Source organism: Suncus etruscus, chromosome 14, assembly GCF_024139225.1.
Source record: "Suncus etruscus isolate mSunEtr1 chromosome 14, mSunEtr1.pri.cur, whole genome shotgun sequence".
In the NCBI taxonomy this organism is placed as follows: domain Eukaryota; kingdom Metazoa; phylum Chordata; class Mammalia; order Eulipotyphla; family Soricidae; genus Suncus; species Suncus etruscus.
In genome coordinates this window covers 93,473,302-93,543,161 of record NC_064861.1, presented here as the reverse complement: position 1 = coordinate 93,543,161, position 69,860 = coordinate 93,473,302, and the positions used below count along the sequence as shown (strand labels likewise).

Below are 69,860 nucleotides of genomic sequence, written 5' to 3'. Positions count from 1 at the left end.
GAAAATCAAAGAGCTATAATCAGTCCTCACGTGGGTTCATTTCATCATCCTTGTGGGGTCGTGACCTACACAAACAGTGGAAGGCAGAATTCTACATCCCACTAGCTCCAGAAGCACCCGAACCTTCCCTTGATTTAAAAACCCAAAATTTTTCATAGGGTCCACTGCATTAAAACCCCACCACCAATAAAAATAAAATGGAAATCTGATGAACCAATTTGGACAAGTCAATGGCCTCTTAAAACTGATAAATTAAAGGTGCTGACAGAATTAGTGGATGAACAGCTAAGTTTAGGACATATTGAACCATCTTTTTCTCAATGGAATTTGCCTATATTCACTATAAAAAAGAAATCCGGTAAATGGAGACTTTTGATGGATCTTAGAGCTATAAATTTATCCATGATACCAATGGGCAAACTGCAGACTGGATTACCATCACCTGTAGTTATTCCAAAGGAATGGCCACTAATTATAATTGATCTGAAAGACTGCTTCTACCATGTTCCTATTCACCTATATGATAAAAAAAAAAAAACGTGTTTTCAGTTCCTTCTCTCAATAATACTCATTTCCTGCAGACGTTCTCCCCCAGGGCATGCTAAATTCCCCAACAATGTGCCAGTTTTTTTGTAGATAAGGTTTTGAGCCCTGTTCCTGAAAAATTTCCTCAAGCCATGATATCTCATTATAAATGCAGGTGCCTGAAGCCCCCCCCAAAGGGGCCCGGCCAGCAGGATTCAGCTGGGGAGACTTCTGGACAACTGCACTCCTATTTTGCTGAGTAGAATCACAACCACACCTATAAAAAATCTGAGAGAGGTTAATAATAAATGGCCTAAGACAATATCTCACTGTTCAAAGGCAAGTTTATTGGGCTACAGTTTCTTTTTATATAGTGAAGGAGAAAAGGGGCAGTACAAGGTGATGTCAATTATACTTCTGGCGCGAAAGCCAATACATTGCTCCATATAAGGCAAGAATATATTTCCGGGTACAAGAAACAAAGAAATTAAATCATTCTCTAAAATAAGGAAGTGGACAGTGGGCTAGGTGGCAGGAGGGCTTACAAGTCGTGTTGGACGTGTCGTTTCTATGGGAACGTCTTATGACCTTCTAGCTGCATTCCTAACTGCCTAATTAACAGGAGATGGGCAAAGATGTGCTAGCCTCAGTGTTTTTTGAACAGACAAGGTAACATATACTTATTAATAACAGCCTTGTTAGCTTGGGAAGATTTTAAGAAGTGAGGCCTAGTTTCTGATAAGGTACCAGGCAGCTTTTGCTCTTCTCAGGCTGGAACTAAATTTTTATCTTGCAGCTGCATTCATATCTTTTCTCTTTAGTTCAAGGACTTAACAGCAAAAACTACTTGCAGCCTTTTAAGTAAAAGACTGGGTTAATGGCAGAGAAAACAGCAAAGATGGCCTCAAACTGGTCACAGTCCCCAACAATACAGATGATATCTTGCTCACAATGAACGATGAAACAGATTTACAGAATTTATATTCTTATGTTATCAACTGTTTAAAATATCAGTATTAGGGGCCGGAGAGGTGGCGCTAGAGGTAAGATGTGTCTGCCTTGCAAGCGCTAGCGTAGGATGGACCACAGTTTGATTCCCTGGTATCCCATATGGTCCCCCCAAGCCAGGAGCAATTTCTGAGCACATAGCCAGGAGTACCCCTGATCATCAAACAGGTGTGGCCCAAAAATCCAAAAATCAAAAAAAAAAAAAAAAAAAAAAATATATATATATATATATATATATATATATATCAGGACCAAAAATAGCTTTAGAAAAATACAGACAATGCCACCATATTAATATTTGGGTTTTATTTTGGACCGGACGTCAATACATCCACAAAAAAATTCTATCAAAAAAGAAAACCTCGGAGCCAAAGAGGTAGCATGAAGGTAAGGCATTTGCTTTTCATGCAGAAGGACGGTAGTTCAAATCCCAGAATCCCATATGGTCCCCTGTGCCTGCCTAGGGCGATTTCTGAGCCTAGAGCCAGAAGTAACCTCTGAGTGCTGCTGGGTGTGACCAGAAAGAAAGAAAGAAAGAAAGAAAGAAAGAAAGAAAGAAAGAAAGAAAGAAAGAAAGAAAGAAAGAAAGAAAGAAAGAAAGAAAGAAAGAAAGAAAGAAAGAAAGAAAGAAAGAAAGAAAGAAAGAAAGAAAGAAAGAAAGAAAGAAAGAAAGAAAGAAAGAAAGAAAGAAAGAAAGAAAGAAAGAAAGAAAGAAAGAAAGAAAGAAAGAAAGAAAGAAAGAAAGAAAGAAAGAAAGAAAGAAAGAAAGAAAGAAAGAAAGAAAGAAAGAAAGAAAGAAAGAAAGAAAGAAAGAAAGAAAGAAAGAAAGAAAGAAAGAAAGAAAGAAAGAAAGAAAGAAAGAAAGAAAGAAAGAAAGAAAGAAAGAAAGAAAATCTCAGAACGCTTAATGATTTTCAGAGACTTTTAGGTGATGTAAATTGGTTTCACCCTGCTCTAGAAATCCCGAATGCAGAGTTGTCTAATCTGTTTAAAACTTTGCAGGGTGATCCTGCTTTAAATAGTCCGAGAAATTTAATAACAGCTGCCAAAAATGAATTGGACATCTTCTTAAACAGATTACAAAAATCATTTCTCTTAAGATTCATCCCTGGAGAAAAGGTATTTCTGTTAATCTTCCCTGCAATAGAAACCCCCACGGTGGCATTGATGCAGCAGGCAGGACTTTTGGAATGGGTGTATTTACAAAACAAACAGCCTCGCTCTGTAGCCTCGCTCTTACTTGCAACTGATTTCAGAAATGATTATCAAAGCGAGACTCAGATCTATATCATTACTAGGTTTCTACCCAGATATAATAGTTTTGCCTATACCAAAAAAGAAAATTGAGTAAATATTGCCTCTTAATGAATCTCTACAAAGGGCCTTCTCAGATTTCACAGGAGAAATGTCCTCCCATTATCCAGCAGAAAAAACTTGGGACTTTTTAAAGAAAACTCAGTTTGTTATTTCTTCAATTGTTTAGGATTCCCCTATTCCCAATGCCAAGGTTTTTGACATCGATGGATCCCAAAATGGAAAAGGAGAAATAACCGGGGACAACATTAGTATGACCATAGATACCAAATATAAATCTGCACAGAAAGTTGAATTAGCAACATTAATTTAGCTATTAGAAAATGTATCTAAAGTCATGAATATCATTCCTAATTCTCTGTATTTGGTAAATTTATGCCCTGTAATAGCCACTTAAAATTTATGTCCTGTAATAGCCTCCCTTAATGCTAATAACCCGATCATACAGAATTTACTTAAACAATTACAACAGCTTCTTCAAAAACAAACTGAATCCATCTTCATCACACATATTAGAGGCCACTCAGGTCTTCCAGGACCGATGGCTCAAGGAAATAAAACTGCTGACTTGTTAGCAATGCCTATATTTAAATCACCTGTAGAGGAACATTCAGCCCTACACACAAATGCTCACCGTTTACATGTGAATTACCAAATTCCATGGAGGCAAGCTAGAGAAATTATAAAAAAAAAAAACTGCAACATTTCTGCACCATTAACAAAAAAGACTCACATAGCAGGAGCAAACCCAAGAGGCTTACAGTCTAACAAACTTTGGCAAATGGATATAACTCAAACAGACTTATTTCCAAGAAAACCTTATCTTCATGTTGTGGTGGACACATATTCTCGGTTTATGTGGGAAATCCCTGTCTTCTCAAAAGTCTAAGGCTGCTTGTAGCTTTCTTTTACAATGTTTTTCTGTGATGGGTATTCCATATTCTATAAAAACTGATAATGGGCCAGCCTATGTTAGCAAAACTTTTGAATTTTTTTTGTAAAGAATGGCAGATAAGACATCTGAAGGGGATTCCTTACAATTGTAGGGGACAGGCCATTGTAGAAAGGACTCACAAAACCTTAAAAACTCAATTACAAAAAAAAAAAATAGAAAAAGAGGTTTACCACCAATGGATTTGCTATCTTTGACTCTTTTTTTGGGGGGGGGGGGGTTGGGCCACACCCGGTAACACTCAGGGGTTACTTCTGGCTATGAGCTCAGAAGTCGCTCCTGGCTTGGGGGACCATATGGGATGCCGCAGTTCTTCCTAGGCTAGCGCTGGCAAGGCAGACACCTTACCTCTAGCCCCACCATGCTGGCCCCTATCTTTGACTCTTATCACGCTAAATTACTTAAACTTACCCCAAGGGGAAAGTTACACTGCAGCGGAAAGACATTTTAAAGAAGATATTTAGAGACTAGAAACAACCCATACACCTATTTGGATCAAGGAGGATGAAAAATCAATAGCTGGATATCTTCTCCTAAGAGGAAGGGGTTATGCCTATGTTTCTACAAATGAAAACCCTCCCAAGAAATGTTGGGTCCCATTATGCCTTGTTAGAAATCGGGCTAGCACAAATGATCAGGTTCAGACTATAAACTCCCCTTCAGATCAAATACAGAATACTCAAGACACTAACAACAGTAACATTGCTAAGGTCTCCGGGGCAGGGAACAAGGATTTAGCTGTCACACACCATATATTGAGTGAGACTGATGGTAGTGATAAATCCTTACATTCCGGGATGCAAAAGGAAAGACAGGAACCTGTCTTAACTGGGCTCCAAAATATAAGAAACTCTTGCTACATTAACTCAATATTGCAATGCCTGCATAATATTTCAGACTAGACTCAGTATTTTCATCAAAATCATTATAAAGATCCAAATGGAGCATGAAGGTAAATTAGCCGAAGAATTTGGTGGGCTCATCAAAACCATGGGAAATGGATATCATAGATGTATTAACCCTGAAAGCTTCAAAGTAACAATTGGCTTACTTAATGACCAGTTTGCTGGACACAATCAGCAGGATCCACATGAACTACTGATGTTTCTAATAGAGGGACTACATCAGGATTTGCTTACTGTAAATCTAATGACAGATAAAACTATCTTATGGATATTTTTCCATCTTATGGAAAATGAAAATTATGAACAATCTAGTCCAGAACACCAAAAGGCTCACAAATCTATTATTTCAAATTCAAATCTATACTACAGTGTCTCACATGCCACCAAAAGTCTGAGGTTTATGAGACATTTGTTCATTTGTCTTGGCTGTCACGTCTACAGATAAATGTACATTACAGAAATGCCTCTTTGAATTTTTAAAGAAGAATTAGGAGATGACAACAAAGTTCAGTGCAACAGCTGCAACACTAGAAGGGATTTTTCAAAGAAAACATATTTATGGAAACTGCCACCAGTACTAATAATACACTGAAATGTTTTGCTTTGGATGGCAAACAAATAAAAAAAATTTCACACTTATGTGGATTTTCCTTTAGAAGACCTCAATTTAGTGGAATTCACTTCAGATAATAAAAGCAAGATTAAGAAATACAACTTATCAGGGCAGGTGAGGTGGCGCTAGAGGTAAGGTGTCTGCCTTGCAAGCGCTAGCCAAGGAATGGACCTCGGTTCAATCCCCCAGCGTCCATATGGTCCCCCTCAAGCCAGGGGTGATTTCTGAGTGCGTAGCCAGGAGTAACCCTTGAGCATCAAATGGGTGTGGCAAAAAAAATACAACTTATCATCAGTGTCAAACCATTATGGTAAAGTTCACTATGGACACTATACTTCATACTGTAAAATTGCTGCAAGACAACACTGGATCAATTTCAATGACAAGAAGATCCAAAAAGTCCCTAATACATTGGTGAAATCCACAACAGCATTCATCCTGTTTTATACTTCTTAGAATTCTACAATGAACACCAGATAATCATTTCACTTTCTTATCAGTTGCTATTAATGCTCTATGATTCTTTCCACAGGCATGATCAATGAATAGGATTGAAAATGATGGACCCTCAATGCGTTTCCTTGTATGGTGGATTTTTGTTTGTTTGTTTGTTTTTGGTTTTTGGGCCACACACAGCTGTGCTCAGGGGTTACTCCTGGCTGTCTGCTCAGAAACAGCTCCTGGTAGGCACGGGGGACCATATGGGACACCAGGATTCAAACCAACCACCTTTGGTCCTGGATCAACTGCTTGCAAGGCAAACGCCGCTGTGCTATCTCTCCGGGCCCATTGTATGGTGGATTTATGTCTTAATTTCATTATTGCTTTAGGTCACAGTTAATCATGAAATCTTACTATTTAATTTACTCAGTGTTTACCTGAAAGAAAAATTTCTCATCATATTAATGTTGTTTTTCTTTTTTAAGTATACTCATTTAACAACTTTCACTCTTTTTATTCTATCTTTTTTTTTTTTTTTTTGATTTTTGGGCCACACCTGGTGATGCTCAGGGGTTACTCCTGGTTATGCGCTTAGAAGTCGCTCCTGGCTTGGGGGACCATATGGGACACCAGGGGATCAAATCGCGGTCCAGCCAAGGCTAGCGCAGGCAAGGCAGGCACCTTACCTCTAGCGCCACCACCCGGCATTGCTTTATTTCAGTCAATTTAGGTTTTAAGACGAAAATGAATGCATAATGCTGACATAAAGATATTTTAGATGGACTCTCTTCACAATGCTCCTCAGCTGTGATTGGCTATCATAGAGTTACTTTTCTACAGTAACTCTGTATATATACTGTTATATACTTACAGTAGAGTTTTCCATATTTGCATTGTGCATGAAGTTCACTTTTAGATCTGCTCTGCCATAAATAAAATTTTTTGAATTTAAAATTATTCATCTAAACAGTTTGCCAGCTATTACATTTTAAAGTGCTTTTTGTCAATTCAGCTGAACTTTTTTCTTTTGCTCTATTTTGGATCCTTTCCAACAAATATTTTTGGTATGAGTGAGTGCTTATGGCCATATTTTTTTGTGAAGTCTGTATGTGTATGTCTTGTTCTGTGTCTGTTTTGCATATTTTGTTTATAGTTCCCTTTTTCCTAACTTTATCTTCCCCAATTTAGTCTTCCTTATTCTTCCTTCTCTCTTCCTAGCCCTCAACATTTAATTTTCAGGAATCCCTTCACATGTGAAAATCATCTCCTTCACCTACAACTACAAGCCTCCTGATCTCGACCTGAGGAAGAAATTCTTGACTGTTAGAGTTTTGTACCCTGTACCAGAATGCAACCCGTTTTTCCAGACTCATCAAGTGTCTTTGGCTGGTCTTTTCAGGGTTCCAGCCCCCTCATCTTTACAGATTGGTGTTGGATTCTGTAGAAATTTCACCTTTTGGCGCTGGAGAGATAGCACAACGGTGTTTGCCTTGCAAGCAGCTGACCCAGGACCTAAGGTGATTGGTTCGAATCCCAGCATCCTATATGGTCCCCCGTGTCTGCCAGGAGCTATTTCTGAGCAGATAGCCAGGAGTAACCCCTGAGCACTGCCGGATGTGGCCCAAAAAAAAAAGAAAGAAAGAAAGAAAATTCACCTTTTATATTTTTCTTATAATTGTAATCCTTTGAATTTATACTTGATACTACACTTCTTTTGACTATTGTAATTAATGTTTTACCATTATAGTTTTTAATCTTAGGAATTGATGTTGTATTACATTAGGATTTTGCTTTCTTGACTTTAGGTTAGTGGGTTAGATATTGTTGTCTATAATTTCCTAAATGATATTTTTGTCTGTTCTCAGGGTTATTTGTGTGGGCGCATCATAGGGAAAAATACTAGGTTTAAAAGTAGGTTCTATCCATTTTGGATGGACCCTCAAGTTGTTTATTTACAAGGGAGGTTATCTGCCTTAAACATTTTGTTTTGGTTTGTGACTAAAATAAATATAAATAATTGGCCGTACTTGGTACATGTCCCGTCCTGCAGGACTCCGTTACTCGTGGGTATAGAGGGGTTCCAGCCTGAAAATAGAATGGGGAGAAAGAAGGGGGCCAAGCAACCCGAGGCTTGTCAAGGCTTCATTTATTGATCGGTGCAGGTTTCTTTTAAGGACAATTTTTACAGGGGGTAGAGAGAAGGCAGGATAAGCAGCCCGAATTACAAAGGTCACCTTACAGCTAATCTTTACATACCATCTTTACATAAGGGGCACATAAGGTAACATCTCAAGGTTAGTGAGATTTCGAGGATGTCACAAGCTTCCTGATAGGAAACTGTAATATTTCTTAGCGCTCTGGGGCTAGCCAATGCCTTAGGTTATGTACTCTTGCGACATAAGACTGGTATGTCCTGCTGAATTCCATATTGGTCTCTGACAGGTACATCAATTTTGGACTTCATATGGACTTCTGCCTGGACTAGGAACTTGGATTAAGTTCAGATACCTATTGATCATCATTGCAGTGGCCCCCCACTGTGCAGAAGGGGTGTGCCTTTTCCTCCAAAATAAGGGCCTAATTCATTGTCCTCAAAGATGGGCTTTCTGGTCTACCTGTACTTAAGTGGAAAATGTGCTTCATCTCGCCTGCTACACAGTCTTTCTAGCATCTCTTCAAAGGATCTCTGTCTATGGATTACAATTGAGCTTTCTGATTGCCCCGGGAGCTCCCCATCGCCTACTAGATCCTTGATCATTGAATTTCAGATTCTCCATCTGCTTTTCCAAGGAAGATATTACTTGGAATTCTTCATCTTGTATGTCATAGCTCTATCATCTCTGGAGCTTGTAGTTGATTCCTTGATACATGGTTCTGGTTTTAGACACCCTGTGTTAGGGTTAGAAGTTTTTCTTTACATTTTCCTGTGATGCACTTATGCAAACAGCTGCTCTTTTATTATTGCTTAGATTTTCCTTTAATAATTATAGACAATATTACTTACTTTTGTATATTACTAATGTTTGTTTACTAAAATGGGGGAATTGTTATGTATGTAAACATTTCCATAAGATTATTATGTTACTGATCCTACCCTAATCAATAATTGTGCCCTACCCTAGGGTGTGACCTGGCATTCTAGGGTGGTAACTGATTCTGGGGTATAAAAGCAAGGGTCTGTGGAAGGCAGGGGCTTTTTTCTGGGGCTAATTCTGGGGCTTTTGGCTTCAGCCATATCCATTAAATAAAGCTGATATCTTCTGAAGCCTGACTACCTGTTAGCTTTCTACCCACCGCATTCACCTCAGAACTGCTGGCTGAACAGGGTGGCAGATGCGTGGTCCAAGCAGGAGGAGAAAAACTTCATTCTCCATCCCTTCTTCAGCCAGCCCCATCAAGGGCTGTTATGCAACAGACGAAGTCATAGGGCTCAGACAGATGAAGACTGGTTTGGGAGTCCTGGTCTTCATGTTCTCCTCTACCCACCACCCCTTACCTTCCTGTGCCCAAAAGTTTAGACCTGGGGAGCTACAGTAATGCCCACTTGGCAACAGCCCCAGGAAAGCATCTCGTGATCAAGAGGTGCTGCCCTGGACCAGCCAGGTCACAGGTGCACTTTTCCGTCTTTCAGGATGCTGGAGGGGCATGGGCTAGGTTTCTAAAATCAAGTAAAGATTAACCATATTAACCAGTAACATGGGCACAAGGTGACATCTGGGTGCCAGCAGACAGGGACCAGCCCTGTTGTGGGTGGAGTTCGGGTTCTGAAAGCCTCGAGAAAGGCCCCCTCCCAGCTCAGAGTCTGCCTCCTGCTGGACTTCGAACAGACGCAGATTCTACCGCCATGTGGCTCCTGACCCTGGGCCTGGCCCTGACCCTGGCGATGATTGGTGAGCAGGATGGGGTTTCTGCCCATCTCCAGAGGTCTCCAGCCTTCGTCTCAGGTCACTCCCTGTACCCCACAGCCCAGCCACATTTCCCTTTCCTGCATCCCTGATCCAGTGTTCTCCCCCACATAGATGCTGCACCCTATCATCTAGGTATCCAGATAGATGCCCAGATCATCGGAGATTGGGAATGTGAGGAAAATTCACATCCCTGGCAGGTAGCTTTGCACTACCATGGCAGTCATATGTGTGGGGGTGTCCTTGTTCACCCCCAGTGGGTGCTCACAGCTGCCCACTGCACTAGCAGGTAAGTGCATCAGGGACCTGTGCAGAGAGGGAATGATGGTGATCTTTAGGTATCTGGATCTAGTGGTCCCCTTTCTCTCTGTCTCTCCTGCTCCCTTATTTCCATACAAGCTCTCTTCCTCAGAACTCAGCAACTTGTATCTTCTAGCCTCTTCCCTATTTATTTGCCTTCACATTGGGGGTGGGGGTTAGGTAATACATGGCTGTGCTCAGAAATTACTCCTGGCTCTGAGTTCAGAAATCCATCCTGCTGGGTGCAAGAGACCATCTAGGATGCCAGCAATCCAAGCCTGGGTGATCTTGTGCAAGACAAGTGCCCTACGCGCTATATATCCAGTCCCTCTCTTTCTCATTAGGATCTTTCATCTTCTTTCATGCTCCCCCACGTCTCCTCTCCCCTCTCACCTCTAATCTCTCTCCCCAGTGAATATGAGGTCTGGTTGGGGCTCCACAACCGTTTCTTGGACAAACACAGAGCCCAACGCGCTGAGGTCAGTGCCAGCTTCCCACACCCACTCTACAACATGACTCTCCAGAACCTAATAGCAAATAGCGACTTGAACTGGACTGAGTTTGTCAACACCTTCCGGGGCTCAGATTTCAGCCATGACCTCATGCTGCTGCGCCTGAAGAAGCCTGTCCAGCTAACACAGTCAGTGCAAGTCCTGCACCTGCCCACCAGGGAGCCTCAAGTGGGGAGCAGTTGCTCTGTCTCTGGCTGGGGCAGCATCATTCCAGGTATGAGACTGCCCTGTGTCCACACCAGACATGGGGAAATGCAGGACCAGTGTTCCAACAGGCACAGCAAGAGAGGAGGTTAGGAAGAGGGTCTGGACATGAGGGATTCTGTAGCTGTGGGGTGACATGAAGGGATCTGAGGTAGGCTGATGAGAAAGTTGAGGTCCTCTGGAAGGAGGCAAGACAAGGGGACTGTTGGGGAGGGCAGGGGTGAGGGTCCCAATCTGTAAAGGAATGTGGGAGGAAGCAAGACATACAGTGTCTCTCTGGTTTATAGACAGCATTACCATCCCTGAGGCACTCCAGTGTCTGAATGTCACACTTCTGCCCGAAGACATATGTTCTCAAGATCACATATATAAAGTCACTGAGTTCATGCTGTGTGCTGGACACTTGAACGGCGGCCACAATTCCTGCATGGTGAGACTGCCCCCTCTCCCAGACATCCCAGTGGCGATCTGGTCATTCCACAGATCCCTCGTCCACTCTCACCCTAAAATGTCTGTTTTTCATAAGTCCAAGAAAGCTGCAAGTAGGAACTGACATCTGAGTAGTGCTTGGGGGAGGTGGAGTTTGGAGCTCCCTCCATGGATGCTGCTCCTCTTCCTATCACCTGTTTGACCCCACTTTCAGGAGCTTCCCCCACTTGGACCAGAACTTGTTCACTGTCTGCTCTTGAAATCTCATACTCAGAGACAATGTCCATTTCCCCATTGTGGGCAATAACTTCTGGGAGTCCTCATCTAAGAGCTTCTGGACTCTGCATAATACAGACCCCCATTTTCTAACCTCTCTCTCCCCCCCCCCCCCGACTACCCTCTACACTGTAGGGTGATTCAGGGGGCCCACTCATCTGTGACAGAATGTTTCAAGGAACTACATCCTGGGCTCGAATGCCATATGCAGAACCTGGAAAACCTGGCATCTTCGTCAAAGTATCCACATATGTCAAATGGATCCTCGAGACCATTGAGGCCAACAGTTGAATGTTCGCCCTACCCCTCACTCCCTTATACACAATAAAATCAAATTTGCATCAATGCAGTGTTATTTTCTGGAGTTATCTCAACTTGGTCCAGAGCCACATACTGACCAGAGAGATAATCCCATTGGGAAGGTGCCTGCCTTAACACACACAGCCTCCTGGGTTAAATTCCTGATACCATAGAGCGTTCCCTGGTCCTGCCAGGAGCGAAGCCTGAGCATGAATGAGACTCCTTGTTTGTCAACAGTCCTGGGATGATATGGAGGTGAGTCCTGGGAGGTGTGGACCACTGTGAAGAATCTCCTCTTGAGTCCATTGTCAGGACTTGGGTCAATCCTGGGCCCAGGACACTGGGGCCTTCCAGTGTTCAGTGAAGCTGGGGGGTGTAGCCTAGAGGAGCCTACAGAGGAGGCCTAGAGAGTGAGTAAACTGATCGGGGTCGGTTGTGACTCAAGGGTTGGCATCTGCGTGCACTGTGGATTTGTGCTTAAAGTTCTGCATCCTGAGCAGCAGTTCCATGGACAGTCTTTGTCTTTGCTGCACTTGCCCAAGTGATTTAATTAATTGAGAGATCCTGGAAGGTGGGGCACACTGTTTGGACAGTGCCCCTCAGCTGGCCCATTCCTCTGGTCCAATGCACTGAGCTCGAGGCTCTACCCCTTCCGCCCTTCTTCCAGAGAGCCCATATTTTCCTGTTGAGACCATGCCTCTTCCTGGCAAGATCATGCCCCTTCCCGTCAATATTATGCTTCTTCCTGCCAAGTCCCTGCCCCTCCTTGCCAAGTCTCCATCCTGTGCACCATGGAAGCTCCACCTAGCATTTGAGCATCACCAGGTAGACTATCTTTGGCTTTCAACTCAACATATCACAGCCAATCACAAAGAGCACCTGACTGAAGATAATCAGGAAGCCATAACTAGAAAGGAGCCCTACGTGGACACAAGTCCGAAAAGATAGTTGGGTGCTTGACTTGCACGCAAGTGACCCAGGTTTGATCCCTAGTACTGCATCTGCCCACCACCACCAAATCCCGACCCTTCTCCCTCACCCTATCTCTGAGCTCAGAGCCAGGAGTAAGCCCTGAGCACCATCAGGTGGCTCAAGAACAAATAAAATTAAAATATGCAGGGCCTGGAGAGATAGCACAGCGGTGTTTGCCTTGCAAGCAGCCGATCCTGGACCAAAGGTGGTTGGTTCGAATCCCGGTGTCCCATATGGTCCCCTGTGCCTGCCAGGAGCTATTTCTGAGCAGAGAGCCAGGAGTAACCCCTGAGCACCGCCAGGTGTGGCCCAAAAACCAAAAAAAAAAAAAATGCAGAGAGGGGCTGGAGCTGTAGGGCAGGCAGTAGGGCATTTGCCTGGCACATGCTAACCTAGGATGGACTGCGGTTCGATCCTCAGTGTCCCATATCGTCCCCCATGCCAGGGGCAATTTCTGAGCGTATAGCCAGTAGTAAGCCCTGAGTGCCACTGGGTGTGTCCCCAAAACAAAACAAAACAAAAAATAAAACCACTGAGTTAAGGTCAAAAGTCATATGAAATATATGCATTGGAATAGTGGGATACATAACTAAGAAGTAGAGAAAAGGGCTGAAGAAATCCAGGAGCCCCTGTTAAATCTTCAGCACTTTATGGTTTCCTAAGCATCTCCAGGAGTGATTCCCAAGCCCCAAACAGGAATAGTACCTGTGCTAGTCAGGGTCTGCCACCAACCCCAAATGAAAAACTGAAAGGGAGGTACCACAAGGCCAGAGAGATAGAATAGTGCATTGGCCTCTAGCCCTGCATGTAGTTGGCCTTGATGCATTCCCTGTTCTACATATACTCACCGAGCACAACAAAGTCTGACTCTTGAGCACAGACCCTGTGACTAGCCTGAACACAGTCACGAAATAACCACAGGTGAACAAAAAGAGAACCAAAACCACACCCCATAGCCACCTCCATGTATGCTGACCAGCTTCACAGCTTCACAAATAATCTCCAAAGATAAGCCAGACTGATGAAGGTCACAGATATGCAGAACTTTGTGATGAAAACACTGGGGCCTCCTTGGATTGGGACAGGCCAAGAACCATCCCAGTTCTACAAATCCTGGAACTCCTAGAACATGTGGCCACATATGTGACCGTATGACACCTCCAAATTTCACAATCACATGAACCACGTTGGAGTTGTATGTTTAAGGAAATGTATCTGGAGACCCCTGAACTCACTTTCATCGACTCGTGCTAAAATGATACTGACAGGAGCCCCAAGATTATATTATGAATGGAGTCATAATATATTTTGGAGGACTAAGGTCCTGTGATCAATTTGGAAATGGTGCTCCTAAGTCAAGGGATGGGCCTCTAAGAATTGGGATATTCTGAAAGCTCAGGGCTTTACTTTCAAAGGGGTACTAGAAATTTAGATCCCGGAGTGCCAGGAAAATGTTATGAGTGTATTTCAAGATATTGAGTACTTGAGCCTGGTATTCCAATGTATCTGAAGTCATGGGGCTCAAGCTTAGGAGGCTTTGTTTGGGATATCCTGATCTCTATGTTCTTCTCCTCTTTTTATTGTCTTTTTTTTTTTCAGGCGGATCACACCAAGAAGTGCTCAGATATCATTTCTGGCAGGCTTGGGGTACTGTATGGAATGCCAGGAATCAAACCACCATCAGTCCTGGGTTGTCTATGTGCAAGGCAAATGCCCTACCACTGTGTTATCTCTCTGGCCCCCATGTTTTCCTTTTACTCGAACTACCAGCCATCATCCCTCACCTTCGTGGCTGCCTCTGTCCCCAAGTGTTCAATCCTGCCCACTTGGCCTGAAGCTCCAGTAAAGCATGTTGTGATCCAGGGTTGCCGCCTTGGACCAGCCAAGCCACAGGTGCAGACTCTTCCACCTCTTAGGTCATTGGGGGGCATGGGGGAAGGATGCTTCTGGGTGCCAACAGACAAGGGCGGGCTCTTTGTGGGGGGAAGTGAGAGTTCTTAAAGCCTCAGGAAGGCTCTGCTCCCAGCTCCCAGCCTGCCACCTTCTTCACCAGATAGACGCCTCTACCACTATGTGGCTTCTGATTCTGTACCTGAGCCTGCCCCTGACCCTGGCAGAGATTGGTAAGTATGACCTGGATGGGGGAAAGGACCCTGATCCTGAGCCCCTGCCCTTCCTGACCTTTCCAAAAATAGCCAGAATGTTCTCTGTCCCACTCATACCCACTAGAGGAAAACCCCATCATCAGTGGTTCCTTGGGGTAACACTTCTCCAAAAAGATCCTTACAATGTCACTGGGTCTTGGAACTCTGTCTCTCTTCTTCTTAGCCCTTTGATATCTGGGTCTCCAAGTCACAAACCCAGGGACTCCTCACATACAGTTGACAGCTTTCAGCTGGACCCTCCCTTTTTGATCTCTGGGTCCCCTCCATCACACCCCGCCAGCAGTGCAGGAAATCATTCTATATGTGACACAAGGCAACAGCCTTGGAATTCTCCAACCAGCACCTTTCCGTTCTGCAAAAGCATCAGAACTTCAAATAACATTCTCCTTCCCTCAGAGAAAGGAGCACTGCCTTGGGGATCACCAAGAATTTCAAGTTCCTTCCCTGGCCTGTGGTCCTACCCCACCTCCTCCAGGAGTGCCAACTTGTGAATCAATCCAGTAGCCCACACCACAGAATGTGTACCGTGTGAGGCTAGACAGATTCCTGAGTCTAGTAGGACATACAGAGTCTCCTCCTCTGATCCCCATGGGTGTACCCCTTAGCCCAGACCTGGTCCCCACTGAGAACCTCCTTCCAGCTCATAGGACTCCTCCCTTCCTCTAGCTTCAACCCTTTCTTTTTAAACATCGACTGAGAAGCCCAGTTTCCCCAAAACTGACACCTTTGGGCCTCAGTAGGGACCCCAAATTCCATTTTTTTTGTTTTTGTTTTTGGGCCACACCCGGTGATGCTCAGGGTTTACTCCTGGCTATGCGCTCAGAAGTCGATCCTAGCTTGGGGGACCATATGGGACGCTGGGGGGTCGAACCTCAGTCCATCCTAGGCTAGTGCAGGCAAAGCAGACACCTTACCTCTAGCGCCACCCCCTGACCCCCCAAATTCCACTTTTATATGCTCCTTCCTGACTGTCCAAATCTTTTGGGGCATCCTTTTCAGAACCCCACGGCCTGATCATTTGCCCAACTCAGTCCCTGTAACCCCCAAGTACTCCCCGAATTTCACTGAGACTTGGCAGGGTTCTGTCCCACCTCTTTTCCAGGAGGACCCCCATGATCTGTTTCCTCTCCCTCAAAGCCCAGAGCCCCAGGACTGCTCCTCTAGATCCTCTCTGCATGCTCATAACTGCCCAGACAAATGGAGTTGGCACTAAGCTCTACTGAACCCCTGGGAATTTTGTTTTGTTTTGTTTTTGGGCCACACCCAGCGATGCTCAGGGGTTACTCCTGGCTCTCTGCTCAGAAATAGCTCCTGGCAGGCACGGGGGACCATATGGGACACCGGGATTCGAACCAACCACCTTTGGTCCTGGATTGGCTGCTTGCAAGGCAAACGCCGCTGTGCTATCTCTCCGGGCCCCCCCCCCCTGGGAATTTCTAATCTGCTTTCTGGCTCCTGAACTTCCTCAGAATCTCTCTGTCACCAGAGAGAAATAGAATTCCCTCGTCCTGGAAAATCCCTTTTTGTGTTGTCTGTCAAGACATAGTCTTAGGTCGGGTTCAAATTTGGGCTTCCGTGAAGGACACATAGACCCATCTTTGACACTCAGTGCTTTTGACACTCCGCTCCCTAGGGTGGGTTCCAGACTGCATGTATCCCATTGTCTAGGTTAACTCTAGATCTGCAGGTTTGTCTTCCCGACCACACTCCACATTGCTCCTGGCTAAAATATATCACCTCTTCCAGATTATCCAAAAGCATCTAAGTACCTTGGATGACCAAAGAAGTGAGAAAACACAAGAGTGCCTGAACATAGAAGCTCCCAGGGAGGGTGGCATGTGGGTATGCAGGGTGGGATATGACTAGGAGTTGGGTACACAGCCTGGATGCAGAGATGGGTCAGGAGACAGCTGAAAAAAAGCATTTTTGCATTTATTAGGTTGAAGCTTTTGGGGGCCACATCTTCACATGCTCAGAGTTTCTTTTCCTGTTCTGTTTTTGGAGTTGCTTCTGATTGTGTTGTCTAATTCCAGTCAGATGAGCACCTTCAACTTCCATCCAGTGGAGATCCTTTCCAGAGAATGACACCGACAAACTACCTTTTGTAGACACACACACACACACACACACACACACACACACACACACACACACACACACACACACACTAGGAGACAAAGAAAAACAACCATATTGTCAAAAATTAGGTTGCCAGGAAGGCCATCCTTGAGCTCATGGACTGGCCATTTGTTCATACAGTGACAATTTCTCTCTCCCACCAGGCTCCCAACAGGCGAGTCATCATGGATAGACACATGAAGGACAGTCGGTAAGTACATCAACATTCAATATGTATGCAGAGATCAAAGGATGGCATATTGTTGCAGGGAGCCTCGTGACAAAAGTAAGTTTATATGTAACCCTTTAGGTTTGAACAAAGAAAACGAGAACATAGAATTTTAACCTTGGGGGAAAAACAGGTTTTCCACTGAATCTGACATTTTCTGTAGCTTCTGTTATATACACATTCCTGCCTCCTTGTGATGGGCTCCCACTATCTGTACATTCCTGCCTATCTGTTATGGGTTCTGTTATCTAGGCATTCCTGCCTTTTTTGGGTCACACCCAGCAGCGCTCAGGGGTTACTCCTGGCTCTATACTCAGAAATCGCTCCTGGCAGGCTCAGGAGACAATCTGGGATGCTGGGATTCAAACCACCTTCCTTCTGCATGAAAGGCAAACACCTTACCTCTGGCTCCCTATATGCTAAATTCTAACCTCAAAAGATGAGCCTACTTATTTCCAAAAATAAACGAAGCCTTCTCCCATTTGCATTGTCTCTGTGTCTTTGTCTGTTCACTCACACAATCTCTCCCAGGTAACCCCAAAGCTGTATGTCCTGTGGGTTGGGACATGTTGTCATAGGCATTAGAACAAATCCTTAATGTAAAGGCAGGAACCAACAGTGTCAGTTATAATTCTGTCCATGCTGAATCGACATGTAAAAGACTCTAAAAAGTCTTATTTTGAGGGCTGGAGAGAGAGCATGGAGTAAGGCGTTTGCCTTTCATGCAGAAGATCATGGCTCGAATCCCGGCATCCTATATGGTTCCCCCGTGCCTGCCAGGAGCAATTTCTGAGCATGGAGCCAGGAGTAAGCCCTGAGCACTGCCAGGTGTGACCCAAACCCCCCCCAAAAAAAGTCTTATTTTGGGGGGAGGATCACACCCAGTAGCACTCACATCTTACTACTGGCTCTGTGCTCAGAAATTACTCCTGGCAGGCTCAGAAACCATATGGGATGCCAGAAATCGAATCTGAGTCTGTCCCAGGTCAACTGTGTGCAAGGCACACTACCACTGTGCTTTCACTCTGGCCCCTAAAGAGTCATCCTATAATTGACTTGTACACATTTTAGTGGGCAGATATATATTTATATATATGTATATGTATGTATATATATGTATATATATATATATGACACTTATTCCAGTCTTTCCTGAGAGCACTGCTGCAAGCTCCTTATATGCTATGATCGGCACTATTTTATCCAGAGAGAGAGAGATCTCAACCTTTGAGTTTGTTGATTTGGATCCAATTTCCTACACTGTGTCATCTGTGTGAAATGTACCCCCTCCTGCCACCAAGACACTGAGGACACCTTGAGTGTTCATTTGTGTGAAACCTCATCCTCTGCCTGTCACCACTCCAGGCCAAGAGGAACACCTTGTTCTCTGGCATTCCATTGCCCCTCCCGAAGGTCTCAAAGTAGAGAAGGGGCACAGGGCCAAGGGTCAGTCCTGGAGTGAGACAACAGCACTCCTGGCAATTAGAGATAGGGCAGTACTCAAGGACAAATGCAAAATATGTTTTAAATTACAGCAATTAAGTTTAATGTCAAAAGATATAGAAAGATCATGCATCGGGTCAATGGAATGCCAATAAAACGATTTTGAAAATGGCTAAGAAGTAAAAAGTAAGAGGACAAAGTAAAGGGCTGGAAGAAATCCAGGAGCCTCAGATAGATCTTCAGCACTACAAGGTCCCCTGAGAACTTCCTGGGGGGCTCCCAAGACCAAACAGAAATAATCCTTGTGCTCTTCAGGGTCTGCCACCAACCCTAAATGAAAAAATGAAAGGGAGGTACCACAAGGCCAGAGAGACAGAACAGTGCATTGGACTCTTGAACTGCATAGAGTTGGCCTAAGTTTATCACCAGCATTACATACACTCCCCAAACACAATGAAGACTGACTCTTGAGCACAGACCTATGATTAAGCCTGAACGTAGCCACAAGACAAACAAAAAGACAGCCACAAACATATCCCACAGTCACCTTGATGTAGATGGCCCAACTTTACAGCTTCTCAACTAGTCTTCAAAGAGATACCAGGCTGATAAAGGGCACAGATACAACAGAACTTCAGGGTCAAAACTCTGGGGCCTCCTTAGGAGGACAGGGTGGGGGGGACAAAATCATCACAGTTTTACAGATCCTGGAGTTTCTAGAGCATGTGGACATGAACGTGGTGATGCGACACCTCCAATTATCGCAATCATTTAAACTACATTCAAGTTGAATTCTTTAGAACTGTCTCTGGAGATTTCTATGAGCTTCAGCTTCATAGACTTGGGTGCTAAAATTGTGTGGATGGGGACTGCAAACTTGTCTGATAAATGGAGTCATTATAATTTGGAGGACTAAGGTCCTGGGATCGATATGGAAACTATGATCTTGAGCCAAGGGATGTGGTTGTAAGGATGAAGATATTCTGAAATTTCAAGCTTTTATCCCAAGGGGGTGTTAGAAGTCTGGATCCCAGAGGTGCCAGGGGAAGGCAGTGTAGGTATTAAGATGGATTAAATACCAGTGACTGGTGTCTAAAGGTAGATGAAGTCATGGGGCTCAGACAGGTGAGGACTGGTTTGGGAGTTCTAGTCTTCATGTTCTCCTCTTACTGGAAAGACTACCCACCACCCCTTACCTTCCTGTGCCCAGAAGTTTAGACCTGGGGAGGTACAGTTCTGCCCACTTGGCGGCAGCCCCAGGGAAGCATCTCGTGATCAAGAACTGCTGCCCTGGAGCAGCCAGGCCACAGGTGCAAACTATTCTGCCTTTCAGGGTGATGGAGGGGCTGGGCTAGAGTGTCTCCAGTCCTGAAGGTAACATGGTCACAAGGTGACATCTGAGTGCCAGAAGACAGGGGCCAGCCCTGTTGTGGGTGGAGTTCGGGTTCTTAAAGCCTCAAGAAAGGCCCCCTCCCAGTTTAGAGCCTGCCTCCTGCTTGACTTCGAACAGACGCAGATTCTACCACCATGTGGCTCCTGACCCTGGGCCTGGCCCTGACCCTGGCGATGATTGGTGAGCAGGATGGGGTTTAGGGGACGATCCTGAGCCTCAGCCCCACATACACCAGGGGCCCCAACATGTGAAGCCCTGTTGCCCATGAAATATAATCCCTGTGAGGCTCCCCTTGATTCTTGAATTTAGCAGGACTCAGGAGTGCTCCCTTCTTTGACCTTGCCAACCCTGACTCATAGGACCCTCCCCTCTTCTAACTCTAACCCTTTCTTTTCTGGGGGGCCCACATCTGGTGGTGTGCAGGGGTTACTGCGGGCTTTGCACTCAGAAATTGCTCCTGGCAGATTCGGAGGACTATATGGGATGCCAGGGATTAAACCTGGATCCATCCTAGGTCAGCCATATGCAAGGCAAATGTCCTACCTCTGTGATATTGCTCTGGCCCCTAACCCTTTCCTTTTAGGCATTGACTGGGAAGACCAGTTTCCCCAAACCCTCAGCATGCTGACACCTTTGGGCCTCAGTTAGGACTCCAAATCCCTGATTTCCCGTGTTCCTTTCTGACTGCCCAAATCTGCTTCCCACAGCCTAATCATTTGTGTAAACTGATCCCCATCACCCACAATTACTGCCCCAAATTTCTTCCTGACTTCTTCCTGCTCCCCCAAACTCCTGTCTCAGCATTGAGGGGCCTTCACTCCCCTGAACCAAGACCCCAAAAGCCCAAACTCAAGAACAACCTTCTCTCCCTTTACAGGGCTGAGGATATCCCAAATGCCTACAGAACTATCTCTACACCCCTCCACAATCCCAACTTTACTGCCCATCTCCAGAGGTTTCCAGCCCAGGGCCCAGGTCACATCCCTGTACCCCACAGCCCAGCCACATCTCCCTTTCCTGCACCCCTAATTCAGTGTTCTCCCCCACACAGATGCTGCACCCCATCATCCAGGTATCCAAATCAATCCCCGAATCATCGGAGGTTGGGGATGTGAGGAAAATTCACGTCCCTGGCAGGCAGCTTTGCACTACCGCGGCCGTCATAATTGTGGGGGTGTCCTTGTTCACCCCCAGTGGGTGCTCACAGCCGCCCACTGCATTAGCCCGTAAGTGGGGCAGGGACCTGTGCAGAGAGAGAGGGATCTTTAGGTATCTGGACTAGTGGTCCCCTTTCTCTCTCTCCCTCCCTCTCTCTCTCTCTCTCTCTCTCTCTCTCTCTCTCTCTCTCTCACTCTCACTCTCTCCCTCCCTCCCTCTTTCTCTCCCTCTCTTTCCTGTTCCCTTATTGCCATACAAGCTCTCTTCCTCAGAACTCAGCAACTTGTATCTTCCAGCTCCTTCCACATTTCTTTCTCTTCACATATTTGGGGGGATTGGGTAATACATGGCTGTGCTCAGGAATTACTCCTGGCCCTGAGTTCAGAAATTCCTCCTGGTGGGCGCAAAAGACCATATAGGATGCCAACAATCCAAGCTGGGTGATCATGGGCAAGGCAAATGCCCTACCCGCTATATATCCAGTCCCCCTATTTCTCATTAAAATCTGTTTTGTTTTTTTTTGGTTTTTCAGGGGTTGCTCAGGGATTACTCCTGGCTAAGTGCTCAGAAATTGCCCCTGGCTTGGGGGGACCATATGGGATGCAAGGCTTGCAAGGCAGACACCTTACCTCTAGCGCCACCTCACCGGCCCCATCATTAGAATCTTTTTTTTTTTTTTGGTTTTTTGGCCACACCCGTTTGATGCTCAGGGGTTACTCCAGGCTAAGCACTCAGAAATTGCCCCCTGGCTTGGGGAGACCATATGGGATGCCGGGGGATCGAACCGCGGTCCTTCCTTGGCTAGCGCTCGCAAGGCAGACACCTTACCTCTAGCGACACCTCGCCAGCCCCCATCATTAGAATCTTTTATCTTCTTTCATCCCCCTCACTTCTCTTCCCTCTCCCCTCTAATCTTCTCCTCCCCAGTGAATATGAGGTCTGGTTGGGGCTCCACAACCGTATCTTGGACAAACACACAGCCCAACTTGCTGAGGTCAGTGCCAGCTTCCCACATCCACTCTACAACATGACCCTCCAGAACCTAATAGCAAATAGCAACTTGAACTGGACTGAGTTTGTCAACACCTTCCGGGGCTCAGATTTCAGCCATGACCTCATGCTGCTGCGCCTGAAGAAGCCTGTCCAGCTAACACAGTCAGTGCAAGTCCTGCACCTGCCCACCAGGGAGCCTCAAGTGGGGAGCAGTTGCTCTGTCTCTGGCTGGGGCAGCATCATTCCAGGTATGAGACTGCCCTGTGTCCACACCAGACATGGGGAAATGCAGGACCAGTGTTCCAACAGGCACAGCAAGAGAGGAGGTTAGGAAGAGGGTCTGGACATGAGGGATTCTGTAGCTGTGGGGTGACATGAGGGATCTGAGATAGGCTGGATGAGAAAGTTAAGGTCCTCTGGGAGAAGGCAACACAAGGGACGGTTGGGGAGGGCAGGGGTGAGGGTCTCAATCTGTAAGGGAATGTGGGAGAAAGCAAGACATACAGTGTCTCTCTGGTCTATAGACAGCATTACCATCCCAGCGACACTCCAGTGTCTGAATGTCAGACTCCTGCCCAAAGACATATGTTCTCAAGGTCACATATATAAAGTCACCGAGTTCATGCTGTGTGCTGGACAATTGAACGGCGGCCAGGATTCCTGCACGGTGAGCCTGCCCCATCTCCCAGACATCCCAGTGGCGATCTGATCATTCCACAGATCCCTCGTCCACTCTCACCCTAAAATGTCTGTTTTTCATAAGTCCAAGAAAGCTGCAAATAGGAACTGACATCTGAGTGGTGCTTGGGGGAGGTGGAGTTTGGAGCTCCCTCCATGGATGCTGCTCCTCTTCCTATCACCTGTTTGACCCCACTTTCAGGAGCTTCCCCCACTTGGATCAGAAATTGTCCACTGTCTGCTCTTGAAATCTCATACTCAGGGCCCGGAGAGATAGCACAGCGGTGTTTGCCTTGCAAGCAGCCTATCCAGGACCTAAGGTGGTTGGTTTGAATCCCGGTGTCCCATATGGTCCCCCGTGCCTGCCAGGAGCTATTTCTGAGCAGACAGCCAGGAGGAACCCCTGAGCATAGCCGGGTGTGGCCCAAAAACTAAAAAAAAAAAAAAAATCTCATACTCAGAGACAATGTCCATTTCCCCATTGTGGGCAATAACTTCTGGGAGTCCTCATCTAAGAGCTTCTGGACTCTGCATAATACAGACCCCCATTTTCTAACCTCTCTCCCCCCGACTACCCTCTACGCTGTAGGGTGACTCAGGGGGCCCACTCATCTGTGACGGAATGTTTCAAGGAACTACATCCTGGGGAGGCACACCATGTGCAGAACCTGGAGAACCTGGCCTCTACGTCAAAGTATTCACATATGTCAACTGGATCCTCGAGACCATTGAGGCCAACAGTTGAATGTTCGCCCTACCCCTCACTCCCTTACACACAATAAAATCAAATTTGCATCAATGCAGTGTTATTTTCTGGAGTTATCTCAACTTGGTCCAGATCCACATACTGACCAGAGAGATAATTCCATTGGGAAGGAGCCTGCCTTACACGCACAGCCTCCTGGGTTAAATCCTGGTACCATAGAGCGCTCCCTGGTCCTGCCAGGAGTGAAGCCTGAGCATGAATGAGACTCCTTGTTTGTCAACAGTCCTGGGAGGATATGGAGGTGAGTCCTGGGAGGTGTGGACCACTGTAAAGAACCTCCTCTTGAGTCCATTGTCAAGACTTGGGTCAATCCTGGGCCCAGGACACTGGGACCTTCCAGTGTGCAGTGAAGCTGAGGTGCTGTAGCCTAGAGGAGCCTGCAGAGGAGGCCTAGAGAGTGAGTGAACTGTTCAGGGTCGGTTGTGACTCAAGGGTTGGCATCTGCATGCATTGCGGATTTGTGCTTAAAGTTCTGCATCCTGAGCAGCAGTTCCATGGACAGTCTTTGTCTTTGCTGCACTTGCCCAAGTGATTTAATTAATTGAGAGATCCTGGAAGGTGGGGCACACTGTTTGGACAGTGCCCCTCAGCTGGCCCATTTCTCTGGTCCAATGCACTGAGCTCGAGGCTCTACCCCTTCCGCCCTTCTTCCAGAGAGCCCATATTTTCCTGTTGAGACCATGCCTCTTCCTGACAAGATCATGCCCCTTCCCGTCAATATTATGCTTCTTCCTGCCAAGTCCCTGTCCCTCCCTGCCAAGTCTCCATCCTGTGCACCATGGAAGCTCCACCTAGCATTTGGGCATCACCAGGTAGACTATCTTTGGCTTTCAACTCAACATATCACAGCCAATCACAAAGAGCACCTGACTGAAGATAATCAGGAAGCCATAACTAGAAAGGAGCCCTATGTGGACACAAGTCCGAAAAGATAGTTGGGTGCTTGACTTGCACGCAAGTGACCCAGGTTTGATCCTTAGTACTGCATCTGCCCCCACCACCAAATCCCGACCCTTCTCCCGCACCCTATCTCTGAGCTTAGAGCCAGGAGTAAGCCCTGAGCACCATCAGGTGGCCCAAGAACAAATAAAATTAAAATATGCAGAGAGGGGCTGGAGCAGTAGTGCAGGCGGTAGGGCATTTGCCTGCATGTGCTAACCTAGGATGGACCACAGTTTGATCCCCAGGTGTTCCATATGGTCCCCCAAGCCAGGGGCAATTTCTGAGCATATAGCCAGGAGTAACCCCAAAAATCTAATAATAATAATAATTAATAAAAATATGCATGGGGCCGGAGAGATAGCATGGAGGTAAGGCATTTGCCTTTCATGCAGGAGGTCATCGGTTCAAATCCCGGCATCCCATATTGTCCCCCATGCCTGCCAGGAGCAATTTCTGAGCCTGGAGCCAGGAATCACCCCTGAGCACTGCTGGGTGTGACCCAAAAACCACAAAAAAAAAAACAAAATATGCAGAGGATCTGGATATCCACAGCCATAGGGTAGGGCACTTGCCTTGCATGCGGTCAACTCAGGTTCAATCCCAGGCATCCCATATAGTCCACTAAGCACCGCCATGGTTCAGAGCCAGGAATAAGCTCTGAACATACTGGATGTGGCCCAATAAATAAATAAATAAATAAATAAATAAATAAATAAATAAATAAATAAATGCCGAGCCTGTGGTTCTGTTCATAAGGGGCATAAATATGGGTATAGAAACAGATTGTCCACAGCAAAGTTCCAGGACTTCAAAGGAGAAAGCAGAGATAGGAGACAGGTTTACACACCCTGTCTTCATCCTTCTCCAGGAGGAGAAAAGAGGTGTCTAACAGGAGGGTCACTGGAGTAGAGGGGTGCGATACCCAGTTTATTGTGTTAAATAAGTCAAAAAGGAGAGAAAATAAGTTCTCATAATTTCCTGCCCAGAACAGAGTATCTAGTGTGGAAGAACGGGGCTACCCCAAAGGCTGTGTAAGCATTGGTCCATCCAAGCAAGGCTGGACAACAGGAGATGGGTCTGGATCTAGGTACGGAGGGTGTGGTTGAAGCACAGGGGCCTGCTATTCCAAGCAGCCACCGCAGAAGGAAGAAGAGCAACTGCAAGGTGTGGCCTGACTCAATTCTAGTAGAAATCATGCTCACAGGATCCAAGTGGGACCGAGTGAAGGGGGTGTTGGGAGAGAGTAGAATGCTTACCCTATGGTATTTGACTACCAAGGTGCAGACAGGTGGATGGAACAAAGGGGTGGATCTAGACAGGATTTGTCACCAGCCCTACAGGGGGCCAAAAGCACCACTGAAAGTCAATCATTGGGTCCCATGTTGGGGTTACCAGTGACTGTGAAGATTGGGTGCTTCGAGGAGCCTGCAGAGGATACCTAGGGTCGAGGGAACTAGGGAGAGACGGTTGTGCGAGATGGTTGGCCCACTGCGTCCACTTTGGATTCTCGCTTGAAGTTTATCTGCATTGAGGCCCACCGGTGGAAGCTCTGCTGGTGCTGTGTGGACAACTTTCTTTTGCTGAACATGCCCAATTGGTTCAAGTAGTTGAGAAGGCCTGGAAGGAGGAAATGCCAGGTTGGACAGCGGCCCCCCTCAGCTGGCCCATCCTTCTGGCCTGCCCCACCCAGTCCCCAGGCTCCAATTCCTTCCCAGTAGAGAGCCCGCCCCTTCCTACTGAGGTCCCGCCCTCACCAGTACTCAGCATCAGAACACCTGCACTCCAGCACAGGTAGGTCGTCATCAGGTAGGTGATCTTTGGCTTAGGGCTCAGCGTTTCACAGTTGATGACAAAGAGTACCTGGCTGATGATTATCAAAAACCCTGCACCAGGGAGGGGCAAGAGATGGACATGAGGCTGGACCAGGACATGGGAATCCCCAAAAAGAAAAGAGGCAGGGCCAGAGAGATAGCAGGGCAGAAGGGCATTTGGTGGTTCAAATCCCAGCATCCCATATGGTCCCCGAGCCTGCCAGGAGCGATTTCTGAGCAGTAACCTCTGAGCACTGCCAGGTGTGAAGGAAGGAAAGAAGGGAGGGAGGGAGGGAGGGAGGGAAGGAGGGAGGGAGAGAAGGAGGAAAAAGAGACAACTTCGCACATCTTTGCCCATATTTCTAGCAATTACGCATGTTCTCTCTTACTCTCACTCACTCTCTCCCTATTCTCCCTCCCTCCATCTCTCTCTCCTCTCTCTCTCTCTCTCCTCTCTCTCTCTCTCTCCCTCCCTCCCTCCCTCCCTCCCTCCCTCCCTCCCTCCCTCTCTCTCTCTCTCTCTCTCTCTCTCTCTCTCTCTCTCTCTCTCTCTCTCTCTCTCTCTCTCTCTCTCTCTGAAAAACCACCCACTCATCACCACTGGGTAAGAGGGAAAAAAGCTGATAGAACCCAAGAAAGCAGAGCAGGGATCTGAACACAGTCAAAATCAAGCCCAGCCAAGGAAGACCCTGAAACTCCAGGGAGTCCGCTCCAAAGCCAATGAGACCCAAGGACAGAAGCTGGGTCTGGGAGGAGCCTCTTCCTCCGAGCAGACACTTACCAATGCCAAAGCTAAGGACACTGAAGGCCAGATCCACCTTTTGAAGGCGGTGGAAGATGAGCGGAAAGGAGACGCACATGGTTGGAAGGAGGACAAAGAAACTCAGGGCCAGAGCCAGCCACAGGAAGCCCAGACTCATGTGGATGAGAACTGGTGGTGGGGAAAATACAATGTCACCCCCCAGACACTTTCCAAGATCACCTCCAATCCCCACTGAAACAGTTCAACAGATACCCACCCACCCAAGATTGAACACAGATTCTCAAAACGGCCTCGTCTCACTGAGTGCTATCTCACTGATAGCACAATAGAGAGAGCATTTGCTTTGCATGTAGTCAACAGATTTGGTCCCCAAAATCCCACATTCCATATCTGAGCATTGCCAGGAGTGTCCCTGAGGGCAGAGCCTGGAGTTAACTAACCCCTGAGCAACATCAGGTGTGACCCAAAAGCAAAACATAAAATAAAATAAACCTGAGTCTCTCATAGTCAATTCAAAGTCATCCCAATGGCCCTCAAAGTTTCCAGAATCACCCCCACAATATCCTAAAGAAGCCCCCAGTTGACCTTACCTGCAAGACCCCTCCCAAGAATGGGAGGGGTCTTGCAGGTAAGGTCAAATTACCTAGGGCGAAAGGGTGGGGGATGAGGCTTCAATACCTTCATAATCAACTTCATTACCCCGAAGGTCATCTCACAGATACCCCTGGAGTCACCCACACTCACTTCTTCCGGGTCACCTCTCAGACACCTCCTGAACACCCATATAGACACCCCAATGTCACATTATTCATACTCCAAAAATATGTTGCCCAAAGTATGAGTTGCACAAAAATGTATATAAATCCCATCACTCACAACCAATCTGAAATTCTCAAGCTTATTCAAGATAACTCAGGTTATTTCCAAAATTATCCTTTCTGTTAATGTCTCTCCTACCCACCCCAAGTTCCTTGATAATCCCATTCAAGTGCCCAGAACCCAAAATCTCCAAATATCACCCCCCTTTACACCCTAGAGGTCCCCTGCATTATCTAACTAACCCCCAGAGTCCAACACACCAAAAAAAATTTTTCCAGGGGCTGGAGCATTGCACAATGGGTAGGGTTTTTACCTTGCACACAGCTACCCATGTTTAATTCCCAGCATCTCATAGGGACACCCAAGCCTGCAGGGAGTGATTTCTGAGCACAGAGTCAGGAATAACCCAAGTGCTGCTGGTGTGGCCCAAAAATATCAAAATTAAAAAAAAAAAAGCATTTACAAACACTCCAAAAGCAATATACCTAAAAAATGAAATCACAGCTTATAAATTTGGGTCAGCTGCAGACAAGGCAAGCACCCTACCCATTGTACTATTGTTCCATACCCCCCAAAAAATCATATTTATTATTAAAAGAATCATTATAAAATCATCCCCATGAAATGAACATTTGGGGATGGGGCAGGGATATAGCACAAAGAGCTGGAGCACATGCTTAGCCTGGGGAAACTAAACTAAACTCACTTAGTTGCCAGACACAACATATTCTAGAACACCTTGGGTGGTACCTGAGTCCCATAAAAATGAATGATTTGGGAGGCCGGCAAGGTGGCACTAGAGGTAAGGTGTCTGCCTTGCAAGCGCTAGCCAAGGAAAGGACCACGGTTCGATCCCCCGGCATCCCATATGGTCCCCCCAAGCCAGGGGCAATTTCTGAGCACATAGCCAGGAGTAACCCCTGAGCATCAAAAGGGTGTGGTCCGAAAAACCAAAAAAAAAAAAAAAAAAGAATGATTTGGAAGCCAAACTGATAGTACAGCAGGTAGGGTGATTGCTTTGCTTGTAGCCAACCCAGGTTCAATCCCCAGCATCCTATAGGGTCCCCCAAGCACATCAGGAATAATCCCTGAGGGCAGATCCAGGAGTAGCCCTTGAGCTCTGCTGGGGCTAGCCCAAAAACCAGAAAATAAATAAATAAGTTAGTACTGTGAAGCCTGAGCACCTTTCCCATTCACATCTGTGTTCCCCAGACTTCAAATCACCTGGGAATTATCCATAATCTGTGCTCCTCCACTCCACCCCAGCAAGGACACCCTGAAAGCTTGAATTTCAGCATGTGGCCAAGCCCCACACCCACACTACAGGACCAGACAGGACTAACTGACCATCCATGTCCACTTGGTCCAATGGCAGTGGCACCAGTCACCTTAGGTCCTGGGACCCAGAAAAAGAGGTTCACAGTGAGAATCTGGAACATTACACATGGCCCCCAACACTGCCACATACAACTCTCATTGAGCTGCACCATATCCCCCACATCTGGCCCTGGTATGAAAGGATCAGCCCTACTAACTAGGACTCTTTTTAAGAGGGGGACTCTTGGGACTCTAGAGCACTACTTGCAAGGTCCCTAAATGTAAAAGTTAAAAGTCAAAGGGGCCAGAGTGATAGGACAGTGCAGGATGCTTGCCTTGCACACAGCCAACCTGGGTTCAATCTCTAACACCACGAAAGGTCCTCTATGGTCCCCCCAAGCCCTGCCAGGAGTGTGATTCCTGAGCACTGCAGGGTGTGTTCCAACAGCAAAAGCAAAGGGCAGGAGCAATAACACGGTGAGTAGGGCAGTTGCCTAGCATGCAGCCTACCCAGGTTTGATATGGTGCCAAAATCTCATATGGTCCCAAGGAGCACCGCCAGGAATGATCCCTGAGCACAGAGCCAGGAGTAATCCCTAAGCACCACATGGTGTGGCCCAAAATCAAACCAACAAAAAATAGCAAAAGTGGGGCCAGAGAGATAGCACAGCAGTAGGGCATTTGCCTTGCATGCAGAAGGACAGTGGTTCAAATCCCAGCATCCCATATGGTCCCCCAAGCCTGCCGGTGGCAATTTTTGGCATAGAGCCAGGAGTAGCCCCTGAGCGCTGTCGGGTGTGACCCCAAAAAGTCCAAAAAATTAGCAAGAGCAAAAATCAAATCAGGGAACATATCAGACCTCTAAGACATGCCCTCAAACCACAGCCTCACATCCTTCCCCAAGTAGTTGGTTTACAAACCATGAGACCAAATAATGGTGCATTTGGTCATCAGATCCAAAAGTAGAGTGTTGCTGGGTCAAGCGTGATGTTCTCTTTTCATGCAATCTCCTTTCACTTCCTCAGGAGACCTTGAGAGAATTTTAAGGGTTTTCCCCCATCCTGCCAAATGCATCGCAAAACATTCCCCCAAGAGTCCTTCCGCCAAGAACGTCCATTGGCAACCTCCTGCTGCCCCCCAGAGCCTGTCCAGTCCCCACTGACCAGTGACTTGGTTCAAACGGGCACAGTTGTACTTCCGACAATTAATCCAGTAGCCCACGTAGCCGGTGTAGGGGCCCTGGAGGTAAGCCAGGCGCCCATCCACCATGCTGAGTGTCATTCCAGTCGCTAGAGCACTGAGGACCAGAGACCAGCCCCGTATAACGAACTTCCGGTCTTCCTCCCAGGAAGGTTCCAGATCACCTGGGAAACAATGCAGCTCCCTGAAATATAGCCTAGATCCCCCGTGATAGCCTCGATCCATCATCATCCCATGTTCACATTTTGGGGGGAGGTGGAATCACATGCCGAGTGGGCTTGGAGGACTATGAGATGCCAGCGATTTAACCCTGGTTAGCCATATGCAAGGCAAGCGCCTTACCTCCATACCATCTCTCTGCCCCCCTAATTTTTTTGTTTAGGGGCCACACCCAGTGGTGCTCTGCACTCAGGAATCACTCCTGGTGGTACTCAAGGGACTCCATGAGATGCCAGGGATGAAACCCAAGTCATCCCCACTGGATTGTCGCTCCAGCTCCTTGAGCGTATTCTAACCTTGCTCCTTTCCCTCCCTGACGTCTCTCTATCCCAGCAGTCCTCAACCAGGGGCCATATAGATGCCTTGTAGGTATCCAGGATGGTCCAAGGGGTGAAGCACATTGTGGGGGCCACAGCACAAGACTAAGGGACCACTTATTATGACAGGGGTCACAGGAAGGGAACCAGGTCAGAGGAAGCCTGGTTGGAATGAAGTTGAGAAACATTCCCTACCGCTCCATACACCTCACTCCTACCCTGTCCTCACCCCACATTCAACCCACCCTCAGACAACCCCACCTTCCCTTACACTCACATGAGCCTAAAGTGCTTTTTGAGGCCATGGCCAGTGTCCCAACTTCCTAGAACCTCTCCAACTGTCATGGAATCCTCGACCCACCCTGCCCCGCTGCCAACTGCAGACCAGACCAAAGTCTTGAGATCTTCTTCCTGTGAACTTTAGGAGAGATCGGAAAATACAGCAGAAGGGAGAAGACAGTCCAAAGCTCAGGCACAGAGCTAGACCCCTCAAAGAGAGCTCAAGGAACTTCAAGTGACCGCAGAAGGGTCTAGAAGGAGGGGTTAAGACAGTTGGCCGGCTGTTGAGTGCATCTGGAGACTGGCTTTCCCTGTGTCTCCACATGTCCCAGCCACCTCCACCTGATCCCCAGGAGCATTCCCAGCCTCGTCTTCCTGGGGAAGTTCCCGTCAGTACCCAACACAATGTCATTCTATCCGTACCCCACAGTCCCAGGGTCAGCATTCAAGAGCCTCTGCTCTCCAGCCAAGGCCACAAGGTCAGTGACCAAGAATCTCCATTCAAGATCCACCGGGTCAGTCATGATGACAAGCAACTTGACCCCACCATCATCCGGACCAGTAGATCAAGCGCAAGTCCTTACAGCCACCATGTCAACAAGCCCCAGGTGTCCAACATCTTCCAGAAACACCACGTCTCCACAAGCATGACACAGCTGGCTGACTCGGCTCAAGGCAACATTCAGGAACCACCTCAATCCCTGTTTGGTACCTGGAGTAGAAGGAAAGTGAAGCCTTCAGCCATCATGAGTGAGCAACTGGAGACTCAGAGTTCCTCCTCCCTACATCAGCAACAGGACACTGAGGAGACACAAGTGACCAGCCCAAGCCATCTATTCAAAACCCAAAACTTATCTCCCCTCAAAATCAACTATTCTGGCTTGAAAAGAAGGGGTTCCAAGAAGTAGGCCAGGTTCTGGGCTAGAATTCTGGGGGAAGGTGGGGAGGGCAGGAACCCAAGATCAGGAGCAGCTGCTTGAACAGTAGTAGTAGACCCAAGGGTGAAGTTAGGTGTGACCGGATTTGAGAATTGGGACAGTCATTGGGGCCCCTGGTTGGAGAACAATATCAGCTGAATCTGTTAGGGTCTGAGCAATAGCGCAGCAGTAGGGCATTTGCCTTGCACATGGACGACCCGGGACAGACCCAGGTTCAATCCCTGGCATCCCATATGGTTCCCCAAGCCTGCCAGGAGCAACTTCTGAGCGCAGAGCCAGGAGTAACCCCTGTGTGTCGCTGGGTGTGGCTCAAATTAAAAAAAAAAAAAAAAACAGTTGAACCTGTTGCTGAAACCCAGAGATGGACTTTGGGTATTGGAGAGGGGCTTAACATGAATATCTAGGAGCAAAGGGAACTTAGAAGTGAAATCTGCAGGAACATTTCCCAGAGTTAGAACCTAGGAAAGACGGGGGCATGAATCAAGGCTAGAATAGACAGGAATGAGGGGTGCTGGGAGGTGTGGGCTGGCCCACCCAATTGTGTGCCCCATCGCACCCCCCGGCAGGGCTGAAGGTCTTTCCACTGCATTTTTCCAATCCTGAATAGGCGGAGGCATTCCCAGCTCTCCACAAGCTGGAGGATGCTGCACGGGTCCAAGAAGGCCAGTCGTTGGTTGAACCTAGTGCTGTGTGTGAGCGCCATGGTGAGCACCAGCCTCACCTGCCTGGAACTGCCCTGGATTCACTTCCAGGTGCCACTGCATCGACCTCAGAACAATTTGGAACCTGCCACCATAGTCATCAGCACGGTCTTCTTCATGTCTTGCTCTGACACCACCTGCTTGCATGAGTACCAAAATAACAGTAAGGTCCCTCTTAGACTCCTTCCCAGCTCACAGTGCTCCCCCTTCCTGCTGCCCTAGGTTGGCCCTTCCTTCTTTGGGATAGTCCTCTCTGCCCCAGGTCTTCACAGCAGCCACAAGGCCAGGCTCTCAGCTACATGAGATCCAGAATTCAATTGAGCTCATTACCTCCCAGTGGGCTCTGAGGCTGCCCAATACATCACCACCCTCTCCTCAGGGAATCCAGTTCTCATCAAGATGTCTCCTCACCGTTCACTCCACTTTCTCAGTGCCCACAAACCCATCTCCGACACCCCAAAGGAGCATCCCAGAGGGTCCCCCAATCACTGCCCTGAGCACTGTCGGGTGTGATCGCCCCCCAAAAAAGGGAAGAAATTAAAAATAAGTATGTAGATCAAAGTGCATAGTACAGGGGGTAAAGAAAGGGGCTTGCCAAGCACACAGAGAGCCCCAAATAAGGCCTGTTCCTTCTCAAAACAGAGAAGCTGTCTGCTTCAACACCTCTACTCTGGGCCTGTGCAGTTTTCTTAAATGAGAAGGGTCCAGAGAGATGGTGGCATTCAGGCAGGATGTTTGACCTATCTTGCACTTTCCAAACCTGCCACCACATTGGGTCCCAGTGCAAGAAGTAGTGCCTAAACAAAAAGCCAGTAATAAGCCCTGAACATGGCCAGTGTGGGTCCCTTCTAAACCCCCAAAGCATGAGAATGAGGGCCGGACTGATAGCACAGTGGTAGGCGTTTGCCTTAAATGCAGCCAACCTGAAACGGACTCGAGTTCGATCCCCAGAATCCCATCTGGTCCCCCAACCCTGCCAGGAGCAAGTTTTGAGTGTAGAGCCAAGAGTAATCCCTGAGTGTTGCCAGGTGTGGCCCATAAACTAAAATAATTTTTTAGGAGACAGAGTGGTGGCTCAAGCAGTAGGGTGTTTGCCTTGCACACGCTAACCTAGGATGGACTGCAGTTTGATCCCCCAGCAACCCATCTGGTCCACCAAGCCAGGAGCAATTTCTGAGTGCATAGCCAGGGGTAACTCCTGAGCATCACCAGGTGTGGGCCAAAACCTGAAAATAATAATAACAACAATAATTTTTGGTGTCTGGGACACACCCAGCAGCACTCAGGGGTTCCTCCAGGCTCTACGCTCAGAAATCGCTCCTGACAGGCTCAGGGGATCCTATGGGATGCCAGGATTCGAACCACCGTCCTTCTGCATGCAAAGCAAACGCCCTGCCTCCATGCTGTCTCTCTGGCCCAATAATAATGTTTTTAAATGAGAGTGAAAATGTGCCAGGGACAGAACTTACAGCTATTCTCCCCATGCTTAGAGACAGAGTGCTCCTTCCTTGCACCCCATTCTCTTTCTCCTCCAGACTTACTGGACTTTGCCCTGTACTCCATCTCCCTGGCCTGCATCACCAGCGTCTGCCTCTGCATGTTATTCGTGAACATCCTCTTCTTCTCCCCCTCCAACCTGCCTGTGTTGGACTTCTCCGGTTTCATCATTAGCCTCCTGACAGGCAAGGCTCAGAGACCCCTTCCCTCGGGGCACCAAGGGGAGGAGGAGTTAAGCAGGGGCCCCAACTCTCCCCCCCCCCCCCGCCCCGCATGCCATCACCCTCCAAAGCCCTTCCCAATTCTCATCTTCAACCCCAAGCCTGGTCCTCTCTTCCTCCAGTTTCCAACCCATCCCGACATTTGAAAAGGAATGATGGGGCTGGATCCAATAGTACAGAGGTAGGGCAATTTGCCTTGCACGCGGCCAGCATCCCACGTGGTCCCCTGAGCCTGCCAGGAGCAATTTCTGGGCGCAGAGCCAGGAGGAACTCCTGAGCACAACCGGGTGTGACCCAAAAACAAACAACAAGCCTTGTACCTCAGCAGAACTGGGGAGTCTGTCTTCCTGCTGGGAAGCAAAGGGTTGGGCAGCTCAACAACTCTGAGCAGGGGTGGTGACCTGCCTGGCGTCCAGCCTCCTAACACCTGTGCTTATACAGCTATCGCCATGATAGCGAGCATTCTCTGCTACCTGCTCCAGGCACAAACATTCCTGCAGGAAGGCATGACCTACAGCCTGGGGGTGAGCTTCTACATGGCATGGACCACTGTCTTCATATTCCTGGTGATCGGTGCGTACTGTGGCTGAGTCTAGAAATGGGGTGCAATGGGCTATGGCTGGGTTTGAACTGGGGTGCCTTTGGGGACTGATGAGAAAGAATCTGGGATAATGAAGAGTCAAAGCCAGGGTAAAAGGTAACAGAACTGAGGTGGGACAGGAAGATGTAGGGAAGAGTTTGGGGGATCTGCACTGACAGAGCGGATGTGGGAATGGGCTTGGGTTGGTGATGGGGAAGGAAGTGTGCTTGGTTTCGAGGACCATTTAGGGTCTGAGGGTGTAAAGTGTGATAAAGAAAGAAAAGGAGGGGCCGGATAGATAGCATGGAGGTAAAGCGTTTGCCTTGCATCCAGAAGGACGGCGGTCCGAATCCTGGCATCCCATATGGTCCCCCGTGCCTGCCAGGGGAGATTTCTGAGTGCAGAGCCAGGAGTAACCCCTGAGCGCTACTGGGTGTGACCCAAAAAGAAAAAAGAAAAAAAGAAAGAAAAGGAGTTGGAGCGAAGTGCAGTTGGGTTGTAAGGCAGGCTAAGTTAAAGAAGGGAAGTTGGGTGGGAAAATGGGTTGGGATTTTTTTTTGGGGGGTGGGGAAGGTTGGACACTGCAACTTATCCTCTTTGCTCTCTTCCTTCTCCCACCCACCAGGTTTTATTTCCTACCTCAACTACATCAATGTCTGGTCCGTCCTGGCACTCCAGGCCGTCTGGTCTTAGGACCTGAGACTGATCCCACCTCAGGATGCTCAGACTCCCCACTATACAAACCCCACCCAGCCCCCAACCCCACCCAGATATCATCATCATCTAGTTCTTTCTCAGGCCCCTCCCAGTGTCTTCCCTAAACCCAGATGAATAATCTTTTATTCTAAAGGGACTTTAATACTAAGACATCCTTTGGCTCAAAAATCTCAGAATGGGGTGAGGGCTAGACTCTAAGTCCAAGCTCCTAGCTTTCAGGAGAGAGTGCCAACCATGTTAGCTGAAAAGCTGATTTCCCCAGAAGCCTTTGCAGCTTCATGGTTTGGGTTTGGGGTTTTTTTTTTTTTTTTTCAGCTTTAATAATATTCCTCCCCCTGAGGGTGTAACCTCCCGGATCCCCACAATTCATCTCTGGCCCTTACCAGTATGTCCAGTCACCCCCTCTTTCTGCTTTGTAATTCCTCAGTACAAACTGAACTTGTAGCATTGTTCAAGAGTCACAATGCAGGGTGAGCAACTGAACAATGTAGGGTGAGCTCCCCACAATCCAAAGGCTGTGTATAGCTTTCAACTCTCCCTGAGCTTTTAACGTCTAGTAGCCTGCCTTAGACTGGGCACCTTGTCAGTCTCAACATAAACTAACCCACCGACATCCACATCTTTTTATGTTATCTGTGCTAGATACCCACTGTCACAATCAAATCAGCTGGAGAAAATAATGTGTCATTAAAAGGATCATAAAGAGGGAGAGAAATGTCTTTAGAGAGCTGTTGTGTGTCTAGATACCATATGACTATGCTGTTTGTCTAGACAGAGTCGCCTCCCAGGACTGACATTAATGTTGTCTCCTATGGCACAAAACCCATCAATGTCACAAGTGCTAACAATGAACACCCCAAATGAGAAGTAATTTGAAAGAGAAGTGTCTACGTGTCATTCTGAGACCAATTCTGATGCCTGTTAGTGAAAATAATTTTGGGCCCAAGTAGGTGGACACAGTTTATGCCTGTGTTATTATTCCCTGGAAAACTATTTTTCTGTCCAGGCCCATCCTTTCCTTATTTTTTCTTTTCTTATCTTTCACCTGGACTCAATATAAGGTGCTAGGGATCAAATCCAGGTTGGCCAAGTACAAGACAAGCTTACCTTATCTGCTATACTATCATTCTGGCCACTACTTGTTTACAATGTAAGGCTCTCAGGGCTAGATAGTACAGCAATGGGTGGGAGGTTTGCTTTGCATGCAGATGACCCAGGTTTGATCCCAACCATCACATATAGTCCCCCAAAATGCAGCAGGAAGTAAGTCCTTAGCACTCCATGTTTGGGCACCTCCCCACAGAAAAGAAGTGTTACTATAGTAGTTTTCTGTGGTTGTTGTTTTGTTTTTCTCATCTCATATGAAAAAGTCTCCCATGCATTCTTTACAGCATGGGCCAAGCTGCCAGGGCCATATGCCAAGAACTGGTTCTCTATCCAGAACCAATTGAGGAACAAACCCTACAGAACTGACAAACAGTTCTGTGAGTAGAGCAAAGGCTTTGAAGAAAAAGAAAAGGAGAGATGAGGGGCCAGAATGATAGCACAGCAGGGAGGGCACTTGACTTGCTCAAAACCAACCTAAATTCAATCCCCAGCATCCCATAGGGTCTCCCAAGCCTACCAGGAATGATTCCTGAGCACATAACTCCTGAGCACTGCTGGGTGTAGCCCAAAACCAAAAAGAAAAAAAGAAAAGAAAAGTTGAGATGGAAGATCTGGGAAGGAAATGGAAGAGTAGTTCAAACCCCAGCCTCACTGGTCCAAACTGTGGGGTGGTAAAATAATTTACCAGGAGAGTGAGATGGCCTAGGCCAGAGTGTACATTCGTTAAATATGATAGTACAGCAGATAAGGAGCTTTTGCCTTGCTGACCTGGCTTTGATCCCTGGCATTGCATATAGTCCCCTCCCAAGCCCCACCAAGAGTGATCCCTGGGCACAGAGCCCTGAGCACTGTCAGTGTGGTCCAAATATGAGAAAATAAAAATGAGCACATGGGGCTGGAGAAATGCTACACAGAAAGCAAAGTTCTTGCTCTTTATGCAGGGGCAGAGCTAAAACCCAGGGTATCACACATGAGACCACTAAGTCCCATACCCAAGTATTTTTAGGTATTTAAGTATATTTTGGTATTTCTTAGAGGCCGGGGGGGGGGGCATGTCTGGCAAAAGATGGAACGATTTCGAACCCCAGGATCACATACAAACACACCCCAAAACCAGCAACCACCAGCTGGGGCCCTGGAGTCCCCAATCACTGCCCCCATCCCAAAGTCTGTTTATTCTGCTCAACTCCAAGCCTCCAGGTTCTCAGAACATCTTAAACCCAGGATAAATCGCAAATCTGACCTATCTCGCCCAGGAGACGAATTTTTGGTCCATTCTCTACCCCCAGGAGTCCAGGTACCCAATTCCAGTGGACCAAAACGCAGGAATTTTGACCTTCAACACCGCCCGTCCAGAAAGTCGGAAGTCACACCGCTGGTCCCGCCCCCGATCCCGGCAGTTCCGCCTTCCAGCTCCTTCGGAGGCCGCGCCTCGTACTGCGCAGACTCAGCGACGGTTTTCTCAAACCGGTTTCCTGTCCATCTCAGCCTTAGTCCCGCCTTTCCCCGTGCGCATGCGCCCTTCCTGAGGCTCCGCTCCCGCGACCGGAAAAGGCTTACTTGTCTGGTCTTGCTTACACTTAGGGTCCTTCCCAGCCACGGCCAGGACGGGCAAAGCTGTCCGCAGAATTGCCTGCTTTTTATAGAAGGAAAAATGCCTTTCTTAATCTTTCTTTCTTATTTATTTCCTCTATCCTTGGACAAACGTTATTTATCCATTTAAAATATTCGGTAGGATGCAAGGTTTATTTTTTTAAACACTGATAAACCGGTTTTTAGTACAGGCGAGTGAGTTGGACGCCCCGGAAAAAGCCCGGGCTGGAGGCGGGATGGGGTCCTAGAGAGCGGACACTATAAAAGGGGACACCTGCGCACGCGGCGGGAAGAAGCTGCGTTTGGTAAGTAGCCGTTAGTTTGCCGATGGCGGGATTGTCGGGTGCTGGGACGACCTCGTGGTCGCGTGATCTGGCCCGCGACCTGTGTTTCGGGGCTCGATTAATTGCTTTCGGGGTCACATCCGAACAGCGCTCTGCAGTCACTCCTGGCCTTGCACATGGAATGCCGGGAATCGAACCCGCGACTTGCTTCGTTGACTTTTGCAATTGCATCGGTGGAGCAAGCGGTAGGGCGTCTGCCTTGCACGCACTAACCTAGGACGGACGAGGGTTCGATCCCCGGCACCCCATATGGTCCCCCCCAAGCCAGGAGCAATTTCTGAGTGCAGAGCCAGGAGGAGGAACCCCTGAGCATCACCGGGTGTGGCCCAAAAAGCAAAAATAAAAAGGGGAAGCTCTGGATCTTGGGCCCAGGCTGGCTAGATTCTGTTGGGGAGGGTGCTGGCCTTGCACAGGGTTTGACCCCCGGCACCTTAGGGTTCCCCCCCCCCCTGAGCACAGCCAGGAGTTTTAAGGTCTGAGGGGTGTCTTGTTTGTTCCTTGCTAAGTACAGATCTCACACTCCCTGCCAGGCTGTCTCCAGCTATTCCCAAAAGGGATGTTGGGTTTCCCATAGGCAGCCTTATGGGATGGGAAACCTCCCCTCCCCTAATTCAGGGATCGATTTCATAGAAAGGCTGGAACTGGGGAAAAGTAGTTTAGTGGGTTGTTGTTTTTTTTCTGCCTCTGATAATCAGAAAGTACTCCTGGAAAGCTCAGGGGTGCTGGGGGTCAAACCCAGGTCTGCATTCGAGGTCAGTAGCACAGCCCTCCTCACTGTGCTATTCCCCCATGCACACCCCCATCATTTCCCTCAAACTGGCCAAAACTGGGCCCAGAGAGATTGCACAGCGGTGTTTGCCTTGCAAGCAGCCTATCCAGGACCTAAGGTGGTTGGTTCGAATCCCGGCGTCCCATATGGTTCCCCGTGCCTGCCAGGAGCTATTTCTGAGCAGACAGCCAGGAGTAACCCCTGAGCACCGCCGGGTGTGGCCCAAAAACTAAAAAAAAAAAAAAAAACTGGCCAAAACTGGAAGTTGATGTTTTAGGGGATGATCCCCTCAAAAGATTGTCTGCAAAGGGATCCAGCTCCTATGATGTCTAGCACTGGGCTCTGAGTATCCCTGAGGACACTGTGCCCCCCAGGACCTTTGACACCTGGGGGACTGAGGAGCTTCCATATAGTGCCCCCCCCCACCCCGCTCCCAGGCTGATTTTCCTGACCCTTACCAGGGCTTTCTCTCCCCCCCTTTTCCAGACACAGCTTCAGCTGAAGGAATGCATCATCTGGGTAAGGAGCACCCCCTTTTGTCTTCACAGGGAATGAATGAGGGTGGGTTTTCATAGGAGACTGAACATAGAGAGGGAGATCCTATGGTTCTGTGGATGGCTTGGAGGCTTCTGGGGATCAGGTGGCCCCGTTTATTCTTTCAAGGAAGTTGCATTGCCCAGGCTTGGGACACAGCCAGAGTCAGGAGACACCTAGGAGCCGGTTCTTTGTGTCCTGGGTGGTGGGATGCCCTTCAGGGTTATGTGATTGGGGCGTTGCAAGGAGGCAGGGCTTAAGAAATAATCAGGCATCAGAGAGAGGGACGGGCGAATCCGGTCCCCTGCAGTCTGCAAACAACTCAGAGCCACACCTGTTGGGAAGCTTGCCAGAGCAAAAGTCACTGACAGTCAAACAATTATAAGAGTTTTACTAAACTTTAGCAATGCCCTGTGACAATGGGCCCCATGGAAAAACCCTGACAAGAAGCACATTTGCCAAGAAAAACATGATTTGTGACATTCTTTTGTAGTTTACCAGTTCCTGTTACCGCAGTACAGGAACATCTTGCCCACTTATATCTTTTTTGCATGTTTGCTTAAGATAGCTAGTTTGTAGTTTGTGCCCTGTATAAGTTGCCTTTGATGGATGAATAAGCGGAGTTTCTTTCACTTGCACGCTCTCCAGGGAACCCCAGGGTTGGTCCTGTGGGTTGGGACATTTGGTTTTGGTTTTTGGGTCACATCTGGTGGTGCTAAGGAGTTACTCCTGGCTCTGCCCTCAAGTCGTTCCTGACGGGGGTGGGGTAGGGGACAGACCATCTGGTATGCCGGGATTCGAACCACCTCTGTTCGAATCAGCTGTACGCAAGGCCAATGCCCAACCACTGTGCTATCTCTCCAGCCCTGGGTCGGGACAGTTTTGGCTCCCAAGGCGAGGCCTGAGGCACAAGAGATCCTGTGATGAGCACCACGGAAAACAGTGGCCACTAATTGCAGGGAAGTCACCAAGACTTCGGATAAGGTAAGCAGTGAAATTGTGTTCAAGATCTACACTCCCTCAAATTAGGATATATCTCAGATTTCTTTTCCTCTTTTCTTTCTAGCCTTTAATTGTCATCTTTTTTTTTTAGCCCCGCCATAAGGGCCCCCAGACCTCATTTCTTCTCATTTGCAGTGTGATTTTGTGCCCCCCCCACCTTGCAGGGGTCCTCCACTTAAAAGCCAAAGGGCAGAGGCCAGTTGAAGACTCTCCTGTAAGAATAAGGGGGTCCCTAACAAGTCTCTCCAGATAAAGATTTGTCTTCCACAGAAGAAAAATCAGGCCAGAATAGGCACAATGGTGGTATAAGTGAGACATTGTCCCAAAAACTAACTTTTGGCAGACTGCTCTTACCCTTCTGTGTGTCTTCACCCTTTCTCTGTCTTCTTTAAATTTTTCTTCTATTTTTATTCTTACATTGTCTTTGAAAAATGGGCCAGGAACTTAGCATCCATGAGGAGTTCCTAAAAGGGATTCAGAAATCATTGAAAACCAGAGGTGTTACCGTAAAGAGGAAGGATTTAGTGTCTTTCTTTAATTACGTTCAGGAGATTTGTCCCTGGTTTCCTCAGGAAGGGAGAATTAATGAAAAGAGATGGGTGCGGGTCCGAGATGCCATCCAAGATCATTACAGATCATCTGGCCCTAAGAAAGTGCCCGTAATAGCACCGATTTTTTGGACCTTGATTAATTATGTGTTAAGCGTTAGGGTTTGGCATCCAGATGTTGAAGCTGCCGTTAAAGCTTGTGAAGAATATTTAAAGGCAGAGAGTAAGCGAGGGTCACTCAAGGGATCTAGAAAAGGGCCCCCCTCATGGTCCCCGCCAGAGGATGAGAGTGAATCAGAGACTGACTCTGAAGGAGAGGAGGCTCGTAAGGCTAAACCAGGGGCCCCTAAAAGGACCGAGCGGATCTTTGGTTTCCCCTCCTCTGTAACTCCCAAGGCCCCTCTTAAGGTACAGGTGAGGCCTCCAAGATCTCCTGCTGAGGAAGTGGAGCTTGAAACCCTGAAAGAATTAAAAGATGCAGTAACACAGTATGGCCCAGAAGACCCCTTTACCAGATATTTGTTAGAGAGGCTAGGAAATATGTGGCTGAGCCCTAGCGAATGGCATCAAGTTGCCCGGAACGTCCTGAAAATGGTCGATTACATGCTTTGGAAATCTGAATTTTACGAAAATTGCAAAGAGGCTGCTCAACGTAATGTTAAGACAGGAGGGCCGGGGCTGGAGAGATAGCATGGAGGTAAGGCGTTTGCCTTTCATGCAAGAGGTCATCGGTTCGAATCCCAGCGTCCCATATGGTCCCCCGTGCCTGCCAGGAGCAATTTTTGAGCATGGAGCCAGGAGTAACCCCTGAGCACTGCCGGGAGTGACCCAAAAAAACCACAAAAAAAAAAAAAACAAAAAAAAGACAGGAGGGCCCAGTGCGGACTGGTCTCTGGAAAAAATGGTGGGAGAGAGCCCTTACGCCTTCGATGTTAGCCAACTTGACTATCCCCCCGGACTTTGCTCACACATACGGTTGGCTGCCGTAAAGGCTTGGAAAATGCTCCCTCCAAAAGGTGTAGTCGCCACCTCCATCACGAAAGTCATACAGGACCCAGAGGAGCCATACGGTGATTTTATTAACCGCCTTCTGATAACGGCTGAACATTTATGTGGATCAGAGCAGGTAGACAATCCCTTACTTCTCCATTTAGCATTTGAGAATGCTAACCCTGTTTGCCAAGAGGCTCTTGGCCCACATCGGCGGAGAAAAACTCTGGCGGATTACATTCGGATGTGCTCAGGAATTGGCCCTTCATCTTATATGGCTCAGGCACTAAAGCAAGCAGAGCTTATGACGGCCAAGAAATGCTTTAATTGTAAGCAGGAAGGTCATTTTGCTAGAAATTGCTCAGTTCCTAAGTACAGGGAGAGAGCTGGCCCCTGGGACTATGCCCCATATGTCACCGAGGGAAGCACTGGGCATCTGCCTGTAGATCTAAAACATGCTCAAGGCAGCCCTCTGCCTCCTTTACCTGGTAATTTTAGGGGGGGCCAACCCCAGGCCCCTTATCCAGCATGGGAGTCCATGGAAGACTTCCCAAACCAGTCTCAACTTGTCGCATTGTTCTCCCTTTTCCAGGCCACCCTAAGATAGACCTCTTCCACCCCCTCAGCAATATTAACTGCTTCCCAAAGACCTCAGTTGGTGAGGTTAAGAGTCTGCTGCCACCGAAACATTTGGTATTATTGGAAGGGGCAGTGTGATAATAAAATAATAGGCTTGCAAATCTTGCCTGGCATCATTGATGCCTATTGTACTGGCCAAATTCAATTACTGGCAGTGACCACTTCCTAACTCCTTATGATAGAACCTCAGCAAAGGGTCACCCAGCTGTTTCTGCTGCCATTACAAACCACTCAATCCAGTGCTCTCAAGCCAGCGGGGAACTAACTGCTCTGGCTCTCAGTCCTCTCATTGCTGGAGTTGTCACCATATTTTCTGACACCTCATTCACTAGTAATGAATGTTATGTATCATGTATTGTCATCCATACTAAATATGCCTCGGCCCAGCTGGTTGAATTATATGCTATCTAGGTTTGTTGTTTTTGTTTTGTTTTGGTTGGTTGGTTGGTTTTGGGGGCACACCCATTGATGTTCAGGGGTTGCTTTGGGGGACGAATATGGGATGCCAGGGGATCAATCTGTGGTTCGTCCTAGGTTAGCTGTTTGCAAGGCCCTATTGCTGCACCACCACTCCGGCTCCATATCCTAGAAGTTTTTAATCAATTTTCTAATACTTCTTTTAATTTGTTAACCAATAGGGCCTATATTGTACCATTACTGGAGACTGTTAGTTACCTCTTTTTTTTTTTTTTTTTTGGCCCCCCCACCCCACCCCTGTTAGTTATCTTAAACCATTTCTAACACCACTAAATTGTTAAAGGAACTCCAAGAACTTACCAGAGCAAGAAAATTGCCCTTTTTATAGGCCTTTTAAGAAGGTGACAAAGCCACAAAAACCTTTGCCTTTGTTTCTCCTGAGGGTACGGATGTGGCTCTTCAAGCATATTCTCTGCATCATCTTAAAGCCAATACTCTCAGACTAATGTTTATAATCTCTAGGGAATTCGCAGGCAGTGCTCCACTTGTGTCTCTCAACTGCCTGTCCCCATTGGGGGTTAATCCCCTTGACTTGGTTCCAAATGAAATTTGGCAAATGGGTGTTGCCCATATTTCAGAATTTGGAAAACTGAAGTACCTACATGTAATGGTAGATACTTGTAGCAGATTTGTATGTGGAGCCCTACAAGTTCTACAACCCTGCAGAAGAAGCCTGTAAAAATGTTATTGCTGTGTCATATGTTGTTATGCTTCTCTGGGATGGGAATGCCCAAAATTATTAAAACAGATATACAGGAACAAGTTTCCCGTCCTTTTTTAAATCCCTTTCCACTACCCACAAGACTGGAATTCCCTATACCTATAAGGCTAGGGCATTGTAGAATATGCCCATAAACTCTTAAAAACATGGTTCAGACATTAAAAGCAGGGCAATTATATGCCATCAGAGGCTCGCCAAAAATGTGTTGGCGCATGCTTTATTTATTACCATTTTTTTACAGCTAGACCAGTCTGGACAATCAGCAGCTGACAGACTAAAGAAAATTATGCCCTGATATTATGGAGAGATCCATCAACTGCCTATGGCAGGGCCCAGTCTCAGTAATTACCTGGAGAAGAGCATCTGTGTGCAATTTTGATATGAGGAGCTGCATGTTGGCTCCCAGAAAGGTTGATACGGCAGACTAACCAACCGGTTTCCAGGGCTACAGTGAGCCTTGAGATCTCCCCTCTTGCTTCCTCCACAGATTCCAACAAAGAAAATGAGGAAGCTGCATTGCCATCTGAAAGTAATCCTGTGTCTGCTCACGACAAGGAGAGGAGAACCCCCTGCTGAAACCATCACAGGCTGAGTCTTCCCCACACACCACTCAATAGCACATCGGTGGTCACAAACCCTGAGACTGGGACCTCATTGATTTTGGCACAAAAAACAGGCCCCTCCACACCATTGTTCCCCTCCCAGAGCTTTAACCTTTGTGCATTAGCCAAAAATTCTTGGACTGCCTCGGATACCAACCCTGGTGAGTCCTATTCTTTTGTGCCTTTAGAGATTCCTATATATTTGTCCGGGAGGAAAAAGAATGTCCAAGTGTGGAGGCCCAGAGGCATACTCTTGTGCCTCCTGGGGTTGTGAAACCTCTTACCGGCTCAGGGTGTGAAGCTGGTGAGCCAGAGGATTTGATTACAATCACCAAAACATGCAACTCATAAATTACAGATTGCTTCACTGACTCAGGGAAAAAAAGGCCCTTGGCTGGGAGGTTTGAAAAAGCTGGGGGCTGCGTTCATATCACCCTGCTAAAAGTCATGCGCCACCGCTCCAGCCCCCCGATTTATTTTTTTTTAACTTTACTGTATTGTCTTTTCTCTCTTATCTTGTTTTCCCTTTCTATTTTTTGGGGGGCTTGGGCCACACCCAGTGACACGCAAGGATCACTCCTTGCTATGTGCTCAGAAATCGCTCCTCACTTAGGGGACCATATGGGACGCCGGGAGATCGAACCACAGTCCGTCCTAGGCTAGTGCGTGCAAGACAGGTGCCTTATGCCTAGCACCACCACTCCAGCCCCCCTTACTCTCCTACTCTACATCTTAACTAATTATCTTTTCTTAATTCAAGTATCTCTTTTTTTTTTTTTTTTTGGTTTTTGGGCCACACCTGGCGGTGCTCAGGGGTTACTCCTGGCTGTCTGCTCAGAAATAGCTCCTGGCAGGCACGGGGGACCATATGGGACACCGGGATTCGAACCAACCACCTTTGGTCCTGGATCGGCTGCTTGCAAGGCAAACGCCGCTGTGCTATCTCTCCGGGCCCAATTCAAGTATCTCTTAAGAGCTCAGACCCATCCTATGAGGCTCAGGCCTCCAACAACAATTTAAGAATAGATCATTAGGGGCCGGAAAGATAGCATGGAGGTAAGGCATTTGCCTTTCATGCAGAAGGATGGTGGTTCAAATCCCAGCATCCCATATGGTCCCCTGTGCCTGCCATGGGTGATATCTGAGCCTAGAGCCAGGAGTAACCTCTGAGCGTTGCTGGGTGTGACCCAAAAAAACCAAAGGGAAAAAAAAGAACAGATCACTAATGTCTGTCTTTATGTGGTCATGGGTTTGTAGACAGTGGACTTCTGATTGCCAAACTTAAAATGTAAATTATCTATGCCTAAAGTGTTTATAGCTCCTCTTACCTTCTCCCTCTTTCCCCTCTTCAGAAATCCTTCTATACCTTCATCCCCCAATCCTGATCCAATATTTCTCCTTATTTAACTTCCTTTACTCTCAGGTCTTAACTTACTAGGTACCAAGATACCGACCTCCTTCCCCCATAACACCACCCAACTCCCAAAGCGAAAGGACACCCTCTCAGTCCCCCATTTTGTGCCCCAACAAGAAACTGCAACCAACACTCCTGCTGAGCCATGCTTTGTGGCCCTTCCCCCCTCTCCAGTGTGGACTGTTGCATGCTACTGGATTCAGCTCCAGCAGAACCCCCAGCTCAAGGACACTACCTGATCCCTTACTGCTGCAAATCATTTCTCAAACCCAACAAGGCCAGGGTGTCCTAGATTTCACCCCCCACAAGAATATTTCAAAATACTTAATGGGGAAGCCTATATTTATGTTATATGTTTAATGCCGATATAATAATATCTTAGTCTGTTTATTCCCAAATATAAGGTAGCCTCTTACATAACTTCTTTGGTTTTTGAGCCACACCTGGCGACGCTCAGGGGTTACTCCTGGCTTGGGGGACCATATGGGACACCGGGGGATCGAACCGCGGTCCGTCCTAGGTTAGCGCTGGCAAGGCAGACACCTTACCTCTAGCGCCACAGCCCGGCCCCACATAACTTTTTTCTTTAATTTATTTTTATTTTTATTTCTTTCATCTATTTTATATCTTTTCTTCCCCCTCCCCCCCTTAACTTCACCTGTTTTGGTTCTGCTTGGTATTAAAGCCTACAAGAAAAAACCTGGGATAAAAGCTCAGGTCAAAACCAGGGCACAGAGATTGTGTAGCCCATCATTCTTACCCCCAAATGCACCAGCAATATGATAATGGCACCATTTCCTTTTGCATAGGCACTCTAAAAAAGGGGAAATCTTATGCACAGTAACAGGCTCTTATCTACTGATAAGAACCCATACATTTTATGTGCAGGGTTGCCTCCCACCCTGAGCATGTGTCATGGACCCAACTTAGACTCCATGTGATTGGACAGCAACCGTCCAACCCTGAACCCCAGATTCCATCTGAGAACCAACACAGTTCCCAGCAAGAGCACCAGGAACCAAACTCCTCCCTGGGAAATTTCTAATGTCATTCTGACACCAACTTGCACCAGTTTTGATATGACATCCTGAGACAACGAAGAAACTGCAACAACTTGATCTAAGAGAGTTTTGCCCTGCCTCATCACCTAACAGTATGATTGAAATCAGAAGACTTGTCATCCTTTTCTCTGCAAAAACCAAGATGGCTAACTACAGAAGATGGACTTTGACAAATATGACAGGCAGAAACTATCCTGGGAACAAAGATCCTAGCCTAGGCCTCAGCCTAGGATTTGTACAGAAACCAAGAGCTCTCATTCCAGAGGTCTGACTTTGACAACTGTGACTGAACACAACTTCTGGAACCATAATGAAAGACTATCCTAGGCTTTGTCCTAGGATCTGAGCAAAAACCAAGGCCACTAATTACAGAAGACTGATTATGGGGCCGGGCCTTGCAAGTAGCCGATCCAAGACCTAAGGTGTTTGGTTCGAATCCCGGAGTCCCATATGGTCCCCCATGCCTGCCAGGAGCTATTTCTGAGCAGACAGCCAGGAGTAACCCCTGAGCACCACTGGGTGTGGCCCAAAAACCAAAAAAAAAAAAAATGATTACAACAGTGATGGAACAGAACTTCTTTTTTTTTTTTTTTTTTTTTTTTTTTGTTTGTTTTTTTTTGGTTTTTGGGCCACACCCGGTGGTGCTCAGGGGTTACTTCTGGCTGTCTGCTCAGAAATAGCTCCTGGCAGGCACGGGGGACCATATGGGACACCGGGGTTCGAACCAACCACCTTTGGTCCTGGATCAGCTGCTTGCAAGGCAAACACCGCTGTGCTATCTCTCCGGGCCCGGAACAGAACTTCTAACTACAGAGGCCTGATACTATCATCCACAACTAAGTGGAAAGTTTCCTGGCACCATCAAAAAGACCTTGGAGTATGAAAATGACTGTGTATGAAGCCTGTAGTTGTTCCCATGGCAGTATGCTACAAGGGCAGAGAACCCCTGTATCTCTTAAGCTAAGGGGATTCCCTTTCAAATTTCCCCAATACTTACTGTGCCTATGCAAAAAAAAAAAAAAGGCAGCACAAAACCTTGCCATATCAGCCCTCTTTCCTTCAAGTCTTTAATATTTTGGATTTTATTTTCTTTCATTCTCATGTTATTATATGATAGTGATTGTTTTTAGTAGCTGGATGCTGTTTTTTGTAGATGCTTTTGGTTTTTTGTTTTCTTTTTTCCCTTTTTTTTTTTTTTTTTTTGGTTTTCTCTTTTTGGGGGATGGTTGGTTTTTTGTTTTCTGTTTTTTGTTTTTTTGTTTTTTTTTTTGGTTTCTGGGTCACACCTGGAGCACTCGGGTTACTCCTGGCTCTATACTCAGAAATCGCTGTTGGCAGGCTCAGGGGGCCATTATGGGATGCTGGGATTCAAACCACCGACCTTCTGCACACAAATTGTCTAGACGCCTTACCTCCATGGTATCTCTCCGGCTCCTTTTCCCTTTCTTTTAAATCGATATTCATAACCTCTAAGTCCTCCCAATCTACAGCAGGCTATACACAGAGGAGCAGTTACACTAGCAGTTCTGGGGAAGATATGAAGATGAGGAAGATATGGGATTTGTGCTGGGAACAAGGGTGGAGAGAGGACAACACTGGTGGTGGGAATGGCCCTGATTTATTGTCACTATGTGCCTTAAAGATTACTGTGAAGAATTTGTTGTTCACTTTGTTTCACAAAAATTATTTTAAAAAATTTCTTTACTGAACTTGAGCTATGTCCTGTGACAATGTGCGCCCTGGAAAAACTATCAAGAAAAACATGACTTGTGACATTCTTTTGTAGTTTACCAGTTCCTGTTATCGCAGTCACAGGAACATCTTGCCCACTTATATTGCTTAAGATAGCTAGTTTGTAGTTTGTGCCTTTGCCTGATGAATAAATGGAGCTTCTCCCACTTGTACTTTGTTTCTTTTTCTTTCACTCGTGCACTTCCTCCCAAGATCCCCAGAGTTGTATGCTCTGTGGGTCTGGACACCCCTGGCCAGAGTCAAGGCAGTGGCTGCAGGCACAGCTCCCCACCTGCCCCCTCTAGTCCTTCCCTTGTCCTCAGACACCAGGATCCCAGCCATGGAGCCAAAGGAGGCTAGAGCTGCCTGGTTGGCAGAGATCCTGCCCACCCATTGGAGAAGGTCTGTGGGGGTCCAGTCAGTGAGCTGCTTGGGACATTTGAGGCGCACTCCTACCTGGAGCAGAAACCAGAGGGACACAGAAGCCCCTGAAGGTGAAAATCAGTAAGCTGGGTGGGATAAAGGGGCTAGGTGCTGATCCCTCCCCTGCCTGCACCTCCAAGCCCTGGGTCCCCATGATGTCCAGCACTGGGCTCCGACCACCCCCTGAGGACACAGTGCCCCCCAGGACCTTTGACACCTGGGGGTCTGAGGGTCCCAGGTAGGGAGGGATTTGTGTTTGCTTTGAGACCACCCTACTGACCCCCACTTCCTTTGGCAGGTGGTGTCCTGGCTCGGACAACTGGAGCATGTCGGTAAGAATAAAGTGCACCCCCTTCTAGACTTGGGGGTACAGTGCCTGTGGGGCCCCTGTGATGTTCAGCACTGGGCTCTGATCTCCTTTGAGGACAAGGTGCTCTCCGGGACCTTTGACTAAAACCGGGGATCTGAGGGGTCCTGCTCCTTCTGCTCAGAGAGGGGCGTGGTGGAGCACTACCCTCCCTGATGCTTCTTTGTGTCCTCTGCACACCCTCCAGGCTTTCCTGCCATCACCCACCCAGACTGGAGGCAGCGTCTCTTCCCTTGCACCAGCTACTGGTAACCAGCCAGGCGTTTCCAGCAGAGCCCAGGTATGGAGCTGCTCATGATCACTGAGGGATTCTGTCTTCACCCACCTCCGGACCCCACAGGTCAGCTCCAGGCACTGCTCGCAGCCGTGGAGCTGTGGTTCCAGCCCTGGGGCACTGCAAGGGGAGTACCTAGCTTGGGTGGGAGCTGGACCTGTTGGGCTGGCCATGCCTAAGGACACGCCCTTTGCACCCTCAGCTCCAGGGTTCCTGCATGCCCTGGCTCTACCTACCCCTGGTTGGCCAGTATCCTACTGGTTTGTAATACTAGCCCTGAGCCCCAATAACATTGGCTGTGGACAATGCTGCTGTTTGTGTGGTTTTTCTCCTGATGTATGTGTGTGCGCGCCTTTGCTGTTGGGGGTCATGGGGCCCTACATATACATACATATCCACGGTTGAAGGGTGCACAACTGCCTTTGCTCACTGAGTTACCCTCAGGGTAGGTGTTGGGGAGTCTCTGGGCACAACTGCACAGGGAGTGGCACCCCCCCATGATATCCCCTGGCTATCATGTCCACCTCAGGTGTGCCCCACGGTGGGGTGGGGTGGGCAAGGAGGGAGAAGGGATTGAAATGATTATCAGGCAAGCTCACAGCATGGCAGGGCCTGGCACCAGGAGCCAGTGTAGAAGGTGAGCCCCGAAGTCTCATCCTTGATACCCACAGACTGGAGACCACGGGGCGCTGAGACAGGGCTGTGCATATGTACGTGAAGAGGAACAGGCACTGTGCCCACAGTCCCCCCGTTCCCCTGGCAACACAGGAAATCTCAAACAGCCACGTTGGTCAGGCATGTTGTAGGGCCAGCAGCTGCTCACACGGGGCCCCCCCAGGCCCGCAGGCACCCGGGTCTGTAGACCAGCAACCCTAGCCCCGCACTCAGTAGGGCCAGTGCGACCACTGCCCCAGCCAGCAGGGACACCACGGTGGTGGCTGCAGGGAGAACAGGGGTGGTGAGTATAGGGCTGCCCCCCGCCCGGCTCCCAGTCCCACGCCGAGGCCTGTCACCTGCGCGGGGCTCGGGCTGCTGGGGACCATGGCAGGGGATGCCCTGAGCCGGCGGGCGGGCGGGGGCAGTCAGCTGGTGGAACCGGCCCAGTGGACAGGGCCCTGGGCACCCTGGCAGGCTGAGGGACCGGGGCAGGCGTGTCGAGTCGTTGCGGTAGAATAGGGAGACGGTGACATTCCTGGGGGCAAAGAGCGGTTCTCAGCAGTGCCCTAAGCACCCACCCCTCCCGTTCTCACTGCTGGGCCCTGCATCCCTTCTGAGGCTTGTTTGGGTTTGGGGGCCACATCCAGTGAGGCTCAGGACTCACTCCTGATGATGCTTGAGGGGCCCTATGGGATGCTAGAGTGTGGCCACATGCACAGCAAGCGCCCTCCCCACTGCTCTGTCACTCCACTTCCTCCCCAAGAGTTCTGCCCCACCAGAGCCGCCACCTCCTCACCCAACATCTTCATCGGGGTCCTCGAGGCGCCTCCGGAACTCAAAGCCAAGACAGGCGGCGTATGGCGGTGTGTGTCCATCATAGAGCCCCAGGGCGCCCTGGAGTGCCAGCAGGGTACTGTCATGCTGTAGGTGAGGACAGGATTGAGGCAGAGCCTCTCAGGGTGATCCTATTAATCCCAGAGCTCTGGCAACACACCCACCTCTGGGGGCCCTCGCAGACCCCCCCCCCTCCATGAACCCATCTGAACCAGGCTGCAGAATGTGGGCAGCCTCCCTGCCCTTCCAAAAATATCAAATCTACCCCATTATGCCACCCTCCTAGACTAAACCTCTAGCGATCGGGGCTGTGGGTTTGAAGCTCTCATCTCCCAACCTAGAGACTCACGGCTGAGTACATGACCATCTTGAGAGGCAAGCCCAGGCGTTGGGTCCGCGAAAAATTGCTGAGGATGGCATCCAGCAGGATCCCTGAGGGGCGAGAGCCAGGCTGCAACCCTCAGCAAGGCACCAAGGGCCTCTCTCCCCGTCGCACACTCACCCCCTGACAGCTGGGCTTTCTCTGCAGCCTTAGGGGGGCCAACATGGGCCTTGATGTCCAAAGCTGAGATCTGGGCTAGGGTCCGCATGACATCCAAAGAGGCCCAGGGCGGGAGGGAAAGGCCATGGGCTTGCTGGGGAGATGGAGGAAGGACAAGGAGAGGGTCAGGCTGACTGCCACACACACACACACACACACACACACACACACACACTCTTCCTAGGCTAGGGATGGATAGGGAATTAATGGTGCGAGCAGTGTGTTCATTAGAAGTTCTGACCCTGGGGCCGGAGAGATAGCACGGTGGAAGTGTATTTGCCCTGCAAGTGGCCAACCCAGGACCCAACGACCTTAGTTCGAATCCCGGCATCCCATATAGGACTGCCAGGGGCGATTTCTGAGTGTCGCCAGGTGTGACCCAAAAACCAAAACAGAAAGAAGAAACAGTTCTGACCCTGGGGTCTGGGCAGCCATCCAATCAGACAGGATAATCAGTCCCTGGAAGGGAGCCCGGCATGGACAAAGAGTGGCAGCATGTTCAGGCCCCAGCTAGACCAGGGGGTCTCCCCAACAGACACTGTGGAGGGTGACTTGCAAATCAATGCATCTTCAGGAGCCCGAGAGAGAACATGGAGGTAGGGTATATGCCTTGCATGCAGAAAGACAGTGGTTCGAATCCCAGCATCCCATATGGTCTCCCCGAGCCTGCCAGGAGCGATTTCTGAGTGTAGAGCCAGGAGGAACCCCTGAGCGATGCCGGGTGTGACCCAAAAACCAAAAATAAAATAAAATAAAATAAATGCATCTGGACAAACAATTCCAGCAAGTGTGAGTGTGGCGTTCGGTTTTGGGAAACGGAGGCACCAGCCTTCACGTGGCCCCTTCCGTCTCGAAGCGGGGTCCCACCTGGCAAATCAGGGTGTCCAGGACCTTCCAGGCCTTGCGGAGGGGCTCCCCGACCAGGTGCAGCCCCGTGAAGTTCTCCAGGCGAGTCAGAAAGTCCTGGGCGCAGGGGCGGGGCGTAAGCCTCATGCCACGCCCCACTCCTTTCCACCAATCCTCGCGTCCCAACACTTAGGAGGCCACGCCCCTCGTGCCTAGGCCACGCCCTGCTCGTTCTCCGCCTCACACCCTTCCCGGACCCCTATCTCACAGGCCACGCCCCTACCATTTATAATAAGCCCCGCCTCACACCAGGCCCCGCCCCATTTGGCCCAGCTCCGCCCTGCTCCGTTTCTCCACTCCCTGGGACCTCCCCATAGGTCCTGCCTCGGTCAGGTCCCGCCCCCTTCCTCCAAGGCCCCGCCCCTTTCGTCAACTCCCAAACGCGTTTCTTAAGCCCCGCCTCCTGTAAGCCCCCTTCGGATCTGGCCCCGCCCCTTTCAGCCAACTCCCAAACACCTTCCTATCAGCCCCGCCTCCCTTATGTCCCCGCCCCTTTCACAGGCCCCGCCCCACTCCGTTCCTCTAGCCCCTGGTTTCTCCCCATAGGTCCCTGCCAGTCAGGTCCCGCCCCTCTGCCCAAGGCCCCGCCCCGTTCCGCCAACTCCCCAACGCCTTCCACCAAACCCCTCCTCCCGTGAGTCCCCGCCCTTTCGGCCCAGGCCCCGCCCCTTCACCAAGGCCCCGCCCCTTTCCGTCAACTTCTCAGCTCCTCCCGCCTCCCTGAGGCCCCGCCTCCTCTCGCTAGACCCGCCCCTTCCTCCAAGGCCCCGCCCCTCCCGTCAGGCCCCGCCCCGCGCCCGGCTCACAGTCCAGCCATCCAAGGCCGTTTGGTAGTCGCTGGCGTCGGTGGCCTCCCGCAGCAGCTCCCGGTACCGGGGGCAGTTACGCGTGGGGAACCGCAGCAGCTGCGGGGGGCGGGGGGCGAGCGGCTCAGGACGGGCGGCGGAGTGCCGGGGGGCCCCGGGATCGCCCCACCGGGCCCCGCCGTCACCCACCCTCGCCCGACCTTGTCCTCCGACGCCGGCACCGTGTGCACCGGGATGGGCCTCCAGGCGGACTCGGGGCGCCCCGGGCCCGACTCGGGGAACAGCCCCGCCAGGTTGGCCTGGGCGCTCTCCAGCGTCCGGTCGAAGTCGGTGCTGCGGACGTACACCTGGGGGGACAGGGGCCGGCGAGGTGGGGCCGAGAGGGGACAGGCCAGGTGCCAGGGCAGAGGGGACCAGGCAGTAGGACAGAGAGGGGACAGAGGTTTCGGGTCAGGTGGAGTTAGAGGGAACGGGCCAGGTGGGATCAGAGGGGACCAGGCAGGTAGGACAGAGGGGACAGATCAGGTGGGGTCAGAGGATACCAGGCAGGTAGGACAGAGAGGGACAGGCCAAGTGCCTACAAAGAAGGAATACACAGGGGCCGGAGAGATAGCTTGGAGGTAAGGCGTTTGCCTTTCATGCAGGAGGTCATCGGTTCAAATCCCAGCATCCCATATGATCCCCAGGTGGGAGGGACAGAGAGGGGACAGGCCGGGTAGGGACAGAGGCTCTGGACAGTCCAGGTGAGGTCAGAGGGGACAGGCCAGTTGGGACAAAAGGGACAGGCCAGGTCAGACACAGAGGGGACAGGCTAGGTGGGGGCATAGGGGACCGGGCAGGTGGGATCTGACCAGGTGGGACAGAAAGAAGACAGGCCGGGTGGAGTCAGAGGGGTCAGGCCAGGTGGAACAGCCGCCCACTTTCGGGCTGATTCCAGGCGGCAAAAGGGAATCTTGGGTGGGGGACTGAGGGTCGGCCTTCCTTGTCTGAGTTGAAACCAGAGGTCAGTCTCAGAGGTCAGGAGTGGGGGACATCTGGATTAAGGAGGCGCTTAGGTCCCTGAGCATCCATGGGAATGGGGATTCGGGCGGGCTGGCCTCCTCAGGAGCTGCTGGGGGAACCTGAGGATAGGCCGGAGGTGAAGAGGCTTCTAGGAATGGAGGCTAGAGCTCTGAGGGGCAGAGGGCAGAGGGCAGAGGACAGATGGGCAAACTGAGTTGAAGGAATGGATCAAGTTTGAGGGGAAGAGGAAGCGAGCCAGGGGTGAAGGGCCAAGGTTGGGAGATAGGAAGGTGGCCTGGGGTCCCGGATTCTTTATTGTTGGTTTTGTTCTGTTTGAGGGTCACACCCGGCAGTGGTCAGGGATCCCTCCTGGTGGGGTTTGGGGGGACCTATGATATACTGAGGATCGAACCCGGGTCAGCCACCTGCAAGGCAAAAGTCCTTCCCGCTGTACTATCTCTCTGGCCCCACGGCTGGATACTTTGAGCCCTGCACGCAAGGCCCTAAGTTCCATCCCTGGTGCCAGGAACCTGCTGGATCAGTTCTGGGGTCCACATACCTCCTCCCGCCGGAACTCGGGTGCCAAAAAGTTCTGGTAGCGCCTCCGCAGAAAGCGCCCCAGTGCCAGCTGCTGTCTCACCCCCTCCTGGGGATGGGGGCCGGGAAAGAGGGGTCAGATTCTGCATTGTGCCCCCCACTTCTCACCCCTCTCCCAGACTCTCTCTCACCCGGGTCAGCTGGCCCAGGCCCCGGGGCCACAGTCTGGACTCATCGTTCTTGTGGGGGTCGGTGGGATATGAGGCCAGAGGGGCACGGTCTCCATGGCGGAAAACCTGAGGATACATATAGGGGGACCGGTCAGTGCAGGTGCTTGCAGGGAAAGGGCTGCAGGTGTAGGGATGAGGACAGGGCACCTCACCAAGGCCACGAACACCAGGGGTCCCTCCGGCAGGGCTGGGGGCGGCAGCAGCAGCAGCGGCAGCAGAAACAGGAACGGCGTGGCAGGGGGTCCCCAGAACCCTGACATGGCCTTGGCCTCCCAGACAGACGCTGGCTCAGCCCGGCTCTGCGGCCTCCCGGATCCTCAGCCGCCGCCACACCCTCAGAGCAGGTCCAGGCTCGCCAAACCCCCAATCCTAGAGCCCAGGCCGCCTCCCTGGATGGGGCACCTGCCCCCCCCAGGGGCTCCTGGCAGACTGGGGTTCACCCCCTCTTTCATCTCCACAAAGCAGCTGCAGGAGGGGATAGATCTAATTACTACCTTCCCTCACTGTGTGCCTGGGGAAACTGAGGCACAGAAGGGAGCTCAAGGCATACAGCCAGGGAACGATATGATAACTGGGACTTGCTGGACCGACTGAGGTGGTGTTCTTAGCTGGGGAGGGGTGCCCCTCTCTGCTTTCAACCTCACTGTCTTTTATTTATTTATTTACTTATTTATTTATTTATTTACTTATTTTTGGTTTTTTGGGTCACACCCGGCGTTGCTCAGGGGTTACTCCTGTGTGTCTGCTCAGAAATAGCTCCTGGCAGGCACGGGGGACCATATGGGACACCGGGATTCGAACTAACCACCTTTGGTCCTGGATCGGCTGCTTGCAAGGCAAACGCCGCTGTGCTATCTCTCTGGGCCCTATTTATTTATTTTGGGGAACACACCCGGGATGCTTGGGGGTTCTGCACTCAGATATCACTCCTGGCAAGCTTAGGGGACCATATAAGATGCTGGGAATCAAACCCAGGTCTATCCCAGGTCGGCTGCATGCAAGGCAAACACCCTACCGCCGTACTTTCGCTCCAGGCCCAATGTGAGACATTTTCAAAGTTATTCCTGATTGAGTTTTAGCAATAGAATGTTCTAGAGCCCACCTCCTCCCCTGTATATCCCCAGTATCCCTCCCGCCACACACACCCCAGCCTGCCTCTATGGTGAACACTTCATTTTTCTCCTTTTAGACATTGCGGTTTACAATATTGTTATCCTTTCAGCACCCACTTTTTTCCTTCCAACACTCAGTTCTTTTTGGGGGGCCAGACCTGGCGGCATTCAGGGGTTCCTCCTGGCTCTGTGCTCAGAAATTGCTCCTAGCAGACTCGGGAGACCATATGAGATGGCAGAGATTGAATCCAAGTCCATCCCAGTTGGCCGTGTGCACAGCAAACGCCCTACTGCTGTGCTATCACTCTGCCCCCCTCCAGCACCCAGTTTTTGTCCAGAGCGATCATTTCCAACTCTCATTGTCGCAGTGCTCCCTTCTCTACTCTCACTGCACTCCTCTCTGTGACAAGCTTCCTACCATGGACGGGTCTTCCTGGCCCTTGTCTTTATTACCTTTGGGTATTATTCTCATATTATGTGGGTTTTTTTCGTTTGTTTTTGTTTTTGGGTCACATCCGGCAGCGCTCAGGGGTTCCTCCTGGCTCTACGCTCAGAAATCGCTCCTGGCAGGCTCGGGGGACCATTTGGGATGCCGGGATTTGAACCACCGTCCTTCTCATGAAAGGCAAACGCCCTACCTCCATGCTATCTCTCCAGCCCCCATGTTGTTGTTGTTGTTTTTTTAGATATCTCACAAATGAGTGTGATCATTCTGTCTGTCCCTCTCTCTCTTGACTCACTTCTCTTGGCATAAGTTTCTGGTTCCATGTATGTGTAACCAAACTTCATTACTTCATTTTTCCTAACCAAACAGTATTCCACTGTCGATGTACCACCGTTTCTTTAGCCACTCGTCTGTTCACGGCCACTTGGGTTGTTTCCAGAGTCTGGCTATTGTGAGTAGTGCTGCAGTGAACACAGAAATGCTGGTGCCTTTTCTGCATCATGTTTTTGAGCCCTTTGGGTATTTTCCCACAAGTGGTATTACTGGGTCATATGGAAGCTCAATTTCTAGTGTTGTTTTTTTCTTTTTTATGGGTTTGTTTTGTGTGTGTGTGTGTGTGTGTGTGTGTGTGTGTGTGTGTGTGTGTGCGCGCGCGCGCGCGTGCATGTGTGGTGGGTTTTTTTGACTTTTTTTGTTTTCTGGGGGTTTTTTGTTTTTGTTTTTTTGGGTTATACCCATTTGATGCTCAGGGGTTACTCCTGGATATGCGCTCAAAAATCGCCCCTGGCTTGGGGGGGACCATATAGGATGCTGGGTGATCTAACGGAGGTCTGTCCTAGGCTAGCGCTTGCAAGGCAGACACCTTACCTCTAGCACCACCTCGCTGGCCCCAGTTTTTTGTTTCTTTGTTTTGTTTTGTTTTTCTTTTTGAGGAAATCTCCAAATTGTTTTTCAAAAAGGCTGGACCAGTCTAGGTTGAGAGTCCCTTTCTCCCTGCATCCGCACCAATGCTGATCGTTCTTGTTCTTTCTGGTGTGTGCCAGTCTCTGTGGTGTGAGATGGTACCTCGTTGTTGTTTTGATTTGCATCTCCCTGATGATTAGTGATGTGGAGTGTTTTTATCATATGTCTTTTGGCCATTTGGATTTCTTCTTTGAGGAAGTTTATGTTCATCTCTTCATCCCATTTTTTTTTTGTTTGTTTGTTTGTTTTGAGGCCACACCCGGCAGCACTGAGGGATTACTCCTGGCTCTGTGTTCAGAAATTGCTCCTGGCAGGCTTGGGGGATCATATGGGATGCTGGGGGTTGAATCCGAGCCCATCACATATCATCCTGTACAAGGCAAATGCTCTACCATTCTGCTATCGCTCCAGCCCTTCACCATTTTTGTTTGTTTTTTGTTTGTTTGTTTAGTTGGTTGGTTGGTTTTGGGGCCACACCCAGCGTTGCTCAGGGGTTACTCCTGGCTGTCTGCTCAGAAATAGCTCCTGGCAGGCACGGGGGACCATATGGGACACCGGGATTCGAACCAACCACCTTTGGTCCTGGATTGGCTGCTTGCAAGGCAAACGCTGCTGTGCTATCTCTCTGGGCCCGCCCTTCACCATTTTTAAATTTTTTAATTATTTAGTTAAGCATCATGGTTAAAATATGTTCATAATTGGGTTTTAGTCATAAAATATACACCCTCCCCTTCACCAATGCAACTTTTCCGCCACCATTGTCCCCATTTCCCTCCTCTCCCATTCCTGCCTGTCTTCAAGACAGATATTGTATTTCTTTCTCTTTCATTGTCACTGTAGTTGTCACTGTAGTTATTTCTCTAACTGCACTCACCACTCTGTGGTAAGCTTCAGATTGTGGCTGGTCCTTCCAGCCCTCATCTCTATTGTCTCTGGGCATTATTACAATAATGTCTTCAATTTTTCTTAAATCCCACAGATGATTGAGACTATTCTGTGTTTCTCTCTCTTTCTCTCTGACTCATTTCACTTAACATAATAAGTTTCCATATCCATCCATGGATAGGCAAATTTCATGACTTTGTTTTTCCTGACAGCTGCATAGTATTCCATTGTGTAGATGTACCACAGTTTCTGTAGCCACTCATCTATTGTTGGGCATCTGAGATGTTTCCAGATTCTGGGTATTGTAAATAGCACTGCAGTGAACATAGGAGTGCGGAGAGTATTCTTGTATTGTGTTTTTGTGTTCCTAGGGTATATTCCTAGGAGTGATATTTCTGGATCATATGGGAGCTCAATGTCCAGGGGGTTAGATATATTTTTTCTGGTAAAATCTACTCATATTTTGGGTACTAACCCTTTATTAGAAGAGCAGTGGGAAAATAACTTCCCCTATTCCATAGGCTGTCTTTTTCTTGTTGGGTCACACCCAGCAGTGCTTAGGGGTTCCTCCTGGCTCTATGCTCAGAAATCACTCCTGGCAGGCTCGGGGACCATATGGGATGTCGGGATTCGAACCACAGACCTTCTGCATGCAAGGAAAATGCCTTACCTCCATGCCATCTCTTCGTCCCCTATAGGCTGTCTTTTTCCTCTGGTCTTTGTTTCCATTGAAATGCAGAAGCCTCTTAATTTAAAGTCATCCCATTTGTTTATACTTGATTCCATTTAGCTTCAGTGTCATGAAGAGATGTGCCTAGGTTTTCCTCTGTCTTGAATCCATTTTGATTTGACTTCCTTTGTTTGTTTGTTCGTTTGTTTGTTTGGGGGCCACACCCATCGGCACTCAGGGCTTACTCCTGGCTCTGCACTCAGAAATCGATTCTGGCAGAGGACCATATGGGATGTTGGGGATCAAACCCAGGTCCATCCTGGGTCAGCCGCATACAAGGCAAATGCCCTACCACTGTACTATTGCTTCGGTCCCTGATTTCTCTCTTTCTAATTCATTATTTGCATATAGAAAAGCCCCGGATTTTTGCATATCAATTTGGTAACCTGCCCCAACTGTAAAAATCTATCACTTTTTCTCTTCTTGCCTTTGTAGTTTACGTATATTTGAGCCACAAAAGGGCTTACTCTTGGGCCGGAGCGGTAGCGCAAGAAGTAGGGCTCTTGCCTTGCATGTGTTAACCTAGGATGGATCACGGTTCGATCCCCCCGCGTCCCATAGGGTTCCCCAAGCCAGGAGCGATTTCTGAGTGCATAGCCAGGAGGAACCCCTGAGTGCCACCAGGTGTGGCCCCCCCCCAAAAAAATGGGGGATTTACTCTTGGCCCTGTGCTCAGGGATCACTCCTGGTCAGGCTATCATATGGGATGCTGGGAATCAAACCTAGGTTAGCTGTGTGCAAGGCATATATTTAGCCCCTCTGCATTCTCAGCCTGTTTGGGTTTGGGGCTCTCACAACAGTGCTCAAAACTACTCCCAGATCAGTGCTCTTAGCAAGCACTCAGGGATTGCTCCAGGCAGTGCTTGGGCTCAGGATCAAACCTGGGCTTGCTACCTGCCAAGCCAGTGTTGTAGGCCCGAGTATTTTCTTGCCACCCTAATATTCTTTATGGCTTTAGGGTTTGAGGACCACACACCACAATTTTCTGGGCTCATTCTTGGTTCTGTATTTAAGAGCACTCCCTAGAGATGCCGAGAGTCAGGCCTGGTTAGACTGCGTGCAAGACAGCACCTTCCCCAACCCACTCCAATTTTCTCTTTCTCTTTGTGTTTTTGGGGTCACCCCATAAAGGAGCTCAGAGCTTACTCCTGGTTCTGCACTAAAGGATCATTCATACCAGGGTTTGGGGGTCCTTTATGCAGTGCTGGGGATCAAAGCAGTGACAGACGAGACACTGAGGGCAAGCACCCACCCCATGAGACTAGCTCTCCAGTAACCCCAACTTTTTTGCAGGCTTGGTTTATGGCACTCGGGTCACTCCTGGCTTGGGGGACTATATAGGATGCTGGGGATCGAATTTGAGTCCTTCCTGGGTCAGCAGCATGCAAGGCAAACGCCCTACCGCTGTGCTCTCTCTGTCCCTTCATTGTTGTTTTGCTTTGCATTTCCCTGATGATTTAATGATGTGGAGCTCTTTTTTTCACATGTCTTTTGGCCATTTGGAATTCTGCTTTGAGGAAGTTTCTGTTCATCTCTTCACCCCCATATTTTGATGGGGTTGGATTTTTCTTCTGGTAAAATTCTAGCACTATTATGGGTATTAACTCTTTATCAGATAAGCACTGAAAAAATAATTTCCCCTATCCCTCAGGCTGTCTTTGTCAGCTGGTCTTTGTCTCCGTTGAGGTGCAGAGCCTTCTTAACTTAATATAATCCCATTTGTCTATACTTGATCCCATTTCTGCTTGGTGATGTTTCATCTTTAACAATACCTTTAGCTTCAGTGTCATTCAGGGATATGTCTTGGTTTGTCCTCTATGTACATGACGGTTTCTTTTTGTTTGGTTGGTTGGTTGGTTTTTTTGGGGGGACCACATCCATTTGATGCTCAGGGGTTACTCCTGGCTAAGCGCTCAGAAATTGCTCCTGGCTTGGGGGACCATATGGGACGCCGGGGGATTGAACCGCGGTCCTCCCTTGGCTAGCACTTGCAAGGCAGACATCTTACCTCTAGCGCCACCGCGCCGGCCCCCTACGTGACGGTTTCAGGACGAACAGCAAGATCTTGGATCCATTCTGATTTGACTTTGGTTTTGGTTTTTGGGCCACACCCAGCGGCACTCAGGGGTTCCTCCTGACTCTGCACTCGGAAATCACTCCTGGCAGGTTCAAGGGAACATATGAGATGCTGGGGATCGAACCCGGGTCTGTCCCAGGTCAGCCTCATGCAAGGCAAATGCCCTACCACTGTGCTATCTCCCTGGCCCCTTCCCAATATTCTTTTTTTTTGTTGTTTTTTGTGTTTTTTGTGTTTTTTTTGTTTTTTTGTTTTTTGTTTTTTGGGTCACACCCGGCAGTGCTCAGGGTTTATTCCTGGCTCCAGGCTCAGAAATTGCTCCTGGCAGGCACGGGGGACCATATGGGACGCCAGGATTCGAACCGATGACCTCCTGCATGAAAGGCAAACGCCTTACCTCCATGCTATCTCTCCGGCCCCCTTCCCAATATTCTTTATTGTGCAAACTCACTTTGGGCAGGTGGCCTCGGAACAGACCCCTCATGGGCACGGCCCCTTAGATGTAACCTCTGATGTTTCTCCTCTGAAATTTCTGGGGCCAAGGCTGGAGTCATAGCCCGGCAGGGAGGGCACTCACCTTGCACGTGGCCATCCCGGGTTCAATCCCCAGCACCCTATAGCCAGGCAGGGGTGATTCCTGAGCACAGCCAGGAGAAAGCCCTGAGTACTGCTGGGGGTGGCCCCCAAATGAACAAAGATATCTCTTTTTCTGGAGGGGAGACTCACACCCTGTAGTGCTCAGGGGTTCTTCCTGTCTCTGCACTCAGAAATCACTCCTGGAGGTGTTCAGGGGACCCTATGGAATTTTGGGGTGGTTACTTAGCTTTTTGGGTCACACCCGGCAGTGTTCAGGGGTTACTCCTAGCTCTGCACTCAAAAATCACTCCTGGCAGACTCATGGGACCCTATGGGATGCCAGGGATCAAACCTGAGTCAGCAGCATGCAAGACAAACACTATGTCCCTTCGCAGTACTATCACTTGGGTCGACCAAACAAATATATATATATATATATATATATATATATATATATATATATATATATAATATATATATTATATATAATATATATATATATAAGCCCTGGTGTGATGAAAGGGGGACAGTGCCTGGAGGTCTATATATATATATACATATATATATATATATATAAGCCCTGGTGTGATGAAAGGGGGACAGTGCCTGGAGGTCTCCAGCACAGCAGGCTTCCAGAGTCTCCCCCTGGGGGGGTAGGGTGAGAGTGGGCAATGATTTAGGGGAGCTGGGATAACCCCACCTCCACCCCTGGCCTGGGGCCTCACCAGGCACCTCTGTAACTCCCCCAGCCCTGCCGGGATGGAGCCCAGCACCTCACAAGATCAAGGCAAGTGTTTCCCCCTGAGCCTCGACCCCTTCAGGCCCATCCTGCAATTTGCTGCGGGTTAGTTGGATTTTCTGGCCCCTCCGGAGCTAAGTAGCGCGGACACCCCTGGGAGGCCCCTGCTGCTGGCAGGGGTGGTGGTGGTGGTGGTGGTGGGAAAGCCTGGTGGGTGGCGGTGGGGGGCCACATCCCCTCCCTTTCCCTCCTCGGTCTCCACAGCCCTGTCCTCTCCTCCGCCCCCCACCCGGCACACCCCACCTTTCCCTCCCCTCATCTGGCCCTCGGTGCCCTTCACCCCGAATGCTCGTCTCCGGTCACCCCGGCCTCCATGCTGGTGTCCCAGGCGACGTCCCCTCGGGTTCCAGGCACTGACCGTCCCTCTCCTGCTCAGCGGACCCCGAGCTGGAGAGGGACTGTGCGCAAGAAAGCAGCAGCTCCTGCCGCCGACCCACGAACCTGAACTTCCAGGAAGTAAGCAGGACAGGGGGAGCAGGGGGCAGACGGGTTTGGGGGGCAGCCTGCTCCCCCTGACCTCTGGCCCACCCCCAGAATGTCACCCTGGCCATCGCCGTCTTCACCATCCTGGCCTCCATCTACTTCTTCAACAAGGTGAGAACACAGCTCCCTGAGCTGTAACATATACATATATGTATATATGTGAGCACGTTTCTTCATGCATGCCCACACATGAAATGCACGCACCTGGGCCCGGAGAGATAGCACAGGGAGTTTGCCTTGCAAGCAGCTGATCCAGGACCAAAGGTGGTTGGTTCGAATCCCGGTGTCCCATATGGTCCCCCGTGCCTGCCAGGAGCTATTTCTGAGCAGACAGCCAGGAGTAATCCCTGAGCACCGCCGGGTGTGGCCCAAAAACCAAACAAAAAAAAAAAAAAAAAAGAAAGAAAAAGAAAAGAAATGCACGCACCTCTTTCTTTCTCCCCACTCACCCAGGAAACTTTGGTTTTGGTTTTGGGCTTTTGGTTTTCGGGCCACATCCAGCAGCAGCGCTCAGGAGTTACTCCTGGCTCTCAGAAACGGCTCCTGGAAGGTTCAGGGGACCATATGGGGTGCCGGGATTCGAATCAGGGTCTGTCCTGGGTTGGCCGCGTGCAAAATGCCTGACCGTTATGCTTTCGCTCCGGCCCTGTACCCAGAAACCTTTTGCTTTCTTTCCCCTCCCAGGCCCAGAAGTGAGAAGGCCCCAGATCGACTCTTCTCGGGACCCGCTCTCAGACTCTGCCTCTGAGGCCCAATAAATGTGACTGAGTTAGCAGCACTCCTGTGCCACTGGCCCTGTTTGTTCCTGGCTCGACACCACCCCACCCGGCTTCTGGACAGGGAGGCTTCTGGAAGCCTGGGGTCAGAGGGAAGAGGGGTCGGGTCTATCCGAGGGCAGAGGACTCTGCAGGTTGGTGGGAGCAAGAAGCAGGCTGGGTCCTGAGCTAGTCACCGCAGGTCACTGGGAGGGTCACTGGGACAACACCCCCAGAGCCAGTGTGGCGGGCATGTGCAGGAGGGACAGACACCCGGACAGCAGGGCGCCGCCTGGCCTCGCCTGCTGGAGGGGTATTGGGGTGGCTCCTGCGACCCTCACAGAGCGCAGCGCCTCCCCCAGCTCAGTGCTCACTCCTGGGGGTGCCTCAAGAGTGGTCAGACACCCCGCATTCTCAGGGTGCCTCCTGCATGCAAAGCATCCCCAACCCAGTGGGCCATTTCTCTGGCCCTATATTCCTTCTTTTTGTTTATTTGTTTGTTTGTTTTTTTTTTTGGTATGGTTTTGGTTTCTTTTTGAGGGGGGGGGGCATGCTTGGTGGCACTCAGGAGTTAATCCTGGCACTATGCTTAGAAATCACCCCAGGGGCCCGGAGAGATAGCACAGCGGCGTTTGCCTTGCAAGCAGCCGATCCAGGACCAAAGGTGGTTGGTTCGAATCCCGGTGTCCCATATGGTCCCCCGTGCCTGCCAGGAGCTATTTCTGAGCAGACAGTCAGGAGTGACCCCTGAGCACCACCGGGTGTGACCCAAAAACCAAAAAAAGAAAAGAAAAAAGAAAAAAAAAGAAATCGCCCCTGGCAGGCACAGGGGACCATATGTGATGCTGGATTCAAACCACCAACCTTCTGCATGAAAGGCAAATGCCTTACCTCCATGCTATCTCTCTGGCCCCCCCTAGATTCCTTCTTAACTCCTCTGAGCTCAAAGTTGTGGATAGGATTTGTGGAGTTACCAGGGCTTGGTCGTGCACTAGGCTTCGACACTGGTGGTCGTCCTCTTTACCTGGGAAAACTCCTACTCCATTTACCATACCCTATTGTGATTGCCCTTTCACTCTCTCCAGCGCCTCCATCACTTTCTCATTCCCATCGTGACACCTTCCAGGTACATTTTTGTGTCTCATAAGAAATCTTCATTCCACTCAAGACCAAATCGGGGCTCCCAGGGAAAGCCCATACTCAAGTCAACTGAGGACCGACCCGGGCCCTGGAGGGACCCAGGCTGCAAATCTGAGAATCGCCGCACGATGGCGCGTTTGGTCTTATTTTTCCCTGAGGGCTACCAGTACTTGCAAAACTGTTATTTGCGGGGTGCTGCGGGGCGAGGGGGTGAGTTCCACGATTTCCTTACACCCTAAGTCTCTCTCCACAGCAGCCTGGCCAATGCATTCCCTCTCACCCCTCCCCACAGCTGACCTGTCTGTCCCTCTCTGCTCCCCAACCGTCCCCCGGGGTCAGCATCCCCGGGTCCCCGACACCCCCCCACCCCACCCCACCCCCCGCTGCTCAGCTGCTGTCCAGGCTTGATTTCCAGTCTCAGCCACTCTGGTCCATCCTCCCCTCTCTGGGACCCCGAGAAAGGTCGCCCCGGGCTCCTGGATGCGGACCCAGGAGAGAGCTAAGTCTGGACGAAGACTTCTAGGTTTCTGCTTCAACCATTGGGTCCCCCAACTCCCTGAGAAACCCTCCGGGTGGATCCATGAATTCAGCTTACCTTATGGATGCAGGCCCAGCTCACTTCTGGGGGAGGGTCCCCGGGGGCTCCCCAGTTCCTATGAGCAGGATGGATGGAAGCTTCTGGCCCCTGATCACAGAGCACAAGGATGAGGTGCTGGGTGCCCGCAGGACACCCCCAGGGCGTAAGCAGCTCCCAGGCCAGACCCCATGTGTTCAGCCCTCTCCCTGAACCCCAACCCCCGCCAGCAGCAGACAGACAGAAAAATGCAGAGAAACAAACTTGTTCAGTGTGGGACCCAGAGTGAGCCTGGGACAAGCCTTCAGGACCCCAGGAGTATGGGGTACCTAAGTGCCAGGGGGTGCTAGGGCCCTTGTTGAAAGGTTGGGCCTGGGGTCCTTTTTTTTTTTTTTTTTTTTTTGGTTTTTCCGGCCACGCCCTTTTGATGCTCAGGGGTTACTCCTGGCTAGGAGCTCAGAAATTGCCCCTGGCTTGGGGGGACCATATGGGACGCCGGGGGATCAAACCGTGGTCCTTTCCTTGGCTAGCGCTTGCAAGGTAGACACCTTACCTCTAGCGCCACCTCGCCGGCCCCCACCCCATGGAGTCCTTAGCACAGCACCACCAGGGACTCAGAAGGAGGAGCTTGAAGGTGGCCCGAAGTGCAGCCTAGTGGGCATTGCAATGGTAGTGTCTGCCCAGTGGACCCCTTTGTGCTCAAGTGACGTTGTGGGCCAGCAGGCAGCACAGGCCCAGGTTCCTCGGGAAAGCCTCATCCAGAAGTGCTCAAGCTGACTCCTGGCGCAGTGCTCAGAGTTGACTCCTAGCTCAGTGCTCAGGGATCGCTCCTGTCTTTGCTCAGGAAACCATATAGGAGGATGCCGGGGATCAAACCCGGGCCAGCTGCAAAACAGACTTCCTGCACTTTGCTGCACCATCTCTTGCCCCCCCCCCCAATTCCCTGAGTAATTCTTTCCTTCTGAGGAAGTTGCTCTTGCTCCATTTTATCCAGGGGAATCGCTGAGTCGAAACACGAGGTTAATAACTGGGCCATCCAGTCAATTAAACAGCTGAGAAATTAATCCAGGTTGATGGGCTGGAGCTAATTATTTTTTTAAGTTTGGGCCACAGCCGAGGTCTGCTCTTCCTCCTCCTCTGCTCAGAGTGACCCCCCTATGGGTGTTCAGGGGGACCAGATGAGATCCCCAGGATCAAATTAGTGTTGTCCACGTGCAAGGTGGACAGCCTTACCTGCTGTACTATCTTCCTAGTTCCCTAGACCAAAAGGAAAAATTTGGGGGAGGCGGTCACACCCTGCAGTGCTCAGGGCTTACTCCTGTGCTCAAGTATCACACCTATTGGTGCTCAGGGATCATAAAGGATGCCGGGGATCGAACCCTGGTCAGCTGCATGCAAGGCAAATACCCTCCATGCTGGATTACCTCTCTGGTCAGTTTTATTAAAGATTTTGGAACATACCCGAAAGAGTTCAGGACTTACTGCTAGCTCTGCTAAGGGATCGCTCCTGAAGGTCTTCAAGAACCTTGAAGGGGCCTGGAGCGATATCACAGCAGCAGGTCATGTGCCTTGCACGCAGCCAATCCAGAAGGACCCAGGTTCAATCCTCAGCATCCGATGTGATCCCAGAGCTTTTGGTTTTTGGGTCACACCTGGCAGTGCTCAGGGAACCATATGGGATGCCGGGATTTGAACCACAGTCGTTCTGCATGAAAGGCAAATGCCTTACCTCCATGCTATCTCTCCGGCCCCGCTGGGAATTATTTCTAAGCACAGATCCAGGAGTAACCCCTTGAGCACCGCCAGGTGTGACCCCAAAACAAACAGAAAAGAATCCTATGAGGTATCTGGGAGGTATTAAACTGGGTCAGAGGCAGAGCACCAGAGGCAAACTCCTTAAGCCTCTCTATGGGCTTCTCCCTCTTGGACTTAGGCCCCACCTGGCTTCGTACTTGGAGGTCACTCAGACCCTAAACAGCTAGATCAGAGGGGCTCAGAGCCAGGAATTGCACTTGGGGCTCCTGCAGGCCAGGCCTGGCTGGGTCCAGCCCTCAAGCCCTCTCTACTCCTGCCCCACCGCCTTCATTTGACTCCAGCCAGGCCAGGCCGGAGCCCACCTCTGCACCCCCCACCCCAGAGCCACTTTCCCAGGTCCATGGGGTTCCGGGTCCTCAGGCAGGGAACCTGCAGAGTGACAGTCTCGGAGAGGGCGGGGAGGGAAGGTGTCAGGTGCCGGAGGTGTCGGGGCTGAGCAGGCTCCTGACAGCTATTTCCCGACATCCGATGACAGTCTGTCTGTCTCCCACGGCTGGGAACGTGGCAAACCAGGCCAGATGCGAGGCGCCTCCTACCGCCCCTGAGAAACAGAAGTAGTGATTAAGGGGAGCCATCAAGGGCGCCTAATTGCCTCCCTCCCTCCTGCCTGCCTGCGAGGGGAAGCGCTTTCTGGGGATCTCAGAGGCTGGGAGCTCCCCGAGACGAGAGGTTCTGAGGTTCTGAACTCTCCGGGCCTACAGAGATGGCCCAACTGGGACCCTGACCCCACTGCCGGCAGGATCAGCACGAGCACTGACAGTCCAAAGCAGGGTCGGCCCCGCCCACTAGGGAGAAGACCACGCCCGCCGGAGTGTAAGCCCCGCCCCGTTTGACGCAAGCCCCGCCCCTTGGATGATGGACACACCCCTGAGCGAATGGGATTTGCCCGCTGGTGCCAGCCACGCCCCCTAGACTAGACCCCCCGCCCCTTAGGGTCTTGGCTCCTCCCCTTGGAGATTGGCCCCACCTCTTAGGGTGTCAATTTTAGCTACTGTCATGTAAGCCACGCCCCCAGATGTATAAGCCACGCCCCTAACCTGAGGCTCTTTCCTTTGAAGGGAAGTGCCACCCCAAGTGTTATAAGCCACACTCCCTAGGATCTAGGCTCCTCCCTTAAAATGCGTTCCCACATCGAGTGTCAGCCCCGCCCCCTTGGTATAAGCCACGCCCCTAGGCCCCTCCCTTAGAAGGCAGTCCCTCTCCTGAGTATTGGCTCCGCCCCTGGAGCATAAACCACGCCCATAAGAACTAGGTTCCTCCCCTATACAGCAACCCACCCCAGAGAATGTCAGCCCCGCCCCCTGATTTTAAACCACGCCCCATCACTTAAGCTCCTCCCTTAGAGGGCGTTCTCACCTATGAGAGTGTTAGCTCCGCCCCTGGAGTTTAAGCCACGCCCCTAGAACCTAGGCCCCTCCCTTAGAGGGCAGTCCCATCGCTGAGAGTGTTAGCCCCGCCCCTAGAGTATTGTCCCGCC

General features: G+C 49.6%; 3 protein-coding genes and 3 non-coding genes across 6 annotated transcripts; 5 read left to right on the top strand and 1 right to left on the bottom strand.

Moving 5' to 3' along the window:
• The first annotated feature begins 9,602 nt into the window (after positions 1-9,602).
• Positions 9,603-11,675, top strand: LOC126028632 (blarina toxin-like). The gene is made up of 5 exons (XM_049787577.1): positions 9,603-9,648; positions 9,778-9,952; positions 10,376-10,689; positions 10,967-11,109; positions 11,520-11,675. The coding sequence occupies exons 1-5, from the start codon at positions 9,603-9,605 to the stop codon at positions 11,673-11,675; spliced, it is 834 nt and encodes a 277-aa protein (XP_049643534.1).
• Positions 11,676-20,138: 8,463 nt separating this feature from the next.
• On the top strand, positions 20,139-23,578 carry LOC126028631 (blarina toxin-like). The gene is made up of 5 exons (XM_049787576.1): positions 20,139-20,184; positions 21,056-21,230; positions 22,090-22,403; positions 22,680-22,822; positions 23,423-23,578. The coding sequence occupies exons 1-5, from the start codon at positions 20,139-20,141 to the stop codon at positions 23,576-23,578; spliced, it is 834 nt and encodes a 277-aa protein (XP_049643533.1).
• Positions 23,579-40,047: 16,469 nt separating this feature from the next.
• Positions 40,048-40,138, top strand: LOC126028841 (small nucleolar RNA SNORD88). Its single transcript, XR_007502539.1, has one exon. It is a non-coding gene; the product is annotated as a small nucleolar RNA SNORD88 (small nucleolar RNA).
• Positions 40,139-50,019: 9,881 nt separating this feature from the next.
• LOC126028843 (small nucleolar RNA SNORD88) lies at positions 50,020-50,111 on the top strand. Its single transcript, XR_007502542.1, has one exon. It is a non-coding gene; the product is annotated as a small nucleolar RNA SNORD88 (small nucleolar RNA).
• Positions 50,112-50,256: 145 nt separating this feature from the next.
• On the top strand, positions 50,257-50,350 carry LOC126028844 (small nucleolar RNA SNORD88). The gene has a single exon (XR_007502543.1). It is a non-coding gene; the product is annotated as a small nucleolar RNA SNORD88 (small nucleolar RNA).
• A 985-nt stretch (positions 50,351-51,335) lies between these two features.
• ACP4 (acid phosphatase 4) lies at positions 51,336-56,289 on the bottom strand. The gene is made up of 11 exons (XM_049787575.1): positions 56,182-56,289; positions 55,991-56,095; positions 55,822-55,908; positions 54,461-54,607; positions 54,261-54,359; positions 53,416-53,511; positions 52,510-52,642; positions 52,357-52,439; positions 51,970-52,094; positions 51,536-51,708; positions 51,336-51,454 (listed from the first exon to the last, which is right to left on the bottom strand). Exons 1-11 carry the CDS (start codon positions 56,287-56,289, stop codon positions 51,336-51,338), a joined length of 1,275 nt encoding a protein of 424 aa, XP_049643532.1.
• Positions 56,290-69,860: the final 13,571 nt, after the last annotated feature.

Coding starts and splice junctions, on each gene's coding strand:
- LOC126028632 (XM_049787577.1), top strand. CDS start 9,603: ATGTGGCTCCTGACCCTGGGCCTGGCCCTGACCCTGGCGATGATTG. Junction 9,649..9,777: donor CCTGACCCTGGCGATGATTG/GTGAGCAGGATG, acceptor TCCCCCACATAG/ATGCTGCACCCTATCATCTA. Junction 11,110..11,519: donor GCGGCCACAATTCCTGCATG/GTGAGACTGCCC, acceptor TCTACACTGTAG/GGTGATTCAGGGGGCCCACT.
- LOC126028631 (XM_049787576.1), top strand. CDS start 20,139: ATGTGGCTCCTGACCCTGGGCCTGGCCCTGACCCTGGCGATGATTG. Junction 22,404..22,679: donor CTGGGGCAGCATCATTCCAG/GTATGAGACTGC, acceptor TCTGGTCTATAG/ACAGCATTACCATCCCAGCG. Junction 22,823..23,422: donor GCGGCCAGGATTCCTGCACG/GTGAGCCTGCCC, acceptor TCTACGCTGTAG/GGTGACTCAGGGGGCCCACT.
- ACP4 (XM_049787575.1), bottom strand. CDS start 56,289: ATGTCAGGGTTCTGGGGACCCCCTGCCACGCCGTTCCTGTTTCTGCTG. Junction 52,643..53,415: donor TGGACACCCTGATTTGCCAG/GTGGGACCCCGC, acceptor CCATCTCCCCAG/CAAGCCCATGGCCTTTCCCT. Junction 51,709..51,969: donor GACCCCGATGAAGATGTTGG/GTGAGGAGGTGG, acceptor CTTTGCCCCCAG/GAATGTCACCGTCTCCCTAT.